Source organism: Salvelinus alpinus, chromosome 37 (assembly GCF_045679555.1).
Source record: "Salvelinus alpinus chromosome 37, SLU_Salpinus.1, whole genome shotgun sequence".
Taxonomy (NCBI): domain Eukaryota; kingdom Metazoa; phylum Chordata; class Actinopteri; order Salmoniformes; family Salmonidae; genus Salvelinus; species Salvelinus alpinus.
This window is the reverse complement of record NC_092122.1, coordinates 7189403-7261491: the sequence shown is the minus strand read 5'-3', so window position 1 is coordinate 7261491 and position 72089 is coordinate 7189403. Positions and strand designations below refer to the sequence as shown.

The 72089-nt window shown below is 45.9% G+C and overlaps 3 protein-coding genes across 5 annotated transcripts in view; 1 reads left to right on the top strand and 2 right to left on the bottom strand.

Annotated features, from left to right (window-relative positions):
* The window catches only part of LOC139565626 (actin nucleation-promoting factor WASL-like), a 66808-nt gene extending 40184 nt beyond the window's left edge, over positions 1-26624 (bottom strand). For 2 of the 3 annotated variants that reach the window (XM_071386075.1, XM_071386076.1), the window contains exon 1: positions 25949-26624. In XM_071386075.1, coding sequence (XP_071242176.1) covers positions 25949-26053 — 105 coding nt within the window. In that variant the 5' untranslated portion in view covers positions 26054-26624. The remainder of the gene's footprint in view (positions 1-25948) is intronic. The other variant, XM_071386077.1, reaches the window with a different exon arrangement.
* Positions 26625-37133: 10509 nt separating this feature from the next.
* On the top strand, positions 37134-48827 carry LOC139565693 (hyaluronidase PH-20-like). Its single transcript, XM_071386196.1, has 7 exons — positions 37134-37357; positions 45356-45599; positions 45799-45965; positions 46162-46549; positions 46734-46892; positions 47095-47184; positions 47923-48827. Exons 1-7 carry the CDS (start codon positions 37134-37136, stop codon positions 48346-48348), a joined length of 1698 nt encoding a protein of 565 aa, XP_071242297.1. The 3' UTR covers positions 48349-48827.
* A 2304-nt stretch (positions 48828-51131) lies between these two features.
* Positions 51132-54205, bottom strand: LOC139565806 (transmembrane protein 229A-like). Its single transcript, XM_071386387.1, has one exon. It carries the CDS (start codon positions 54136-54138, stop codon positions 52936-52938), a length of 1203 nt encoding a protein of 400 aa, XP_071242488.1. The 5' UTR covers positions 54139-54205; the 3' UTR covers positions 51132-52935.
* Between the last annotated feature and the right edge of the window lie 17884 nt (positions 54206-72089).

Below are 72089 nucleotides of genomic sequence, written 5' to 3'. Positions count from 1 at the left end.
CGGCCTCCTCCACGTCTCCTGATGTACTGGCCTGTCTCCTGGTAGCGCCTCCATGCTCTGGACACTACGCTGACAGACACAGCAAACCTTTTTGCCACAGCTCGCATTGATGTGCCATCCTGGATGAGCTGCACTACCTGAGCCACTTGTGTGGGTTGTAGACTCCGTCTCATGCTACCACTAGAGTGAAAGCACCGCCAGCATTCAAAAGTGAACAAAACATCACCCAGGAAGCATAGGAACTGAGAAGTGGTCTGTGGTCACCACCAGCAGAACCACTCCTTTATTGGGGGTGTCTTGCTAATTGCCTATAATTTCCACATGTTGTCTATTCCATTTGCACAACAGCATGTGAAATTTATTGTCAATCAGTGTTGCTTCCTAAGTGGACAGTTTGATTTCACAGAAGTGTGATTGACTTGGAGTTACATTGTGTTGTTTAAGTGTTCCCTTTATTTTTTTGAGCAGTGTATATTAAGGCCAAATATAAGTCTTAATGAAGAAACTGCTATAGACAATACTGAAGTAAGATATTAGTGGCTCATGTTAACATTATGTGGAGGTCAACTGATCCTAGATCTGTGACTTTAAGTGCCTAAAGCCAACTCTAATATACAGTACCAGTCAAAAGTTTGGACACACAAACTCATTTAAGGGTTTTTCTTTATTTTTACTATTTTCTACATTGTAGAATAATAGTGAAAACATCAAAACTGAGAATAATACATATGGAATCATGTTGTAACCAAAAAAGTGTTAAACAACTCAAAATATATTTTATATTTGAGATTCTTCAAACCCTTTGCCTTGATGACAGCTTTGCACACTCTTGGCATTCTCTCACCCAGCTACACCTGGAATGCTTTTCCAGCAGTCTTGAAGGAGTTCTCACATATGCTGAGTACTTGTTGGTTGCTTTTCCTTCACTCTACGGTCCAACTCATCCCAAACCATCTCAATTGGGTTGAGGTCGGCTGATTGTGGAGGCCAGGTCATCTGATGCAGCACTCCATCACTCTCCTTGGTCAAATAGCCCTTACACAGCCTGGAGGTGAGTTTTGGGTCATTGTCCTTTTGAAAAATAAATGATATCCCCACTAAGCGCAGACAAGATGGGATGGTGTATCGCTGCAGAATGCTGTGGTAGCCATGCTGGTTAAGTGTGCCTTGAATTCTAAATAAATCTCTGACAGTGTCACCAGCAAAGCACCACCACACCTCATTCTCCATGCTTCACGGTGGGAACCACACATGCATAGATAATCCGTTCACCTGCTCTGCGTCTCACAAAGACACAGTTGGACCCAAACATTTCAAATTTGGACTCATCAGACCAAAGGACAGATTTCCACCGGTCTAATGTCCATTGCTAGAGTTTCTTGGGCCAAACAAGTCTCTTCTTATTTTTGGTGTCCTTTAGTAGTGGTTTCTTTGCAGAAATTCGGCCATGAAGGCCTGATTCACGCATTCTCCTCTGAACAGTTGATGTTACTTGAACTCTGGGAAGCATTTATTTGGGCTGCAATCTGAGGCTGGTAACTCTAATGAACTCATCCTCTGCAGCAGAGGTAACTCTGGTTCTTCCTTTCCTGTGGCGGTCCTCATGAGAGCCAGTTTAATTATAGCGTTTGATGGTTTTTGTGACTGCACTTGAAGAAACTTTTAAAAAGTTATTGACATTTTCCTCATTGACTGACCTTCATGCCTTAAAGTAATGATGGACTGTTGTCTCTGTTTGCTTACTTGCGCTGTTCTTGCCATAATAGGGACTTGGTATTTTACCAAATAGAGCTATCTTCTGTATACCACCCCTACCTTGTCACAACACAACTGATTGGCTCAAACGCATTAAGAAAGAAAGAAATTCCACAAATGTACTTTTAACAAGGCACACCTGTTAATTGAAATGCATTCCAGGTGACTACCTTATGAAGCTGTCAAGAGTGTGCGAAGAGAGTGCCAAGAGTGTGCGAAGCTGTCATCAAGGCAAAGGGTGTTTACTTAAAATAATGTCAAATCTCAAATATATTTTTATTTGTTTATTAACACTTTTTTGGTTACTATGTGATTCCATATGTGTTATTTCATAGTTTTGATGTCTACAATATTATTCTACAATGTAGAAAATAGTAAAAATATAGAATCCCTTGAATGAGTATGTGTGTCCAAACATTTGACTGGTACTGTATATATATTTTGCGGTTGGCTAAAGCCTCAAGTATGAAGGTAGGGTGGCCACGCCCATGTCGTTTATGAACTTTATGGGGCCTAAGGCCATTTCTAATATATAGATGCTGCTATTGGCTCAGTATTCAAGTATGATGTCGGGAGTGCCACGTTGTGCCACCCAGTTAAGTTACAATTGTCCAGGGGCAAGCCTTCTTATATCAATGGTCTGATTAGCTCGAGACTCACATACGCATCTCCCCTCATTGCCATAGACATGTTTAAGCTATGACCCCCTAGACAAATCCCCTCAATAGCTTTGAAGACTAGAAATGTACGAATACCCTTAGTTAGATAGAATTTGTAAACGTTCCAAAAAGGGCCAAAAAAACCGGATAAAAATCTGTTTTTATAATATGTACCGGTTCATGAGGGTTGCCTAATCACACACATGACATTTTAGAAAGATGTGACCTTTTTAACCATTTGAAACAGCCCCTATGACCCCAATTCAAGGCACTTCCGGTTGTCACAGGAAGCTGAAAATAAACACATATCCTCATTGGGGTAGGCTTTTACAGAATCCTGAGTTTCAAGTCTTCACGTTAAGAACTGACTGATTTACAGAGGGTTGAACTCAGTGTTTATACAAACTGCAGGTTGGGTATATCAAAACCACTTTTAGGGTAATTTAACCACTTCCGGTTGCTCTAGGAAGCTTAAACTCAACACAGGTAATCCTCATAGTGGCCTGATGGATTGTCATTGAAGACAGCTTGAGATGGCAATCATAACCCACATAGGCATCAGGTTGAATTTAGTGCAGCAGGCAATGTATTCCTATGGGGAGAGATGTCAATGTAAACTGTTAGAAGAAAACACCCTGTTTTCACTGTTAAGGGTTAATTCCACACTGTCAAGGTTAGGCTTGCACAGATCGGGAGGACCTTGGGAAGGTTCCTGTGATTGAATTGTGCTTCTAGCCTCAACGGTTCTGCCGCTGTCACCCAAAAGCACCTCACATTTAGGTCAGGCTTCGTTTTGGGCCTTGTGCTAAGACCTTTCTGGATGTCAATATCGTTCCCCAAAAACGTCAGAGACAGCTGCTCTTCACATATGTGGCTCTGTATATGGCCCCCAACCATAATCTGGAAATATATTAAATTCAGACTATACATGGATACATAGCACTACCTAGGTGGAACTTGTAAGTCCTCCAAAAAGAGCCAAAAAAAACGGATAAAAATCTGTTTTTATAATATGTACCGGTTCATGAGGGTTGCCTAATCACACACATGACATTTTAGAAAGATGTGACCTTTTTAACCCTTTGAAACAGCCCCTATGACCCCAATTCAAGGCACTTCCGGTTGTCACAGGAAGCTGAAAATAAACACATATCCTCATTGGGGTAGGCTTTTACAGAATCCTGAGTTTCAAGTCTTCACGTTAAGAACTGACTGATTTACAGAGGGTTGAACTCAGTGTTTATACAAACTGCAGGTTGGGTATATCAAAACCACTTTTAGGGTAATTTAACCACTTCCGGTTGCTCTAGGAAGCTTAAACTCAACACAGGTAATCCTCATAGTGGCCTGATGGATTGTCATTGAAGACAGCTTGAGATGGCAATCATAACCCACATAGGCATCAGGTTGAATTTAGTGCAGCAGGCAATGTATTCCTATGGGGAGAGATGTCAATGTAAACTGTTAGAAGAAAACACCCTGTTTTCACTGTTAAGGGTTAATTCCACACTGTCAAGGTTAGGCTTGCACAGATCGGGAGGACCTTGGGAAGGTTCCTGTGATTGAATTGTGCTTCTAGCCTCAACGGTTCTGCCGCTGTCACCCAAAAGCACCTCACATTTAGGTCAGGCTTCGTTTTGGGCCTTGTGCTAAGACCTTTCTGGATGTCAATATCGTTCCCCAAAAACGTCAGAGACAGCTGCTCTTCACATATGTGGCTCTGTATATGGCCCCCAACCATAATCTGGAAATATATTAAATTCAGACTATACATGGATACATAGCACTACCTAGGTGGAACTTGTAAGTCCTCCAAAAAGAGCCAAAAAAAACGGATAAAAATCTGTTTTTATAATATGTACCGGTTCATGAGGGTTGCCTAATCACACACATGACATTTTAGAAAGATGTGACCTTTTTAACCCTTTGAAACAGCCCCTATGACCCCAATTCAAGGCACTTCCGGTTGTCACAGGAAGCTGAAAATAAACACATATCCTCATTGGGGTAGGCTTTTACAGAATCCTGAGTTTCAAGTCTTCACGTTAAGAACTGACTGATTTACAGAGGGTTGAACTCAGTGTTTATACAAACTGCAGGTTGGGTATATCAAAACCACTTTTAGGGTAATTTAACCACTTCCGGTTGCTCTAGGAAGCTTAAACTCAACACAGGTAATCCTCATAGTGGCCTGATGGATTGTCATTGAAGACAGCTTGAGATGGCAATCATAACCCACATAGGCATCAGGTTGAATTTAGTGCAGCAGGCAATGTATTCCTATGGGGAGAGATGTCAATGTAAACTGTTAGAAGAAAACACCCTGTTTTCACTGTTAAGGGTTAATTCCACACTGTCAAGGTTAGGCTTGCACAGATCGGGAGGACCTTGGGAAGGTTCCTGTGATTGAATTGTGCTTCTAGCCTCAACGGTTCTGCCGCTGTCACCCAAAAGCACCTCACATTTAGGTCAGGCTTCGTTTTGGGCCTTGTGCTAAGACCTTTCTGGATGTCAATATCGTTCCCCAAAAACGTCAGAGACAGCTGCTCTTCACATATGTGGCTCTGTATATGGCCCCCAACCATAATCTGGAAATATATTAAATTCAGACTATACATGGATACATAGCACTACCTAGGTGGAACTTGTAAGTCCTCCAAAAAGAGCCAAAAAAAACGGATAAAAATCTGTTTTTATAATATGTACCGGTTCATGAGGGTTGCCTAATCACACACATGACATTTTAGAAAGATGTGACCTTTTTAACCCTTTGAAACAGCCCCTATGACCCCAATTCAAGGCACTTCCGGTTGTCACAGGAAGCTGAAAATAAACACATATCCTCATTGGGGTAGGCTTTTACAGAATCCTGAGTTTCAAGTCTTCACGTTAAGAACTGACTGATTTACAGAGGGTTGAACTCAGTGTTTATACAAACTGCAGGTTGGGTATATCAAAACCACTTTTAGGGTAATTTAACCACTTCCGGTTGCTCTAGGAAGCTTAAACTCAACACAGGTAATCCTCATAGTGGCCTGATGGATTGTCATTGAAGACAGCTTGAGATGGCAATCATAACCCACATAGGCATCAGGTTGAATTTAGTGCAGCAGGCAATGTATTCCTATGGGGAGAGATGTCAATGTAAACTGTTAGAAGAAAACACCCTGTTTTCACTGTTAAGGGTTAATTCCACACTGTCAAGGTTAGGCTTGCACAGATCGGGAGGACCTTGGGAAGGTTCCTGTGATTGAATTGTGCTTCTAGCCTCAACGGTTCTGCCGCTGTCACCCAAAAGCACCTCACATTTAGGTCAGGCTTCGTTTTGGGCCTTGTGCTAAGACCTTTCTGGATGTCAATATCGTTCCCCAAAAACGTCAGAGACAGCTGCTCTTCACATATGTGGCTCTGTATATGGCCCCCAACCATAATCTGGAAATATATTAAATTCAGACTATACATGGATACATAGCACTACCTAGGTGGAACTTGTAAGTCCTCCAAAAAGAGCCAAAAAAAACGGATAAAAATCTGTTTTTATAATATGTACCGGTTCATGAGGGTTGCCTAATCACACACATGACATTTTAGAAAGATGTGACCTTTTTAACCCTTTGAAACAGCCCCTATGACCCCAATTCAAGGCACTTCCGGTTGTCACAGGAAGCTGAAAATAAACACATATCCTCATTGGGGTAGGCTTTTACAGAATCCTGAGTTTCAAGTCTTCACGTTAAGAACTGACTGATTTACAGAGGGTTGAACTCAGTGTTTATACAAACTGCAGGTTGGGTATATCAAAACCACTTTTAGGGTAATTTAACCACTTCCGGTTGCTCTAGGAAGCTTAAACTCAACACAGGTAATCCTCATAGTGGCCTGATGGATTGTCATTGAAGACAGCTTGAGATGGCAATCATAACCCACATAGGCATCAGGTTGAATTTAGTGCAGCAGGCAATGTATTCCTATGGGGAGAGATGTCAATGTAAACTGTTAGAAGAAAACACCCTGTTTTCACTGTTAAGGGTTAATTCCACACTGTCAAGGTTAGGCTTGCACAGATCGGGAGGACCTTGGGAAGGTTCCTGTGATTGAATTGTGCTTCTAGCCTCAACGGTTCTGCCGCTGTCACCCAAAAGCACCTCACATTTAGGTCAGGCTTCGTTTTGGGCCTTGTGCTAAGACCTTTCTGGATGTCAATATCGTTCCCCAAAAACGTCAGAGACAGCTGCTCTTCACATATGTGGCTCTGTATATGGCCCCCAACCATAATCTGGAAATATATTAAATTCAGACTATACATGGATACATAGCACTACCTAGGTGGAACTTGTAAGTCCTCCAAAAAGAGCCAAAAAAAACGGATAAAAATCTGTTTTTATAATATGTACCGGTTCATGAGGGTTGCCTAATCACACACATGACATTTTAGAAAGATGTGACCTTTTTAACCCTTTGAAACAGCCCCTATGACCCCAATTCAAGGCACTTCCGGTTGTCACAGGAAGCTGAAAATAAACACATATCCTCATTGGGGTAGGCTTTTACAGAATCCTGAGTTTCAAGTCTTCACGTTAAGAACTGACTGATTTACAGAGGGTTGAACTCAGTGTTTATACAAACTGCAGGTTGGGTATATCAAAACCACTTTTAGGGTAATTTAACCACTTCCGGTTGCTCTAGGAAGCTTAAACTCAACACAGGTAATCCTCATAGTGGCCTGATGGATTGTCATTGAAGACAGCTTGAGATGGCAATCATAACCCACATAGGCATCAGGTTGAATTTAGTGCAGCAGGCAATGTATTCCTATGGGGAGAGATGTCAATGTAAACTGTTAGAAGAAAACACCCTGTTTTCACTGTTAAGGGTTAATTCCACACTGTCAAGGTTAGGCTTGCACAGATCGGGAGGACCTTGGGAAGGTTCCTGTGATTGAATTGTGCTTCTAGCCTCAACGGTTCTGCCGCTGTCACCCAAAAGCACCTCACATTTAGGTCAGGCTTCGTTTTGGGCCTTGTGCTAAGACCTTTCTGGATGTCAATATCGTTCCCCAAAAACGTCAGAGACAGCTGCTCTTCACATATGTGGCTCTGTATATGGCCCCCAACCATAATCTGGAAATATATTAAATTCAGACTATACATGGATACATAGCACTACCTAGGTGGAACTTGTAAGTCCTCCAAAAAGAGCCAAAACAAACGGATAAAAATCTGTTTTTATAATATGTACCGGTTCATGAGGGTTGCCTAATCACACACATGACATTTTAGAAAGATGTGACCTTTTTAACCCTTTGAAACAGCCCCTATGACCCCAATTCAAGGCACTTCCGGTTGTCACAGGAAGCTGAAAATAAACACATATCCTCATTGGGGTAGGCTTTTACAGAATCCTGAGTTTCAAGTCTTCACGTTAAGAACTGACTGATTTACAGCGTTCGCCACAATAACATCTGCTAACCATGTGTCTTTATATACGGTATGTTATACCATATATGGCATCTTGCCTATGCCGCTCGGTCATTACTCATCCATATATTTATATGTATATATTCTATTCCATCCCTTTACTTGATTTGTATGTATTAGGTAGTTGTTCTGGAACGGTTGTTGTTGAATTGCTAGATTACTTGTTAGATATTACTACAATGTGTCCTAAAATGGTTACCAATACAAGACTGTGTGTGTGTGTGTGTGTGACAAGAACATTTGATTTGATTTGTTTTGATACCTTGCAGTATGGTATGTTACCACCAGGTGGCTTACAAAAATACCCCCTTCTTAGGACCCTGACAGTTTTGTGTGATTTTCAAACCAGGCATATTAGCATGCTATTTGCAGGCTATTCCAATGGTTTCCCTAGTTGAGACCATGGTTTTGGACCTAACTTGGTCAAAGGTCCTAATATGGAAGGTGTTTATATAAGTTGAGGTCCTAATACGATCTCAAAAACGAGAACACACACACACACACACTGGACTCTACCCACACACACACACACACACACACACACACACTGGACTCTACCCACACACACACACACACACACTGGACTCTACCCACACACACACACACACACACAGGACTCTACCCACACACACTGGACTCTACCCACACACACTGGACTCTACCCACACACACACACACTGGACTCTACCCACACACACACACACACACTGGACTCTACCCACACACACACACACACAGGACTCTACCCACACACACTGGACTCTACCCACACACACACACACACTGGACTCTACCCACACACACACACACACTGGACTCTACCCACACACACACACTGGACTCTACCCACACACACACACTGGACTCTACCCACACACACACACTGGACTCTACCCACACACACACACTGGACTCTACCCACACACACACACACACACACAGGACTCTACCCACACACACTGGACTCTACCCACACACACACACACTGGACTCTACCCACACACACACACACTGGACTCTACCCACACACACACACACTGGACTCTACCCACACACACACTGGACTCTACCCACACACACTGGACTCTACCCACACACACTGGACTCTACCCACACACACTGGACTCTACCCACACACACACACACACCTGGACTCTACCCCACACACACACACACTGGACTCTACCCACACACACACAGGACTCTACCCACACACACTGGACTCTACCCACACACACTGGACTCTACCCACACACACTGGACTCTACCCACACACACACACACTGGACTCTACCCACACACACACACACACTGGACTCTACCCACACACACACACACACACACTGGACTCTACCCACACACACACACACACACTGGACTCTACCCACACACACACACACACACTGGACTCTACCCACACACACACACTGGACTCTACCCACACACACACACACTGGACTCTACCCACACACACACACACACACTGGACTCACACACACACACACTGGACTCTACCCACACACACACACTGGACTCTACCCACACACACACACACACACTGGACTCTACCCACACACACACACACTGGACTCTACACACACACACACTGGACTCTACCCACACACACACACACACTGGACTCTACCCACACACACACACTGGACTCTACCCACACACACACACACACACTGGACTCTACCCACACACACACTGGACTCTACACACACACACACTGGACTCTACCCACACACACACACACACTGGACTCTACCCACACACACACACACACCGGACTCTACCCACACACACACTGGACTCTACCCACACACACACACACACTGGACTCTACCCACACACACACTGGACTCTACCCACACACACTGGACTCTACCCACACACACACACACACTGGACTCTACCCACACACACACACACACTGGACTCTACCCACACACACACTGGACTCTACCCACACACACACACACACTGGACTCTACCCACACACACACTGGACTCTACCCACACACACACTGGACTCTACCCACACACACACTGGACTCTACCCACACTGGACTCTACCCACACACACACACACACACTGGACTCTACCCACACACACACTGGACTCTACCCACACTGGACTCTACCCACACACACACACACACTGGACTCTACCCACACACACACACACACACACTGGACTCTACCCCCACACACACACACACACTGGACTCTACCCACACACACACACTGGACTCTACCCACACACACACACACACACTGGACTCTACCCACACACACACACACACACACTGGACTCTACCCCACACACACACACACACACTGGACTCTACCCACACACACACACACACACGGGACTCTACACACACACACACGTGACGTTATCTACACACACACACACACACACTGGACTCTACACACACACACACACACTGGACTCTACCCACACGCACACACACTGGACTCTACCCACACACACACACACTGGACTCTACCCACACACACACACACACACTGGACTCTACCCACACACACACACACTGGACTCTACCCACACACACACACTGGACTCTACCCACACACACACACACACACTGGACTCTACCCACACACACACACACACACTGGACTCTACCCACACACACACACTGGACTCTACCCACACACACACACACACACACCACACACTGGACTCTACCCACACACACACACACACACTGGACTCTACCCACACACACTGGACTCTACCCACACACACACACTGGACTCTACCCACACACACTGGACTCTACCCACACACACACACACACACTGGACTCTACCCACACACACTGGACTCTACCCACACACACACCACTGGACTCTACCCACACACACACACACACACTGGACTCTACCCACACACACACACACACACACTGGACTCTACCCACACACACACACACACACACTGGACTCTACCCACACACACACACACACACACTGGACTCTACCCACACACACACACACACACACTGGACTCTACCCACACACACACACACACACACACTGGACTCTACCCACACACACACACTGGACTCTACCCACACACACACACTGGACTCTACCCACACACACACACACTGGACTCTACCCACACACACACACACTGGACTCTACCCACACACACACACACTGGACTCTACCCACACACACACACTGGACTCTACCCACACACACACACACACACTGGACTCTACCCACACACACACACACACTGGACTCTACCCACACACACACACACACACTGGACTCTACCCACACACACACACACACACACACACACTGGACTCTACCCACACACACACACACACACTGGACTCTACCCACACACACACACACACACACTGGACTCTACCCACACACACACACACACACTGGACTCTACCCACACACACACACACACATGGACTCTACCCACACACACACACACACTGGACTCTACCCACACACACACACACACACTGGACTCTACCCACACACACACACACACACTGGACTCTACCCACACACACACACACTGGACTCTACCCACACACACACACACACTGGACTCTACCCACACACACACACACACTGGACTCTACCCACACACACACACACACTGGACTCTACCCACACACACACACACACTGGACTCTACCCACACACACACACACTGGACTCTACCCACACACACACACACACACTGGACTCTACCCACACACACACACACACACTGGACTCTACCCACACACACACCACACACACACACTGGACTCTACCCACACACACACACACACACTGGACTCTACCCACACACACACACACTGGACTCTACCCACACACACACACTGGACTCTACCCACACACACACACTGGACTCTACCCACACACACACACTGGACTCTACCCACACACACACACACACTGGACTCTACCCACACACACACACACACACTGGACTCTACCCACACACACACACACTGGACTCTACCCACACACACACACACTGGACTCTACCCACACACACACACACTGGACTCTACCCACACACACACACTGGACTCTACACACACACTGGACTCTACCCACACACACTGGACTCTACCCACACACACACACACACACTGGACTCTACCCACACACACACACACACTGGACTCTACCCACACACACACACACACACTGGACTCTACCCACACACACACACACACTGGACTCTACCCACACACACACACACACTGGACTCTACCCACACACACACACACTGGACTCTACCCACACACACACACACTGGACTCTACCCACACACACACACACTGGACTCTACCCACACACACACACACACTGGACTCTACCCACACACACACACACACACTGGACTCTACCCACACACACACACACACACTGGACTCTACCCACACACACTGGACTCTACCCACACACACTGGACTCTACCCACACACACTGGACACACACACACACACACACACACACTGGACACACACACACACACACACACACACACACACACACACACACACACACACACACACTGGACTCTACCCACACACACACACACCCACACACACTGGACTCTACCCACACACACTGGACTCTACCCACACACACTGGACTCTACCCACACACACACACACACACTGGACTCTACCCACACACACACACACACTGGACTCTACCCACACACACACACACACACACGGGACTCTACCCACACACACACACACACACTGGACTCTACCCACACACACACTGGACTCTACACACACACACACTGGACTCTACCCACACACACACACACACACTGGACTCTACCCACACACACACACACACACTGGACTCTACCCACACACACACACACACACTGGACTCTACCCACACACACACACTGGACTCTACCCACACACACACACTGGACTCTACCCACACACACACACTGGACTCTACCCACACACACACACTGGACTCTACCCACACACACACACTGGACTCTACCCACACACACTACACACACACACACTGGACTCTACCCACACACACACTGGACTCTACCCACACACACACACACTGGACTCTACCCACACACACTGGACTCTACCCACACACACACACACTGGACTCTACCCACACACACACACACACACACTAGGACTCTACCCACACACACTGGACTCTACCCACACACACTGGACTCTACCCACACACACACACACACACTGGACTCTACCCCACACACACACACACACTGGACTCTACCCACACACACACACACACACTGGACTCTACCCACACACACTGGACTCTACCCACACACACTGGACTCTACCCACACACACTGGACTCTACCCACACACACACACACACACTGGACTCTACCCACACACACACACACACTGGACTCTACCCACCACACACACACACACTGGACTCTACCCACACACACACACTGGACTCTACCCACACATGGACTCTACCCACACACACACACACACTGGACTCTACCCACACACACACACACACACTGGACTCTACACACACACACACACACTGGACTCTACCCACACACACACACTGGACTCTACCCACACACACACACACACACTGGACTCTACCCACACACACACACACACACACTGGACTCTACCCACACACACACACACACACTGGACTCTACCCACACACACACACACTGGACTCTACCCACACACACACACACTGGACTCTACCCACACACACACACTGGACTCTACCCACACCACACACACACACACTGGACTCTACCCACACACACACACACACACACACACTGGACTCTACCCACACACACTGGACTCTACCCACACACACACACACTGGACTCTACCCACGACACACACTGGACTCTACCCACACACACACACACACTGGACTCTACCCACACACACACACACACTGGACTCTACCCACACACACACACACACTGGACTCTACCCACACACACACACACACTGGACTCTACCCACACACACACACACACTGGACTCTACCCACACACACACACACTGGACTCTACCCACACACACACACACACTGGACTCTACCCACACACACACACACACTGGACTCTACCCACACACACACACACACACTGGACTCTACCCACACACACACACACACACTGGACTCTACCCACACACACACACACACTGGACTCTACCCACACACACACACACACACTGGACTCTACCCACACACACACACACACACTGGACTCTACCCACACCACCCACACACACTGGACTCTACCCACACACACACACACACACTGGACTCTACCCACACACACACACACACACTGGACTCTACCCACCACACACACACACACTGGACTCTACCCACACACACACACACACTGGACTCTACCCACACACACACACACACTGGACTCTACCCACACACACACACACACTGGACTCTACCCACACACACACACACACTGGACTCTACCCACACACACACACACACTGGACTCTACCCACACACTGGACTCTACCCACACACACACTGGACTCTACCCACACACACACTGGACTCTACCCACACACACACTGGACTCTACCCACACTGGACTCTACCCACACACACACACACACACTGGACTCTACCCACACACACACTGGACTCTACCCACACACACACACACCACACACACTGGACTCTACCCACACACACACACACACACACTGGACTCTACCCCCACACACACACACACACTGGACTCTACCCACACACACACTGGACTCTACCCACACACACACACACACACTGGACTCTACCCACACACACACACACACACACTGGACTCTACCCACACACACACACACACACTGGACTCTACCCACACACACACACACTGGACTCTACCCACACACACACACACTGGACTCTACCCACACACACACACACACACTGGACTCTACCCACACACACACACTGGACTCTACCCACACACACACACACACACACACACACACTGGACTCTACCCACAGACACACACTGGACTCTACCCACACACACACACACACACACTGGACTCTACCCACACACACACACACTGGACTCTACCCACACACACACACACACACTGGACTCTACCCACACACACACACACACTGGACTCTACCCACACACACACACACACACTGGACTCTACCCACACACACACACACTGGACTCTACCCACACACACACACTGGACTCTACCCACACACACACTGGACTCTACCCACACACACACACACACACTGGACTCTACCACACACACGCTGGACTCTACCCACACACACACACTGGACTCTACCCACACACACTGGACTCTACCCACACACACACACACACACTGGACTCTACCCACACACACACACACTGGACTCTACCCACACACACACACACTGGACTCTACCCACACACACACACACTGGACTCTACCCACACACACACACACTGGACTCTACCCACACACACACACACACACACTGGACTCTACCCACACACACACACACACACACACTGGACTCTACCCACACACACACACACACACACACACTGGACTCTACCCACACACACACACACACACACTGGACTCTACCCACACACACACACACTGGACTCTACCCACACACACACACACTGGACTCTACCCACACGCACACACACACTGGACTCTACCCACACACACACACACACACACTGGACTCTACCCACACACACACACACTGGACTCTACCCACACACACACACACACACTGGACTCTACCCACACACACACACACTGGACTCTACCCACACACACACACACACACTGGACTCTACCCACACACACACACTGGACTCTACCCACACACACACACTGGACTCTACCCACACACACACTGGACTCTACCCACACACACACACACACACTGGACTCTACCCACACACGCTGGACTCTACCCACACACACACACTGGACTCTACCCACACACACTGGACTCTACCCACACACACACACACACACTGGACTCTACCCCACACACACACTGGACTCTACCCACACACACACACTGGACTCTACCCACACACACACACACTGGACTCTACCCACACACACACACACTGGACTCTACCCACACACACACACACACACACACTGGACTCTACCCACACACACACACACACACACACTGGACTCTACCCACACACACACACACACACACACACACTGGACTCTACCCACACACACACACACACACACTGGACTCTACCCACACACACACACTGGACTCTACCCACACACACACACACTGGACTCTACCCACACACACACACACTGGACTCTACCCACACACACACACTGGACTCTACCCACACACACACACTGGACTCTACCCACACACACACACTGGACTCTACCCACACACACACACACACACTGGACTCTACCCACACACACACACACACTGGACTCTACCCACACACACACACACACACTGGACTCTACCCACACACACACACACACACACACACACTGGACTCTACCCACACACACACACACACACACTGGACTCTACCCACACACACACACACACACACACTGGACTCTACCCACACACACACACACACACTGGACTCTACCCACACACACACACACACAGGACTCTACCCACACACACAGGACTCTACCCACACACCCACACACAGACTGGACTCTACCCACACACACACACACACTGGACTCTACCCACACACACACTGGACTCTACCCACACACACACACACACTGGACTCTACCCACCCACACACACACACTGGACTCTACCCACACACACACACACTGGACTCTACCCACACACACACACACTGGACTCTACCCACACACACACACTGGACTCTACCCACACACACACACTGGACTCTACCCACACACACACACTGGACTCTACCCACACACACACACACACACTGGACTCTACCCACACACACACACACACTGGACTCTACCCACACACACACTGGACTCTACCCACACACACACACACACACACACACTGGACTCTACCCACACACACACACACACACACTGGACTCTACCCACACACACACACACACACACTGGACTCTACCCACACACACACACACACACTGGACTCTACCCACACACACACACACACAGGACTCTACCCACACACACAGGACTCTACCCACACACACACACACACTGGACTCTACCCACACACACACACACACTGGACTCTACCCACACACACTGGACTCTACCCACACACACACACACACTGGACTCTACCCACACACACACACACACTGGACTCTACCCACACACACACACACACACTGGACTCTACCCACACACACACACACACTGGACTCTACCCACACACACTGGACTCTACCCACACACACTGGACTCTACCCACACACACACACACACTGGACTCTACCCACACACACACACACACTGGACTCTACCCACACACACACACACACTGGACTCTACCCACACACACACACACTGGACTCTACCCACACACACACTGGACTCTACCCACACACACACTGGACTCTACCCACACACACTGGACTCTACCCACACACACTGGACTCTACCCACACACACACACACACTGGACTCTACCCACACACACACACACACTGGACTCTACCCACACACACACACACACTGGACTCTACCCACACACACACACACTGGACTCTACCCACACACACACTGGACTCTACCCACACACACACACACACTGGACTCTACCCACACACACACACACACACTGGACTCTACCCACACACACACACACACTGGACTCTACCCACACACACACACACACTGGACTCTACCCACACACACACACACTGGACTCTACCCACACACACACACACACTGGACTCTACCCACACACACACACACACTGGACTCTACCCACACACACACACACTGGACTCTACCCACACACACACACACTGGACTCTACCCCACACACACACACACTGGACTCTACCCACACACACACACACTGGACTCTACCCACACACACACACACTGGACTCTACCCACACACACACACACACACACACTGGACTCTACCCACACACACACACACACACTGGACTCTACCCACACACACACACACACACACACTGGACTCTACCCACACACACACACACAGGACTCTACCCACACACACACACACACACACACACACACACTGGACTCTACCCACACACACACACACACACACACTGGACTCTACCCACACACACACACACACTGGACTCTACCCACACACACACACACACTGGACTCTACCCACACACACACACACTGGACTCTACCCACACACACACACACACACACTGGACTCTACCCACACACACTGGACTCTACCCACACACACTGGTCTCTACCACACACACACACACTGGACTCTACCCACACACACACACACACTGGACTCTACCCCACACACACACACACTGGACTCTACCCACACACACACACACTGGACTCTACCCACACACACACACACTAGACTCTACCCACACACACACACACTGGACTCTACCCACACACACACACACAGGACTCTACCCCCACACACACACACACAGGACTCTACCCACACACACACACTGGACTCTACCCACACACACACACACTGGACTCTACCCACCCACTGACACCCCAACACACACATACCATGGACACGCATGCAAACTCACGCCACACACACACACACTTTCACACACGCTGCTGCTACAGCTCAGTCTATCATCTATCCAGTTCCCCAGTCACGTTACCCTTGCCTATACAGTGACTTGACTTATTCGACATTTTATTGTGTTAGACTGAATTCAAAATGTATTAAATATATTATTTCTCACCCATCTACACACAATAACCCATAATGACAAAATGAAAACTTGTTTTTAAACATTTTTGCAAATGTATTGAAAATTAAACCCCAAAATATCTAATTTACATACAGTTGAAGTCAGAAGTTTACATACACTTAGGTTGGAGTCAATAAAACTCATTTTTCAACCACTCCACAAATTTCTTGTTAACAAACCATAGTTTTGGCAAGTCGGTTATGACAAGTCTTTTTTCCAACAATTGTTGACAGACACATTATTTCACGTATAATTCACTGGATCACACGTCCAGTGGGTCAGAAGTTTACATACACTAAGTTGACTGAGCTTTTAAACAGCTTGGAAAATGCCATAAATTGATGCCATGGCTTTAGAAGCTTCTGATAGGCTAATTGAAATCATTTGAGTGGATGTGGATGTATTTCAAGGCCTACCTTCAAACTCACTGCCTCTTTGCTTGCCATCATGGGAAAATCAAAAGAAAATCAGCCAAGACCCCCCCAAAAAAATGGTAGACCTCCACAAGTCTGGTTCATCCTTGGGAGCAATTTCCAAAAGCCTGAAGGTACCACGTTCATCTGTACAAACAATGGTACGCAAGTATAAACACCATTGGACCACGCAGCCGTCATACCGCTCAGGAAGGAGACGCATTCTGTCTCCTAGAAATGAACGTACTTTGGTGCAAAAAGTGCAAATCAATCCCAGAACAACAGCAAAGGACCTTGTGAAGATGCTGGAGGAAACAGGTACAAAAGTATCTATATCCACAGTAAAACGAGTCCTATATCGACATAACCTGAAAGGCCGCTCACCAAGGAAGAAGCCACTGCTCCAAAACCACCATAAAAAAGCCAGACTACGGTTTGCAACTGCACAGACCATACTTTTTGGAGAAATGTCCTCTGGTCTGATGAAACAAAAATAGAACTGTTTGGCCAAAATGACCATCGTTATGTTTGGAGGAAAAAGGGGGAGGCTTGCAAGCCGAAGAACACCATCCCAACCGCGAAGCAAGGGGTGGCAGCATCATGTTGTGGGGGTGCTTTCCAGCAAGAGGGGCTGGTGCATTTCACAAAATAGATGGCATCATGAGGATGGAAAATTACGTGGATATATTGAAGCAACATCAAGACATCAGTCAGGAAGTAAAAGCTTGGTCGCTAATGGGTCTTCCAAATGGACAATGACCCCAAGCATACTTCCAAAGTTGTGGCAAAATGGCTTAAGGACAAGAAAGTCAAGGTATTGAAGTGGCCATCAAAGCCCCGACCTCAATCTTATAGAAAATTTGTTGGCATAACTGAAAAAGTGCGTGTGAGCAAGGAGGCCTAGAAACCTGTCTGAGTTACACCAGCTCTGTCAGGAGGAATGGGCCAAAATTCACCCAACTTATTGTGGGAAGCTTGTGGAAGGCTACCCGAAACGTTTGACCCAAGATAAACAATTTAAGGCAATGCTACCAAATACTAATTGAGTGTATGTAAACTTCTGACTCACTGGGAATGTGATGAAAGAAATAAAAGCTGAAATAAATCATTCTCTCCACTAATATTCTGACATTTCGCAATCTTAAAATAAAGTGGTGATCCTAACTGACCTAAGACAGGGAATTTTTACTAGGAATAAATGTCAGGAATTGTGAAAAACTGATTTTAAATGTATTTGACTAAGGTGTATGTAAACTTCTGACTTCAAATGTAAGTATTCACACCCCTGAGTCAATCATTTGTAGAGCACCTTTGGCATCAATTACAGCTATGAGTCTTTCTGGGTAAGTCTCTAAAAGCTTTGCACACCTGGATTGTGCAACATTTGCCTATTATTATTTTCAAAATTCTTCAAGCTCAAATTGGTTGATGATCATTGCTAGACAAACATTTGAGGGCATGTCATAGATTTTCAAGTAGATTTAAGTCAAAACTAACTTGGCCACTCAGGAACATTCATTGTCTTCTTGGTAGGCAACTCCATTGTAGATTTGTAAATGTGTTTTAGGTCATTGCCCTATAGAAAGTGAATTCATGTCCCAGTGTCTGGTGAAAAGCAGACTGTTTACAGGTTTTCCTCTAGGATTTTGCCTGTGCTTAGCTCTATTCCTGTTGTTTACGAAGCATGTGACAAATAGAATTTGACAAAAAATTTATTTCAAAACGATTAAAATATATATATGTACATGTTGCCTATTTACACTATATATATAGACAAAAGCAGACACCCCTTCAAAATAGTGGATTCGGCTACTTCAGCCACACCCGTTGCTGACAGTTGTCTAAATAAAACGAGCACACAGCCATGCAATCTCCATAGACAAACAATGTCAGTAGACTGGCCTTACTGAAGAGTTCAGTGACTTTCAACGTGGCACCGTCATAGTATGCCACCTTTCCAACAAGTCAGTTTGTCAAATTTCTGCCCTGTTAGAGCTGGCCCGGTCAACTGTAAGTGCTGTTATTGTGAAGTGGAAACTTCTAGGAGCAACAAGGGTTCAGCCACAAAGTGGTAGGACACACAAGTTTACAGAACGGGACCACCGGGTGCTAAAGCACATAAACATCATCTGTCATTGGTTGCAACACTCACTACAGAGTTCCAAACTACCTCTGGAAGAAACGTCAGCACAATAACTATTTGACGGGAATTACATGAAATGGGTTTCCGTGGCCGAGCAGCCGCACACAAGCTTAAGATCACCACGCGCAATGTCAAGCATTGGCTGGAGTGGTGTAAAGCTCGCCAGCATTGGACTCTGGAGCAGTGGAAACAAATCTGGGTTTGGCGGATGCCAGGAGAACACTACCTGCCCCGATGCAGTGCCAACTGTAAAGTTAAGTGGAGGAGCAATAATGGTCTGGGGCTGTTTTTCATGGCTTGGACTAGGCCCCTTAGTTCCAGTGAAGGGAAATCTTAATGCTTCAGCATACAATGACATTCTAGATAATTCGGTGCTTCCAACTATGTGGCAACAGTTTGGGGAAGGCCCTTTCCTGTTTCAGCATGACAATGCCCTCATGCACAAAGCGAGGTCCATACAGAAATGGTTTGTCGAGATCGGAGAGGAAGAACTTGACTGGCCTGCACAGAGCCCTGACCTCAACCCCATTGAACACCTTTGGGATGAATTGGAACGCTGACTGCGAGCCAGGCCCAATCGCCCAACATCAGTGCCTGACCTCATTAATGCTCGTGGCTGAATGAAAGCAAGTTCCAGCAGCAATGTTCCAACATCTAGTGGAAAGCCTTCCCAGAAGAGTGGAGGCTGTTATAGCAGCAAAGGGAGGACCAACTCCATATTAATGCTCAATATTTTGGAATGAGATGTTCGACGAGCAGATGTCCACATACATTACATGACCAAAAGTATATTTTAAAGCAGTCATCTCCGGTTTCATTTATCCTTCACTTGTTTGTAACAATTGCAAATATTTGCAGTCAACTTTGTTCTGAAGTTATCGTTGATCACAATTAGACAGATAAACATCTTGATTCTATGTTTAGCAGAGATCTTCTGTGAGTAAAGTGACGCAGAAGGGTAAAAAACGACACTTAGCTGTTTTACGAGTGGTCTGAGGCAGTCGGTAAATAACGAGCGCTTTCAAGTGCAACTTCAGTAACAACGGTTTTGGGAAACAGCACAGAGATTTACCGACGCTCCTACGAAGGTTCTAACGGTGAACTTAGCCTTAAAATGCTTTTGGGAAACGGAGCCCAGGTTCTTCCCCAAGTTTACTAGCCTCGTCGCAGAGGGGTTCAGGTCCATTACCCTGCAGATGAAAGGCAGGCCAGAGCATAAAGTGGTAAACCAAGTTTACTAGAAAACCTAGTAGCTAACTACACACAGATGGGCTGTGTAGGGCTGTTCAGTGCAGTGTCTGGGGACATGAAGCTTTCTAGCCTACATTTCAAAGAAAGCAATATCTGTCTGTGCTCATCTAGTGGGCTGTGCTCACAACATGGCTACCACAGTGAGGTCACACAGAGCTGAGCTGTATCATCCATCAGCCTCTCCAGCTCTGATCACCAGCAACAGCCAGAACGAGCCCCGCTGGCCACAGGAAGCACCCAGTCCCAGTGACATCATCAAAGCTCGCCATGGCACCACTCTCCAGGCTGCTGGTGCTACTACACACTACAGCCAGTGGGACTGTAGAGGGCTCACAGGGGGAAACAAACAGGATGTTGAATGTACAGTAACTGTGCATCATTCATCCATGTCCTGACAGTATTTCCCATTTATCCTAAAAAGTGGGATTGGGTAGGAATGGCTGGGGTTGGGAAGGACAGAAAGAGAGGGGGAAATTCAGAGTGGAGTTGGAAAGGAGTAGAGACTGGAGAGTAGTAGGAAATACAGACAATGGTAAGGAGAGGCCGATGGCCCAGAGCAGGGCTGGTAAGGGGAGGCCGATGGCCCAGAGCAGGGCTGGTAAGGGGAGGCCGATGGCCCAGAGCAGGGCTGGTAAGGGGAGGCCGATGGCCCAGAGCAGGGCTGGTAAGGGGAGGCCGATGGCCCAGAGCAGGGCTGGTAAGGGGAGGCCGATGGCCCAGAGCAGGGCTGGTAAGGGGAGGCCGATGGCCCAGAGCAGGGCTGGTAAGGAGAGGCCGATGGCCCAGAGCAGGGCTGGTAAGGGGAGGCCGATGGCCCAGAGCAGGGCTGGTAAGGAGAGGCAGAGGCCCAGAGCAGGGCTGGTAAGGAGAGGCAGAGGCCCAGAGCAGGGCTGGTAAGGGGAGGCCGATGGCCCAGAGCAGCGCTGGTAAGGGGAGGCCGATGGCCCAGAGCAGGGCTGGTAAGGAGAGGCAGAGGTGGGGAAAGAGTGGGAACAGGGAAGAGGTTGGGAAGGAGAGTATGTGGTAAAGATCAAAGGCAAGTTTTTGCCACTCCTGCACAAAACACTGAAGGAGGTCGACCACCGCACTTCCTGCTGGAGAGGACTGCTGCTCAGGCAGTCTCACACATGAATTGGATAGCTTCCAACTCTAGCCCGGTGCTGATAGTAAAAAGTGAAGCAGTAGGAATACCAATGAGTTGAATGTCAGTAAAGCCACAGCAACACAGGTTGGACCTCTCACACGTGTGATTCATCATCTGGCAGGGCCCTGCATTTCAGAGTTTGCGGCTCACTGTTTGTATGTATGAATGACTGAAAGAGAGGAGACAGAGAGACACGGAGCTGAAATCCACTGACAGCTCTGATTCCGAGTAGCATATAACAGCTATGTCCCGACAGGCAACTTGGGTATTAGACATTAGCTTCTGGCTCAGCTAGCATAACATTACTTGCCTTTAACGACTGGAATAAACCAAAAGGTTAAACACAGAAGCCAGGGGGTGTTCAGTTCTCTGTGGAGGAAGAGAAAAGACTGCAGCAGCGATGATGACATCCTACATTTTCTTCTCTAGCTACATGAGACCATTACATAACAAGCAATCACTCACTTCTCCTGGATTTTAACAAGATTTTTTTTCATGAGGAGAGTGAGGCAGGAATGTTCCTCACGCAACTGCCTGGGCTGTGTCACATGGTGAGTGACATGGCCTGGATGTCTGTGGAATGACGGCATTGGCTGTTTATGCAGGTGTACAACACATGTGCAGAGACACCTGGGACAGGTATGACTGACTGACAGGTAGGAGGCGGGACTTTCTTCTGGCCCACCACGTGAGAAATAGGAAGTAAGATCAGACTACTTCCTCCACACCACCTAGCCTGCTTTGTGAACACGGCAAAGGTAACATGACTCAAAGCCAGATAATAATGGGAAGTAAAGGGTGTGGTAACGCAGCATGGGGAAAGTTACTACCGAGACACAAAAAACGTCAACACATCTACTCTCAAGAAACGGGCGGCTCAACCACCGTAGGGAGCGTGTGCGAGCAGTGTCCGTCTTCACACTGGACAGAAACCTGCCAAGAAGCCAGAGTTAGTTTCAAACATTACGCAACACAGCCTGACCTAAATCCACGAGGAAATCCGGTTAAACCACATGCCCGATGAACCGATTAACAACATTAAACGGCGTCCAATTGTATCAACCAACCTGGTGTTTACAGGTAGCTCCTACCTGTATGGAGAGTGAAATAAGGGGGGTGGGTGCATTCTCTCTCTGAATTGTCATCTGAAGACATTCGCCTACCACCCAAGGCTAGCCAGGTAGTTTATTGACATAGATCAAATTGACACACTGGGGTGTAAAACTAGTTTATAGACACTGTATACCTGTTTTGTTGACATAAGTGTAGGCCTGTACAATTCTATTGTACATTACACCAATTTAAAATACCCAAGGTTAAAGAGTGCAATCAATGAAGATCATATTTCATGAGGACACATTGCTTCTATTGAAATATAATTTCCTGTGAAGTGTCAATTGATAACAAAACGCGTTATATAATATCAATATCAGGCCGTCACATTAAATAGCGCCCTGCACATCAGAGATAATTTGCCAGTGAGACATTGTAACGCTACATTGGACACATTCTTCACTGATTGCTGCATCTCAAAAACCCGAGGAGAGCAGTCGACTGAATTGAATCGTGTGATTGCCTATGAGAAAGTATTGTGTGGACAACAGAACAATGAATGGCAAGTGTTGTAGCATGCCAGACAGATTGTTCTGAACACACAGGCGGCTTCCGAAATCTGCCAAGGCATTATGCAACGCTGGTACGAATAATAATTCGTAGCCGGGTCGATGGGTTTACCAGATCCTAACACTGGCCCAGGTCTAGGCCAACAAAACTGAGGCGCACATTCTTGTTAACAGTGGTTTGGCTCGTTTGGGTGCTTCCATGCTATGCAGGTGTGTCAGGGAACACCCGAGGCCTCGGGGCTTGACAAACTTTCTACCGCCCAAATGTCACTGTGTCCTGGGATATCAACATTCCCTTTTCCTTAACCCCGTTCAACCCGTCTAGCCGAAGCCAATGGAAGGACCGTCAGTGCCAGTGGCGAGAGTTGTTCCCCTTCGATTGATATTGAGGCATCAATTACACAGGTTTCAATTCATCCTGAAACGGGTAAACATCATCCATGAGCAATTAGTAAAGAAAGTATAACTGATAAACTTACCATGCATTTCCTGCCGAGGTAATTGAAGAGACAGTCGTTCTCTTGTGGGGTTAGCAGTATGGATCCCTTGTTAGCGGGCCGCCGTTGCGGCAGATGGCCACTCATGACTGACAATCAACCAAAAGGTGTGTTATGATTCCGATTCGTCGTTGTATGAAACCCAAACAAATAGTCATTGATCTGCCGTGGCCTGCAACCGGACCCTCACATCGATGCACGTCTGACCACAACCCGATAGAAACCGCTTTAGTATGCGAACATTCCCGTTAGTTCCAAACACAACGCAAGGTCCTCCTTCAATCCAAATTATGAGAACATTACTGCAACGTCCTGAAGACGGTAGATACTAAAGTTTCATCGGAACTCCAGCGCGAACAGCAGCAGATTTGTGGCTCAATCCAACATGGCAGTCAGTGGGAATAAACCAAACACGTAACAGGGGGAGTGCGCACTTTTGAAATGCAGGACTAGATCATCTTGAGAGCATGAAACGGTTGTTACACAACATGTATCACATAAACATGTATAATCTTTATATTAAAAATGAACGCAAATTCGTCAAAAGAAGCGCAATTAAAATATTTTTTGAGAGAACGGTACGATCCAGTCCGCCTATGCTTATACCAAAGATTCTTATAACTAACCCAAAATGGAACAAAGCCTGACGTTGAAACGTGAACAAATGAAGCACAGTGGGCAGAACGAGCAAGGAGGTGGGGCGAGGCAAGCACGAACTAGTGAGATCCTATTGGCGCGTTCAAGCATTCATTTACATATATCCGTTAGGGAACGCCTACTATGTTAAGTGCGCCTGTGCGATAACTCTAATTGAACCTTGCAGTCCTTCTAAACGCAATTTTTTTGAAACCTTGGCAAAGGGTCATGTCTACAAAACGCAGTCCACTCTGTTTGTTACAGATTCTGGTTTTGGAAACAGAAAACTGTATGTTTAATTGATGAGAAAACGTGCAGAATATTGGCCATAATCTGTCTCGCTCCATCTTCTCCCGCTGCCGGCCACTGGGCTTCCTCTCGTCACCATATTTGTCAGTGAGTGGACACGCCAACCGGATGCTTCACATCTATACATCCGGTAAAATCTGGCTCGTTGTTTTATCTTTGGTTATTCCTGAACGCAACCAGGATCCCGGACGTTCCCGACTTGCTAAATTCAACCAGTTATTAAATCGGAAAATTTCCGAGTTTCCGAGTTCAGACTAGCAAGTGAACACAGCATTATCATGAGGATAAGTAGGAGATGAGGCTATGGTGGAGTAGGCCTAGGCCTGGACAAATCACATCAAATTTTATTGACAGATGTTATCACAGGTACAGCAAAATGATTGTGTTTCTAGCTCAAACAGTGCAGTAATAATACATAGACAACAATTCGCACATAATCCGAAAGTAAAAAGAAAGAAATTCAGAAATATCAGAATGAGCAATGTCAGAGTCCAGAATATAAATATATAGGCTATAAATTAGCAAACATTTCTAAAAAACATTTATTTTGCTTTGTCATTATGGGGTATTGTGTGTAGATTACTGAGGAAAAGTGTTTATTTATTCCAATTTATAATAAGTCTGAAATGTAACAAAATGTGGAAAAAGTGAAGGGGTCTGAATACTTTTCGAAGGCACTGTATGACTGACTATACCAAACATTAGGAACACCTTCCTAATATTAAGTTGCACTCACACCTTTTGCCCTCAGGACAGCCTCAATCGTCGGGGCATGGACTCCACAAAGTGTCGAAAGATTTCCACAGGGATGCTGCTGTAACCAATGTGAAATGGCTAGCTAGTTAGCGGTGGTGCGCGCTAATAGTGTTTCAATCGGTGACGTCACTCGCTCTGAGACCTTGAAGTAGTTGTTCCCCTTGCCCTGCAAGGGCCGCGGCTATTGTGGTGCGATGGGTAACGATGCTTCGTGGGTGACTGTTGTTGATGTGTGCAGATGGTCCCTGGTTTGAGCCCGGGTAGGGGCGAGGGGACAGATGAAAGTAAAACTGTTACATTGATGCTGTTGACCCAGATCACTGGTTGCTGCGGAAAAGGAGGAGGTCAAAAGTGGGGTGAGTGTAACCGATGTGCGTTGGTGCGCGCTAATAGTGTTTCAATCGGTGATGTCACTCGCTCTGAGACCTTGAAGTAGTTGTTCCCCTTGCTCTGCAAGGGCTGCGGCTTTTGTGGCGCGATGGGTAACGATGCTTCATGGGTGACTGTTGTTGATGTGTGCAGAGCCCGGATCGAGCCCAGGTAGGGGCGAGGAGAGGGACGGAAGCAAAACTGTTACACTGCCCCATGTTGACTCCAATGCTTTCCATAGTTGTGTCAAGTTGGCTGGATGTTCTTTGGATGATGGACCATTCTTGATACACATGGGAAACTGTTCGCGCGTGAAAAACCCAACAATGTTGCAGTTCTTTACACAAACCGGTGCCCCTGGCACCTACTACCATACCCAGTTCAAAGGTTCTTAAATCTTTTGTCTTTCCCATTCACCCTCTGAATGGCACACACACAATATATTTCTCAAGGCTTAGAAATCCTTTAACCTGTTCTCCCCTTCATTTACACTGATTGAAGTGGATTTAACAAGTGCAATCAATAATGGATCATAACTTTCACCTGGTCAATCTATGTCAAGGAAAGAAGTGTTCTTAATGAGGGACGGAAGCAAAACTCAGAGTATACAGTGCATTTGGAAAGAATTCTGATCATGACTTTTTCCACGTTTTGTTACGTTACAGCCTTATTTTCAATGGATTAAACCATTTCCCCCCTCAATCTACACACAATACCCCATAATGACAAAGCAAAAACATGTTTTTAGACATTTTTGCAAATCTATTCAACATAAAAACTGAAATATCACATTTTACATAAGTATTCAAACTGTTTACTCAGTACTTTGTTTAAAAACCTTTGGCAGTGATTACAGCCTCGAGTCTTCTTGGGTATGACGCTACAAGCTTGGCACACCTGTATTTGGGGAGTTTCTCCCATTTTTCTCTGCAGATCCCCTCAAGCTCTGTCAGGTTGGATGGGGAGCATCGTTGCAAAGCTATTTTCAGGTCTCTCCAGAGAAGTTCGATTGGGTTCAAGTCCGGGCTCTGGCTGGGCCACTCAAGGACATTCAGAGACTCGTCCCGAAACCACTCCTGTGTTGTCTTGGCTGTGTTCTTAGGGTCTTAGTCCTGTTGGAAGGTGAACCTTTGCCCCAGTCTGTGGTCCTTAGCGCTCTAGAGCAGTGTTTCATAAAGGATATCTTTGCTCCATTCATCTATCCCTCGATCCTGACTAGTCTCCCAGTGCCTGCCGCTGAAAAACATCCCCACAGCATTATGCTGCCACCACCGTGCTTCACCGTAGGGATGGTGCCAGGTTTCCTCCAGACGTGATGCTTGGCATTCAGGCCAAAGAGTTCAATCTTGGTTTCATAAGACCAGAGAATGTTTCTCATGGCCTGAGAGTCCTTTAGGTGTCATTTGGCAAACTCCAAGCGGGCTCTCATGTGCTTCTTGCTGAGGAGTGGATTCCGTCTGGCCCCTCTACCATAAAGGCCTGATTGGTAGAGTGCTGCAGAGATGGTTGTCCTTCTGGAAGGTTCTCCCATCTCTACAGAGCAACTCTGGAACTCCATTTGGGTTCTTGGTCACCTGCCTGACCAAGGGCTTTCTCCCCCGATTGCTCAGTTTGGCCGGGCGGCCAGCTCTAGAAAGAGTTTTGGTGGTTCTAAACTTCTTCCATTTAAGAATGATGGAGGCCATTCTGTTCTTCAATGCTGCATACATGTTTTGGTACCGGTTCCCAGTTCAGTGCCTTGACATAGTCATGTCTCAGAGCTCGACAGATAATACCTTCGACCTCATGGCTTGGTTTTTCTCTGACATGCACTGTCAACTGTGGGATCTTATATAGACATGTGTGTGCATATCCTAATCATGACCATTCAATTGAATTTACCACAGGTGGACTCCAATCAAGATGTAGAAACATCTCACAGATGACCAATGTAAAAAGGATACACCTGAGCTCAATTTACAGTCATAGCAAAGGGTCTCAATACTTATCTAAATAAGATATTTCTGTTTTTTATACATTTGCAAACATTTCTAAAAACCTGTTTTCACTTTGTCATTATGGGGTATTGTGTGTAGTATTGATGAGGGGTATTGTGTGGGGTATTGATGAGGAGGAACAATTATTTAATACATTTTAGAATAAGGCTGTAACGTAACAAAATGTGGAAAAAGTGAAGGGATCTAAATACTTTCCGAATGCACTGTATAATGGTGTGAATGGACAGTATATGAATAGAAAAGGTCTGTACAGCAGTAGTTATATAGGATGAGCCAGTATGTAAACATTATTGAAGTGACCAGTGTTCTGCAAAGCAGTCTCGGTGCAGGGTACAGTACCGGTTGGTAGCCGGCTAGTAACAGTGACTAAAGTTCAGGGCAGGGTACTGGGTGCAGGCTGGCTAGTGGTGACTGTTTAAAACCTCTACAGGATCGGTGGGTATTACGTTTTAAGGTATGACCCAGGTGCAGACAGTGTTGAAGAAACAAAAGTTTATTCCTCAAACAGGGGCAGGCAAACGACAGATCAAGGCAGGCAGGGGTCAATAATCCAGATAGGGTGTAAAGTACAGGACAACAGGTGGGCTCAGGGTCAGGGCAGGCAGACGTCGGTAATCCAGAGTAGTGGGGCAAAGGTACAGGACGAAAGGCAGCCCCGGGGTCAGGGCAGGCAGAGCGGTCAGAAATGGGAAAGTAGAAAACAGGAGCAAGGAACAGGTGGAAGCAGGGAAACAAAACGCTGGTAGGTTCTACGAACAAAACAAACTGGCAACAGACAAAAAGAGAACACAGGTATAAATACACAGGGGATAATGGGGAAGATGGGAGACACCTGGAGGGGGGTGGAGACAAGCACAAAGACAGGTGAAACAGATCAGGGCGTGACAGTGGACGGTTGATTATTTATTTAATGTGATTAGTTATTAATTTACGTCTTTCCCTAATTTTAAGGTCAACCCTGTTACCTGAACTTAAAGAAACACTGAACATCTAATAGTCAAACCACAGTGTAAAAAATAGCTGGTTCTACTCTTTTTGGCCATTTTCTGTCACAAGGGGATTTATGGCTGTTTTTATGATTAAATCGTCAACCCTGTTACTTTAATTGGCCCTTACTATAGATTTAGTAAGTATTACATGGGACGGTTGAGCTAACGTAGGCTAATGTGATTAGCATGAGGTTGTAAGTAACAAGAACATTTCCCAGGACATAGACATTTCTGATATTGGCAGAAAGCTTAAATTATTGTTAATCTAACTGCACTGTCCAATTTACAGTAGCTATTACAGTGAAAGAATACCATGCTATTGTTTGAGGTTAGTGCACAGTTATGAACTTGAAAGTGTATTAATAAACAAATTAGGCACATTTGGACAGTTTTGATACAATTTTTTTAACAGAAATGCAATGGTTCATTGGATCAGTCTATAACTTTTCACATACACTGCTGGCATCTCGTGGCCAAAATCTAAATTGCGCCTGGGCTGGAATAATACATTATGGTCTTTCTCTTGCAATTCAAAGATGATGGTACAAAAAAAACACATGTTTTTTTCTTTGCATTATCTTTTACCAGAACTAATGTGTTATGTTCTCCTACATTAATTTCACATTTCCACAAACTTCAAAGTGTTTCCTTTCAAATGCTATGAAAAATATGCATATCCTGAGTGAGCTTGAATCCTCTGTTCTACATAGATGGTAGCGGGATAAACATGCCGTGGCTCGGGTTGTTGAGGTTATATTCGTAGCCTTCATGTGACACCAGGTGCTGTAGAGGGCAGGCAGTGTGCCCCCATTTCAGGTCATCAGTGACGTGCACACCGAGGAACTTGAATATTTTGACCCTCTCCACTGCGGCCCTATCAATATGGATTGAGGCGTCTCGCTGCTGTCTCCTATGGTCCACGATCAGCTCCTTTGTCTTGTTGACGTTGAAGGAGATGTTAATTTCTTGGCACCATACGTCAGAGCTCTCACATCCTTTGTGAGAGCCGTGACCTTTGTGGAGCGATGGGTAACGATGCTTCGTGGGCGACCGTTGTTGATGTGTGCAGAGGGTCCCTGGTTCGCGCCCGTGTCGGGGCGAGGGGACGGTTTAAAGTTATACTGTTACATTACGTGGCTCGGGTTGTTGAGGTTATATTCGTAGCCTTCATGTGACACCAGGTGCTGTAGAGGGCAGGCAGTGTGCCCCCATTTCAGGTCATCAGTGACGTGCACACCGAGGAACTTGAATATTTTGACCCTCTCCACTGCGGCCCTATCAATATGGATTGAGGCGTCTCGCTGCTGAATCCTCCCTGTAGGCAGTTTCGTTATTGTTGGTAATCAGGCCTGCCGCTGTTGTGTCGTCAGCAAACTTGTTGATTGAGTTGGAGAGATGCGTGGCCATGATCAGCTCCTTTAGGGGGCTGCCTGTCAGGAAGTCCAGGACCAAGTTGCACAGGGAGGGGTTCAGACCCAGGGCCCTGAGCTTAGTGAAGAGCTCAGAGGGCACTATGGTGTTGAAGGCTGAGCTGTAGTCGATGAACAGCATTATTACATAGGTATTACTCTTGTCCAGGTGGGATAGGGCAGTGTGCAGTACATTGGCGATTGCGTTATCCGTGGATCTGTTGGGGCGGTATGCGAATTGTAGTGGGTCTAGGTTGTCGGGTAAGGTGACATGATCTTTAACTAGCCTCTCAAAGCACTTCATGATGACAGAAGTGAGGGCTATGGGGCAATTTAGTTCAGTTACCTTCGCTTTCTTGGGTACTGGAGAAATTGTGGACATCTTGAAGCAAGTGGGGCAACAGACTGGGAGACAGACTGACAGATTGAATATTTCCGTAAACACTCCAGCCAGCTGGTTTGCACATGCTCTGAAGACGTGGCTTGGGATGCCGTCTGGGCCGGCAGCCTTGTAATGGTTAACACGCTTAAATGACTTACTCAAGTCAGACACGGAGAACGAGAGCACACTGTCCTCGTGAGAGGAAGGGGCCCGCGTTGGTGGCTCGATGTTGTTTTCCTCGAAGCAGGTGAAGAAGGTGTTTAGCTTATCCGGGAGCGAGGAATTGGAGTCCGCTACGTGGCTGGCTTCACTTTATGTCTGAGCGATTGAATTGCGACTTCACTTTGTCCCTGTACTGTCGTTTTGCCTCTTTGATTACCTTACAGAGGTCATAGCTGGTCTGTTTGTACATGTCCATGTACCCAGTCACCTTCCCAGTTCACACTTTCAGTTTTACACAAATGCTGCTATTTGTCCACGGTTTTGGTTTAGATCAATTCTAATCGTCACAACATCTTCTATGCACTTCCTGATGTACCCAGTCACCGAGTCAGGGTATACGTCGATACTATTCTCAGAGGCGACCCAGAATATTTTTCAGTCCGCGTGATCAAAATAATCTTAAAGCATAGATTTCGATTGGTCAGACCAACATTGAATAGTCCCTACCACGGGTGCTTCCTGTTTAAGTTGATCCTTATAACTTCTTCTGTGTGCGATTTTTTAAAATCAGTTCAAGGACGTACATCTGGTGTATTAGAAGCAATTATTGGTAACATGTTTGTCTTCAAAATCCTTTTTTTACTTACTGGAAGATTAACCAACAAGATAGAAATGTTCTATCCACTATAATGGGGGATCCTGTTTACTGCAAACTATGCCTGCAGTAGCTCGGTCTGCCTTGAACTTCTGTGGCTTCAATGAACGGGGACAGTCGTTCCCCCACTAATAGGCCATATAATATGGGCAGGAGGACAGAATTAGATAACATGTATTAGTAGCTGATTATTACATGGATAATTCATTCCAATTAAATACATAATTATTTATTATTCCTATTATTTGCCGTTTAGGCCTTGTTATTTTATTGCAATAAAATCCTAGGAACATAATAGAAAATACAAATAAAGATGGAAAAATCTGATGCTCTGCTCCCCAACAACAACTGCTCTCCGGGTGCCGATGAAGTACGTCAATTAAGGCAGCCCCCCAGCACCTCTTTGATTCAGAGGGGTGGAACAGAGGGGTGGAACAAATGTATGTGGAACATACATTTCGGTTGAATGCATTCAGTTGTGCAACTGACTAGGTATCCCCCTTTCCTTTCCCTTGTGGGCAATAGTGTGCACGTGGCAGGGCTGGAATAAATCACACATTAACCAGTTGTGTCAGCAATTGTTTCAACTCAGACAGTACAGTACCCAGCACACACCTAAATATTTTTTCCAGTTTTCACAGTTGCATTTTGCTTAAACAATGAAGGCCTACGAGTGCAGCATACACGTTTCTTGCTGCATATTTTATCATGGAGCCCGAGGGGGTAGAGATGCAGAGCCTCGGCTCCCAGCCTCTAACAGAGTGATTCATACACACATGCGCACACGCACGCACGCACACGCGCACGCACTCCCGATGAGAGCATCAGGACAATATGCCTTTATTGTTTTTCTGGGTCTACATCATGACAGTGGACTCTGGCCACTCCCATCAGAAATGGTTAGTTGGCGTAAAATGATACATAGGCTGGTTTTTCTGAGTGGCTCAATGGAGCAGACTGAAAGAATCTGTGGAACCAGACAGGCAGGCAGAGAAGGACCCTCCTCACTGAGAACAGAGGTCTCAATATGGGTCAGTGAAACAGAGAAAGAGGGAGAGAGGCCCACGGCATGCCAGCACAGGAGGCCTGTCAAAACACAGAGAATGAAAGTCTTTATCAGTAAACATGCCGACAGAGAGAATGGATGTTGTCAAGGAGATGAATATAGTACACAATGCTCTTTTAGAGTGTAAAGGAAATCACGATGATGATAACGATGATGATGATGATGACAGTAATGATCATGATGAAGAGGACGAGGCTAACTGCTCACTTAAGTACAATGACAGCTCGGTTGTATTGTCTATAAAGGGCAGTAGTGGTAAAGCCAACGAAACACAAACCAAGCCAGAGAACGGAGCGTTACTGATGTAACCTTGGTTTTCTGAGTAGAGTTACACCGTTTCACATCCCTCAGTGTTCTGAGGTCGGCCTGTGTGTTTCCCTGTGGTTGGGACTGAGCTGAGCACAAAGGAGTGCCCTGCAGTCAAAAATTACAGCTGGATCGAATTAAGGACAGGGATGTGTGTAATAAGGCAACTTGGCTGTCAACATTCGTACACCGTCTTTTGTGATTTTTCAAGATCATTGGGTGTTTTATGGTTTTATGATTTGGAGACACACACGTATACAGTATGTATGCAAATACACATTCTTAACCATGAATTCATAGAATTCATAGAATTGTTCAAATGTTTAAAATGATCTGGTCTGTACGTATATTCTCACCATTCTTTGGTACGAATCACGAGGATCTTAAGAGCATGTCACCAAATGAGAGAGAGTTGACATACAGACTGTTTGGGGGTAGACCTAGGTCAGGTTAGCTGATCAACTACAGTATGCTCTGTCTGATGATGACTGATGAGTCAGGGCTGTGGCCCATTAAACTGATCCCAGATCTGTATGTGTTTTAACCAGCTCCTCTGACCGTTGGTGTCATGCATGCCATTGTTGTCAGAATAGTTGGCTAAAGCAGGGCATACAGATGGGACCAGGCTACTGAACTGCACACACACAACACTGAGAATGTTTTCAGTGCTCTGGAAACTCTAACCTCTAGGATTAGATTACATAATATGATTTGAAGAAATGGGAAGTCAGACGGACAAAAGGTCTTCCAAGGTTCACTCCCAATCAACTTGAGTTGAGGCATCTTGTGAAATGTATAATGACTGCACTGACCAGGCTGTGCCAGTAACAGAGTCATGTGAATTTTCAAACTTCAGGCATGGAGCCCCATCCATGCCTGAAACTCCATGCCTGAAACTCCATGCCTGAAACTCCATGCCTGAAACTCCATGCCTATTCAGGATACTTGACTCTTCATCTTTGTAGCTCAGGGGCAGCTCATCAATCCGTCCACTTGTCCTCCTCAGAGAGTGTTCTGTAAAATCTCAACGCACCAAGAAGAGTTACAGCAATCTCCCACAGAAAGAAAACAGCCCCAAGAGTGAACGCTGTAAGAGATGGAGCCACCACAGACCCAGCTACAATGCAAACCCTGGCCTCAGTGATCAAGCACACACGCACACACACACACACATTGTCCCAGTGCCCAAGAAAAACAAGGTGACATGCCCAAATGACTATCGCTCCATGGCACTCACCCCGGTAATCAGGAAGTGCTTCGAGAGGCTGGTCATGGGCCACACCAAGGCCAGCATGCCAGGCACACTGGACCCACTCCAATTTGCTTACCGCTCCAACAGATCCATGGAAGATGCCATTTCCATCGCTATTTACACGACCCTTACACATTTGGACAAGATGAACACCCATGTGAGAATGCTGTTCATTGACTACAATTCAGCATTCAGCATTCAGCCCTCCAAGCTCAGAACCCTGGGTCTGGACACAACCCTCTGCAACTGGATCCTGGACTTCCTGACAGGCAGACTACAGGCCTGTGGTCGGCAACAACATATGAGATTTTAGAAACACTTAAAATAAGGGCTGTGTTTTGTGTACGCTTACTCTGGCGTGACATTTTGATAACCGTGTAGGAGATTCAAAAGAGGCTGTAAGAGATTCAGACTTGTGTAAGCCCCACAGCTATACTCGAGCATGTGTTCATAGTACATGCTCCGCAGTGACGTCTAAAATCAATTGAATGAATCAGCACCTTGGAGAGCGCTGCCCATTTCACCACCATAGATAGTAGGCTACTTGGCTTTTTTACTCTGTCTGCTGCGCTCCTACGTTGTGTTTGTCACTTTTCTTCTCATGCGTTCCGGTACCTCAGAGACCCCGAGACAACCTCTCTCTCAACGTCAGCAAACCAAAGGAACATGCTCCGATCCACATCAACAGGACTGCAAAAGATAGAGTCCGAAGTTTTAAGTTCCTCTGCGTCACCGAGGACTTGACATGGACCAACAACACCACCACTCTTGTCTAGAGGGAGTAACAGCGTCTCTACTTCCTAAGGCGGCTGAAGAAATTCGGCATGCCGACTGGGTTGCTCTCCAAATACTTCTTAACATCGAGAGCGTCCTGACCGGATGCATCATGACCTGATACGGGAATTGCTCCGTCCAGGACTGCAAGACCCTCCAGCAGATGATGAAGACAGCCCAGTACATTACTGGGACCGTGCTCCCAACCCTCCAGGACATCTACTCAAATGGTGCCTGAGGAAGGCCCGTAGCATCATCAAGGACACCACACACCCCGGCCACGAGCAGTTCACTCCCTTACTGTCGGGCAGACGGCAACGGATCATCAGGTCTGATACCAAAAGGCTCAGAGATAGTTTCTGTCTACAGGCCATCAGACTGCTGAACACTCAAACTGGACTGACCAACTGCACCTTAGCACACATGCACTCACTCACGCACACACCCACACAGATATACACTCACCCATACACACGCACACTAGGGTTGAATATTTTCCCGGTATTTTATAAATGTTCCATCCCGAGAATAGATCACTTTTCTCCCAGGTAACCCAGTATTTCCCGCCAAAATCAAAAGTGTCATTCTAAAGCATATAAATATTTGATTAGAGCTTTGACCAGCATGAAGATTCAAGCCTGATGCTAACTGAGCCTGACGTGCCATACATTAAAGATATTTTATTAGCCCTACTTTAAAAGACATTTTATGATCCCAAGCCCAAAAAAGCCCAAATGATAGTGCCATTATCCAATAAACAGCCTATGATACACAGTAGGCTATACGCTACCTCACATAATGCATGACAGAAAGACATAAAAGCCCATAGATGCAGCTATGCTCTCTTGGGTAAAGAAACTAAACAAGCTCCAATAGGCTAATTTTGTGGACTGTATTACTCTACTGTATTATATTATACTGTATGTCACAATCTTCTTCGTCTGATGAACAGGAAGGATCGGACCAAAACGCAGCGTGGTAAGTGTTCATGCTTTATTGAAAAAACTGAACACGAAATACAAAATAACAAAGTGAATAAACGAAAATCGAAACAGTCCTGTAAGATGCTACAACAGAAAACAACTACTCACCAAACCAACATGGAAAATGGCGACCTAAATAGGCTCCCCAATCAGAGACAACGAGAAACAGCTGTCTCTGATTGGGAACCAACTCAGGCCACCATAAACCTACATACCCCTAGACCATACAAAATCCCCATAGGTAAACAAAAACCCTAGACAATACCAAAACTAAACAAACCACCCTTGTGGCGTGACACTGTATTATATGTATTGGAATTACGTACTTCTTTCAAACCATGAAGCTGGGAGAGAACTTGCGTTGCTGGTGCAGGACATGCTGCCTACAAAGTTACAATTATAGGCTATGAATGTAATTTTAGTAGGGCCGAATTAATAATTGTATAATTAGTAGGGTGACTTATACAGTACCAGTCAAATGTTTGGACACTCCTACTCATTCAAGGGTTTTTCTTTAGTTTTACTATTTTCTACATTGTATAATAATAGCGAAGACCTCACAACTATGAAATAACACATATGGAATCATGTAGTAACCAAAAAGGTGTAAACAAATCAAAATATATTTTATATTCTTCAAAGTAGCCACCCTTTGCCTTGATGACAGCTTTGCACACTCTTGGCATTCTCTCAACCAGCTTCATGAGGAATGCTTTTCCAACAGTCTTGAAGGAGTTCCCACATATGCTGAGCACCTGTTAGCTGCTGCACCTGTTAATCTATATTAATAAAAGTAGTGCACTAGGCCTTTAATACTCCTGTATTAGGGGACCTATACAGCTGTCTGCAGCGTGGGAGAAATGTCCTGGGAAAAGGGAGTGGGAAATCTCTGTAACCCGGTTCTCACTACTCAACCCTAACACACACACAAACACATACATTCATGCTACACACACATCACAACTGCTGCTACCAGACTCTTTTATTATTATTGCTAAATACTGCACAATTTAAACACTTTCTCCCCAATGTCCCCGTCCCCAAAACACATGTACATATTGGACTATAGATTGTGCCTTCCTGTATTACACTTATGATCAAATGTTTATTCTATTCTACTGCCATTGACTTTGTTCGTATTCCTTGCTTTTATTATTTGTTATTGTTGTAGCATTGTCGAGAAGGAACCCGCAAGTAAGCATTTCGCTGGACGGTGTATACCATGCGCATCCCATATACATGACTACTAAAAAAACTTGAAACTTGAAACACACAATCCCCTTGCCATACCAGTGCTCTACTCACACAGAGCGATGGGAAGTGAGGGGGAGTAATGCAGCAACCAGGTCAATTCCTCAAATCCCCACAGAACAGAAATAATTGATTATGTAACTTAATGAATGAAGAAAATTAGAGTTCGTATGAGACAGGGAGAAGACAGAGATCAGAGGGAGATAGAGGGAGAGATAGAGAGATCAGAGAGAGACAGAGGGAGAGATATAGAGATCAGAGAGAGATGGAGAGATGAAATATAACAGTACCACAAGAGGGCAGTATACACTAGGCAGAAATAAAGATCATACAATATAGCCCTTTTTTCCCCCTTCTCCACTCATTCACTCATTCAACTGCACAAAGTCATACTAAAAGGCCTCCCGAGAGGCGCAGCAGTGCTTGAGGTGTCACTACAGATCCGGGTTCGATCCCGGGCTGTGTTGCAGCTGGCCACAACCGGAAGACCCATGAGGCGATGCACAATTGGTCCAGCTTTGTTTGGGTTAGGGGAGGGTTTGGCAGGCCGGCTGGGATGTCCTTGTCCCATCGCGCTCTAGTGACTCCTGTGGCGGGCCGGGCGCATGCATGCTGACAGGGTCGCCAGTTGTAAGGTGTTTCCTCTGTCACCTTGGTGCGGCTGGCTTCCGGGTTAAGCAAGTAGCGTGTCAAGAAGCAGTGTTTCGGAGGACGCATGGCTCTCGACCTTCGCCTCTCCCGGGTCCATACGGGAGTTGCAGCGATGGGACAAGACTGTAACTACCAACTGTATATCACGAAAAAGGGGTAAAAAGTGCAAAAAAAGTAACACTAAAAGGTATGAAAGGGACATCTACAGGAAAAGGCTGAATGAGGAACCTGTGAAAATGTCATTGCACTGGAAAGAAAAAAATAAGAAAAGTGTTCCATCTTTGTCAGAGCTTGGGCAACTCTGATGGGGGTGGGGGCCACAACAAACATGAATTCATCCTGAGGGGTTGCAGTGGCTCACGGTTCAGAGCCAGCACTAGCCTTTTGTGGGCCCTAAGTTACATTTTGTTGCACCCCCCATTTTACAATTGTACAACTCATTTCCTGCAATTCTATACATTTTGCCATTGGGTGGAGAGAAATGGTTGCAGTTTTTAATATGATATCTGAGTGAGAGTGACTAACAAAATCAATGGGGATGGACTAATTGAGTGACTCCCAGTGACTGATATAACAAGAGAAGAACTGCTGATGCACAACCACATTTCAACATTGCACCTTGTGTATTCTACTATTCTAACTCTCAACACCGACTGAGTTCCTAGGATGTTTTGGATAATTTATCTGCGTGCCTACAAAAGGGGCGAGCTGCCAGTTGCTCATCCCTGGCTTATATTGTATATTTTTATGTGTGATTGCCACTAATCTTGAAGTGTGTGTATCCCCCTCTACTGAAGGGAACACAGTTAAAATGTCTACAGGCTCCAAGGCCTATTGGGAAAGGGAAAGGAAAGGGGGATACCCAGTCAGTTGTACAACTGAATGCATTCAACTGAAATGTGTCTTCCACATTTAATCTAACCCCTCTGAATCAGAGAGGTGCAGAGGGCTGCCTTAATCGACATCCACGTCTTCGGAGTGACTGGAATGGCAGTACACACTCTTTTGACCATACCAAACCATGCATGTTGTGTGTTTCTTTGGTTTGAGTTTAACAAATTAGTTTTGTTGGATTTTTTGTAACATTTTTGAAACAAGAAGAACGACAAATACATGGATTCTTATATTTCGACTTGAATCAAACTCTGGATGTTGGATTCGTTTGCATCAAGACTAACATTTCACCTCTCTCCGTTATGGCGGAAGGATTAGGATGGAAATTGTATTGGGACAATTATATTGGACAATTTAGCCTCTACAACCCCATTCATATGTCATATTAGGAGCACCATCTTGTGGTTGGATTTGAAAATGTACTGGAAAGTACATCTGACTTTGTCTTCTCAAAAGACAATGTCAACAATGTACTATATGTGAAATAATCCATTAACCCTCTGTAACAGGGGTGTCAAACTCCTTCCATGTAGGGCCTAGTGTCTGTGGGTTTTAGATTTTTCCTGTCAATTAAGACCAAGACAACCAGGCGAGGGGAGTTCTTTACTAATTACTGACCTTAATTCATCAATCAAGTACAAGGGAGGAGCGAAAACCCGCAGACACTTGGCCCTCCGTGGAATGAGTTCGACATGTGCTCTTTAACATCATACAACGTAATTGTATTTCTGACCTCCCCACGTCCACCTCCCATCCCCCATCAGCACCCTGTGCTGTGGCCCTGGCACGTGTCCTCCCCCATCACCGTCACCGCCGACCACTCCCCAGCCCCATGACTGTAATCCTATATTAAGCCAGTATTACCAGGTCAGAGGTCATATGTCACAGAGTTCATTGGTTGAAAAGAGAGAACCTGAGGTGTGCTGCCAGTGCTATGTCCTCAATAGATTCAAAGGAATTTAGCCTCTCACGATAAAGTACAGCCCTTCTTCATTTCAAAACGAGTATGTTGTTGTTTTACTATCATTTCATATTGTACTAACTAAATTCAATACTTGTACTACATTCAAGACTCTGCATTCAAGCCCTGGCCATTTAGTCTAATGATTTATGGTTTATTATGGTTTCTCAGCTCTATGTGAACTCTCCAGCCTGTATGTCTGCCTTATATTTGACCTCACAATATGTACTGTAAGCTGCAGAGAGACCTTGCAATACCTCCCACCCTTTCCCAGCTTGCCCTTTCCATGCCTGAAATAAGTATGTATTCATCAGTGTCTGAATCGCATTGTCGCGTTGGAGGCCTAGGAGGAAAAACATGTCTGTTCCACAAACACGTTTGACACCCCTGACTACAGCAGTGTTTCTCCTAGTGAGTCTCTAAGCAACATTCAGTGTAGGATCAATTACGTAATAGTCCTCTCTCCTGTCACTGAGGTGTGAGATGGTCTGCATAGACAACTAGTCTGGCCAGAGCGGAGCGCTGCACAGATAACCAGTGTTCCCATCGAGCTGCGTACCGGAGACGACCAAAACAATGTGCTCTGAACCAGACAATAGAAAGTTATAAGCTCTTCCTCAGACTGTCAGGTTCAGGAAGTCTCAGTGATTTAGAGTCCTACACTGCTACACTGCTTCGATAACCAGCTCAGGTTTCATTTCCTGGAACATATGTGCGGTTGACTGTGACATGTGACACCTCTATTTTACGGCGGCTTTGTTTCAGTGCAGTGTAAAGGCAATCAAATCAGAATGAGTAAGGCATTCGGAAATACTGCTATAAATACTAAGCATAAGCTGTGTGTGATGCTCTGTCCAGTCCCAAGCTCAGTCCCAACCCCATATGCAGCCCCAGCTCATCCCCTTCAAGATCCCCTTACCAATCGCCTTATCGATCACAATCCCCATCCCCTGCCGTACCCCCATACCCCAGCCTAACCTAGCCCTAGTCCCATATGCTGCCCCAGTCGATCCTCTTAACGATCCGTGTTTACTCCGGCCAAGCTCCTGCCCCCGGTCCCAGACTGTTTGCGACATTACAGAGGTTAAAACAGTACACGCTCCACAACCTCACACCCAGGTGTCTCATCCTCTCTTGCTCCAAGACCAACTTGGCTGGTGCAGACCATAACAAGTTATTCTCGATAGACAAACAGGCAGTGGTGGGTGCATCCTTATACACAGCTCTGCCCAGCTTTCTCCTCTCTCCGGTTGGTCTGTGTAGGAAATGGGTCTAGTCTCCTCTGTATAGGATACCAGGAGGTTGTTTTTACAGTACCTTCTTAGTCTGGTCCGATGAGGTGCGAAAGCCATTTCTCCAAAAGCCAAGGTGTCTTCGTTGGATCCAGAGTGTCGTCAGATCAAGGAGCTGTGGTTAAGACCTGATGTGAAGGGATGACCAGGTACCGTGTCGTCTGTCTTTTACCTTGTCGTGATGTCTATCTGTGGGTTATTCTTGGCAGGCTAGGGATAAGGGATAGTGATTGTCCAAATGGCAGTTCCATGGCAGTTCTTCCATACGGCGCCAGCCATCTTTGTGGGCATCTTTGAGGCTGGCACTCAGCTGCCATAGCCAGCATTCTGACATGGCAAAGACCTTTAGCCAAGGAGGTTCATTTAAGGACATGGGGAAAGGGATTGAAAAATGTTTGTGAGAAGATTGTTAAGATGATACAAATCCCTCTGTGAAACAAATCAATGTCTGTAGAATGAAAGTTCTAAATGACTGTAAGTTCTAAATGACTGTAAGTTCTAAATGACTGTAAGTTCTAAATGACTGTAAGTTCTAAATGACTATACGTTCTAAATGACTGTAAGTTCTAAATGACTGTAAGTTCTAAATGACTGTAAGTTCTAAATGACTAAGACAAACAGCCATCTGTAAATCTGTACAGTATATATGTTCTATACGCAGTACACTTCATATTGACAGTTTGTTGTCTGTGTCTTTGCTGAATGTTTCTCCTCCCCAGGAGAAAGGATGGGTTGGTACATCCAGAAGAGCAGGGGCTTTGTACTGCTGCTGTCCGCCCTCAACCTCTCTCTCCTGGGTGTCATCAGCTCCACTACCCTCCTACCTCCAACAACCTCCAGCCCTTCTCTTACACTTACTGCCACCTCTCCTCTCACCCACACTTCCACATCCCCCCAGCCCCAACATCAAACTTCCTTCATCACCTTAACCCTTCCTCTCTCTCAGTCCTCGCCCGCTCCTCTCCCCTACACCACCATCCCACTCCTCTCCAAAAACACTGTTCCTCCTCTTCCCAAAAGCTCCCACGCTACTCTACCTCATACCACCCGTGCCAAACCCAAAACTTTTCGCCCTCGACTCCCCCATACTACACGCCTCCTCCAAAAACCCTCCCACCCTCGTCTCCCCAAAACTTCTCTTCCTCCTCCTCTCTATATGACCAGTCCCCTCCCCAAAACTTCCCACCTGCGTCTCCCCAAAATCTCCCCCACTCATCTGCTCAAAACCCCCCGTCCACTTCTCTCGAAAACAATCATCATTCCTGTCTCTCAGTCTTCTCCTGCTCCTTTCCCTTTCACCACCTCCACCACCATACTTCCCCTCTCCACAATAACTGTTCCTCCTTTCCCCAAAACCTCCCCTCCTCCTGTCCTCAATACCTTGCCTCCCCTAAACAAAACTTACCGCCGTCGTCCCCCCAAAGCCTACCGCACTTATCCCCCCGAAACCTACCGCCCTCATCTCCCCAAAACATCCCCTTCTCTTCTCCCCGACACAGCCAGTCCCCTCCCAAAAACCTCCCTGACTCATCTCCCCAAAACCTCTCGCCCTTGTCTCCAAAAAACCTCTCGCCCTCTTCTCCCCAAAACTACCTTCCCTCTTCTTCCCATAACCTCCCCTGCTCCTACTCCCTATATGACCATTCCCCTACCCAAAACCTCTCCCAAAACCCCCAAAACTACCTTTCCTCATCTCCCCATAATTTCCCCCACTCGTCTTCCCAAAACATCCCACCTTCGTCTCCCCAAAATCACCGTGCCTCCTTTGCCCAAAACCACTACCCCTTCTCTCTTTCAATTCTCCCCTTCTCCTGTCCCCTACACTTCCTTCACAACCATTGTCCCTCCTCTTCCCGATACCTCCCATCACCTAACCAAAACATATCGCCGTCGTCTCCCCAAAATCTTCTCCACTCATCGCCCAAAAACCTCTCGGCCTCGTCTCCCCAAAACGACCATCCCTCCTCTCCTCCAAATCACCACCTCTCCTCTCTCTCAGTCCTCCCCCGTTCCTCCCCTCTATACTTCCTCCACCACCATCCCTCCCCTGTTCACAACCACCATCACACTCCCCCCCAAAACCTCCCCTCCTCCACCTCCTCATACCACCCCTCCCCTTCTCAAAACCTCCTGCCCGTGTCTCCCCAAAACGACCAACCCTCCCTTACTCAAAACCTCCCCTTCTCTTCCTCGTCCTCTCCCCCGTACCACCAGTCCCTTCCCCAAAACTTCCCATCCACGTCCCAAAACTACCACTCCTCCTTTCTTTCAGGCCTCCACCCCTCCTCTCTCCAGAACGACTGTTCCTTCTCTTCCCAAAACAACAACCGCTCCTCTTCCCTCTACCACGCGTCCCTTACCCAAAACCTTCACTCCTCATCCGCCCAAAACCTCCCCCCATCCTCTCCCCCACACTGCTCCCCCTCTATTTGACCGTGAGCCCTTCATAGTGACCTGGAACATCCCAAAGCTGGTCTGTAACAGGTACAACATCTCCCTGGACACCTCCCCCTACAGAGGCGTGGCCACACCTGCCAAGGTAAGAAACAATACACACATTCCTCTTGGAAAGCTGGTAACATGTTTGAAATTGAAGGATGTCCATAACAATGTTTGACACATCAAACCTGAAACAATCATATACTTCAATGTCCTAACGGGGATTTATTGCGAGAAGTACAAGACATAACTTTTTCCCAACAAAAACGTTACTGTGTTTCCTTCCTCCCTGTTTCTAGGTGCCAGGTCAGTTCCTGTCTCTGTTCTATACTGACCGACTGGGGCTCTACCCCCACGTGGACCTGCCTTCAAGGCAGCAGTTCTACGGAGGCATCCCCCAGAGAGGAAACCTTAGGGCCAGTCTGGCCAAGGCCCGTGCTGACATCAACTACTACATCCCCTCCAAGTACTGATCTAGAATCAGCTCCAAAATCCTAACCTTAATTATTAACCATGTAGAGGTTGCCCTTAGGCACAGATCGATGTTTAGCACACCATGTTCAAACACTAACCTTAACCATTATGGGAGAGTTGGGGACACAAAACTGACCTTAGATCAGTGCATAATAAGTGTATAACTTTACTGCTCCACCTCCCTCCAGGATGGCCCGTGGCCTGGCTGTGATCGACTGGGAGGACTGGCGCCCCCTGTGGGCCAGGAACTGGGGCTCCAAGTGGATCTACAGGACCCTATCAGTGACCCATGCCCGCCAGAGGGACCGCTCACTCACAGCTCGGCGGGCCACGGCTACAGCCAAGAAGCAGTTCCAGGCAGCAGCCCGCAGCTACATGGCAGAGACTCTGTCCTTGGGTAGCCGGCTCAGGCCCAACTACCAGTGGGGATTCTACCTGTTCCCCAACTGTTATAACCATGGATGGATGGAGCCGGGATACACAGGGAGATGTTCCAGGGAGGTGAGGGGGCAGAACGATGAGCTACTCTGGCTGTGGGAGGCTAGTTCCGCACTCTACCCCTCTATATACCTGCAGGTAAGAATGTTTTTTTGGGGGGGCGGGGCAGGATATGACTAATTCATAATCTAACATCTACCCCCAGATGTGTTTTCGTTTTGCCATCTCCTATGTAGTCTGGCAGGCTATACTAAAAGTCTAGTGCTTCCTAGTTTGTAGGTAAGGGAGACTAACTCCTATGGGGTTGTTGTGCCTCTTTTAGGCGTCTCTAGGGGACAGGCATAGCGCCGCCCTCTTGGTGAGGAACCGAGTCCAGGAGGCGCTGAGGGTGTCTGCCCTGCCCGCCCGGCCCACCACCGCACCCGTCTACGTGTACACACGACCCGTCTTCATCGACCAGAACAGACGCTTCCTCAGCCAGGTGAGAAATATCTTCTTACAGAGGCTTTTGACCAATCCTAAATGAGTCTCTAGCTAGCCCCTACCCCCCAGACACATGAAACAGGGTGATGGTGGGGATCTGAGGTCAGAGAAATGTTGTACTGAGGTGCAGTTACCTCTGTCATACCCCCTACCACAGTAATAATAACCCTTCTCTGCGTTAACTGTGTGATGTTCTCCAGGGGGACCTTGTCAGCACCATCGGGGAGAGTGCTGCTGTGGGGGCCTCAGGAGCCGTGCTGTGGGGGGCCAGTGCCGACTACGATGACAAGGTTAGGTGATACTCTAGCCCTGTTTATATCTGGTTGTGACATTTGTCCACATCTTGTCCACATTCTGATTGTGCCCACATTTTCAGACAGGTGTATGTAGACAATCAAAAGATGCATTGTGATCAGATCTTCTTCACCACCTCCAGAGGTGGTCAGGCACGCATTGTGTCTGGATATCTTACAAGTGTACATGGATCTGGACAGTGAAACCATTTCAATCATCCTTATCCTGCCTTCTAAAATATTTGACAGGTGGCACCATTAACTTATGGCATCAAAATGTATCTTAAAATAAATAAATACGCATATAGGGAGGGACCAGGAAACCAGAAGGGACCAGGAAATTTGGTCACAATGCGGACACAACGGACGGATTTGAGTCACATGTTAATACATGTTAATACCAAAGCCTCACATAGTTCTGAAAATGTGGGCAAAATCAGAATGTAGACAATATCAGGACAAAGGACGCATGCTAGAGCCAGGTATAAACAGGGCTTCTGACACACATACACACTCAAGATGATACTGCCCACTCACACTGAAAGCCAATACCACTGACATTTATAAGTTGCCATTTGAGACACAGAATATTGTTTTAAGCAACAAAACTATACAAAAACATTAAAAAAAGTATTCTCACCATGAATAGAATATTACCTTAAACTCCAGCACATATGAATCCACTATAACTTTATTTTATGTATTGTTTCTTCCCTCCACCCTCCCTTCCCACAGGCGTCCTGTGAGGCTCTTTCCTCGTACCTCACCACCACGCTCAACCCCTACGTCGCCAACGTGACAGCCGCCGCCCAGCTCTGCAGCGACTTCCTGTGCCAGGGGAACGGGCGCTGCGTCCGGAAGCACTATGAGTCGGACCACTACCTCCACCTGTCCTCAGGGAACTTCCGTATCCTCCGGGCCAGGGGCACGTACATGGTCCTGGGGACGCCCAGTCTGGCTGACCTGACTCTCTTCTCCAGGAGGTTCACCTGTCAATGCTATGCAGGACGGACATGTTCCCCCAAGCTGCCCATACACCTGTCTAAAGCACTGGTGTTTAGACTGAAGCAGCAGGGTCTGTCTGACAAGACCAAGACACTGAATAAAGTGATAGCTGATATGGAACAATCAACCATTAAAGAGAACTTGAAAAAACACTGAAACACCGATGGATGGATCATGTGTGTTGACCTGTGTAACTGGACTGTGTCCTGTGTAACATACACAAGGTGGCACAAGTCTCTTGTTTGACCTTTATAATAATACAGTAATAATAATCAGAGGTCAGTGACGTCTCATGCAGATGATGGCTTCGGGTGAAATGTTGACTAAAAGGTTGTTGATTGCGGATAAGGACAAACTATAGTGTGTGCCATGCAGTACTGTACAACCTGGGTGTTTCAGGTCACTGTTGTCCATGTGCCTTAATAAAGTTCACACTGCAGTAATGATGAAGCTCCATACTGATTTACTGGTCTACTGATTTCATTCAGCAGGACATAGATATGTTGCGACAGGAACGAAGAGGAGTTTTTTGCAAGTAGAGATGGTTAATACGTGACAACATGTCTCCAGTAGTTATTTGTATATCATTTGAGTGTATATGTAAATAAAAACGCGACTCTCTGTCTCTGTGAGTATTTACAGTGTCATTGGTTGTCTATTGCACTACTGACCTTCACGGTGTTGATGTTGTGAAGACAGGCACCTATTACAGCTGCTATTATAAATATTTTATTAATTGACATTGACAAGAGGTACTAATAGTTTCTTCTCCACTCATTGTGAACGAATGTAATGAAAGTAAATGGCCAAAAGTGTCATATGAGATTTTCCTTGCCCTGCCCTAATAATAATAAACCTTGTGTTTGTGGATGACTCCTGCCTTACTTTGGAGTTGGTCCTCACCCCTTCTTGAAACTCGAGGGGGGGGGGGGGGGGGGGACCACGGTAGAGCCCAAAGCCTTATTAAGCATTAAAGTAGATTACTGTAGATATATGGAATTTAAGCGTTAGCCTGCTTTACTCTGTAAAGAATGACCTTGAATTTTTTTGCCAGACTTCTGAAGTTAGGCCCACAAGTTTGAGCGTGTGCAGGTGTTTTAACTGGAAACAGAGAAGTGATACCTCAGAGAACCAGTGAAGCAGTAAACAGCAACACTAAATGCTGTGTTAGTATCAGTGATTTACAGTTGTAACAAATAGAGGAAGTCTACAGGGAGATAATGAGTCCAGAAGGAGAAGTGAATGATGGGAGTCATCCGGCCAATTAGATAAGCCAATGTTGTCCCTAGATGTTTATGGCCAATCAGATAGGCTGGTGGTGCTGTGTCGCTGGGTATTAGATATATGAGAACATAAATAACAGGTACAACATGTACAATACAGCTCTTCTTACCTTACCCCTCCAACCTCGCTGAATGGTCTCCTTGACAACTTTCCATGGGTAGCCTAGTCTACACACACCCGCACACGCACAGAGACACACACACACACACACACACACACACACACACACACACACACACACACACACACACACACACACACACACACACACACACACACACACACACACACACACACACACACACACACACACACACACACACACACACACAGAGACACACACACACACACACACAAACAACAAACAGTACAGAGGTGGAAAAACCAGATTCATCATCTCTGCCTCTCATGCAGACTCAATCTGACACCAGGCACAGATAAGAGTCATTTAGTATCTCTTGATCCAGTCACAGAGCATTGTTGACTTTATATATTTGAGGTGCGGTTTCCTGTAAAGGTCAGGCATTTTGTTTTTTATAACATTGTGCAGCTTTCCAAGGAAGCTGATCTGAGAGAAACACAGACAACCTGTAAATACAAGCAATTTAGTGAGAGCACGATGTCAATCAAGACAACATGAACATGAACTGGGCCAACCGTTGGCGGTTCAACATGGAATTCTTTGATATTTAAGTAATGTACAGTACGCAGGCTACACTATTTCCACCCAGTGATTGATTCATTTCAATTCCACCATGGGCATACAGTAGCAAGAATAATTTCGGCTCTCTTCATTTATAACCTTAGCCCAAACAACTACCTCTTTACCTACTGTATTTATTTATTAATTTATTTTGCTCCTTTGCACCCCATTATTTCTGTCTCTACTTTGCACTTTCTTCCACTGCAAACCAACCATTCCAGTGTTTTTTAGTTTTTATTTTACTTGCTGTGTTGTACTCACTTCGCCTCCATGGCCTTTTTATATTTTTATTTATTTATACATATATTTGTTTGCCTTCACCTCCCTTATCTCACCTCACTTGCTCACATTGTATATAGACTTATTTTTTTTCACTGTATTATTGACTATATGTTTGTTTTACTCCATGTGTAACTATGTGTTGTTGTATGTGTCGAACTGCTTTGCTTTATCGTGGCCAGGTCGCAATTGTAAATGAGAACGTGTTCTCAATTTGCCTACCTGGTTAAATAAAGGTTAAATAAATAAAATAAAAAAAAAATAAAATAAACATGGTTTTACTTCCTCATTGTGAGCCATGTAGTGCATGATTGCAGTGTATTATTAAATACAGTTGATGAATGATTTCCAAACCTCACATTTGAAAAGAAACATGATCATATAGTTAAGATAACAACTTCACCAGGGACAGGAGATTCTCCCCGACCACATAACCAGGACAGAAACTCCTGGTCCTATTCACCGTGTGCGTCGTTCTTTTGCACCGCTCACAACAAAAGCCCACCATTTTGAAATGACAAACCAAAAGGAAAATAATTGTGTTATTTCAGTCAGTCCAGTGTGAGTCTCCAGAAGACTGGAAGGTATTGTTTGTTCGCCCAGGACAGGGAAACTCTCACGGCATGAAACATTCAGTCCATATTCAGAACCATCTGTCAAAAATCAACATGTGTAAAAGTTGTAATATTTTAATAACATATGTTATATGATCTTTTTCCCTGGACTAGTGTTACTCATCAATATTACCAGCTTTCAGTTACCTCCAACCATCGTTTCACGGAATCCCCAGGACTGACGAAGGCAGGCAGTAAAATGCATTAAAAACATGCTAGAGAATCATAAAATCAGTACAAGAGCAAAAACTATACGTTTCAAAACTTTCCAAAGAGTATACTGTTGGAACAGGTTGCTAATGAAGTCACAGTGCCAGGTATCCTCACATACTGTATGTGTTTGGCCTCTCAGAGAGAACATGAGACGTTACCGTGTGGTACAGTGGCAAACGAGGAAATAAAACAGGCAGAAAGATCTATGCCAAAGGGCAAAGGGCTCTATACCTGGAGGTTGATCCCAGACCTGGATTCAAATACTATTTTGAAATCATTTCAAATACTTTATCTAGGCTTGATTGAGCTTTCCTGGCGTGGAGCCAATAGAATAGCCGCAAACATTCAAACCCCGCCCGTCTCGCACTCCAGGCAAGTTAAAACAAACAGTGAAAGTGCCTGAAAGATTTCAAGTAGCATTTGAACCCAGGTCTGCTGACTGCTGATATTGCCCACTCCAGATCAACCTATAGAGTGTAAACCATAAAACGCTGACTGGTGCTCTGTTGCTTTATAAATGTGAGGTAAACAAGCCTGGGGCTGGGATGTCCCTATGTAAAGAAGGGAGAAGATTAAAGCTGATCCTCAGGGTCTGTCTGATTGGCACACATTGCTTGTTTACATGACCCAGATTAAGCCTATAGTTGTAGACTAAAAAGCTCTTTCAATTCCCCATTGAGCTTCTTTTTTAGTTCAGCCAGGACTAGGGGGAACCTGGCCCACAGTGTAGTTCAGTTTGTCTTTAGTCCAGCTGTCTGTAGGTTTGCTCAGAAAGGCACTCCAACACAGTAAGGTTAAGGTTTGGTTCAGAAAAAGATTCACAGTGAAATGAATTCGGTCCACCACCCGTTCTATTCTGTTCGATTACATCTCATGCTACATACATTCGGAACTTTTTAGAACCTATTTTATTTCCAAATGTCATGCATTCTTTGAAGGTAATAAGATTTAAGCAATTAAGTGATCATGAATGCAGCCATGCAGAAATGAGTTCAGAGCTCTGGGATTGTAGAGACCAACCAAATCAAATGGTGCCACCATGCATATGGCTGACTTTGTCAATATAGTTTAGGAAATTATTCACAGCTCTAAAATGAGCAAGCAAGTGAAGTGTAAATTGTAAAATATTCTAGTTTCATCTACATCAAAGTTAGAAATGGCAGATGTCATGACAGCAGAAGGCATGTCTGTGTGTCATCACACAGTATATCCATCTTGTCTCAAGAGGACCACAATGGAAATAAGTCCCAGACGTTATTGTGTGTTATCCTCGATGATTTTATTCATGTGCATGTATGGCTTTTAAGTTTTATGTGTGCTTGTTTTTTTTAAATGGTCGAATTAATAAACTAAACTAAATCACATGCCAGGCAAGGCATGTCTGTGCTTTTAGGCTACCTGTCACAAATTGCTAGTCTATTTGTTAGAATCATTGATAAAAGATGTCTAAACAGCCACATCAATTCCACATTTCCACAGGGGAAATACACATTATTTAAGTGCGGGTACCCCGTTGATGGTCTTAAATGTCCTCTTCTTTATTTGTATTAGTATCAATAGTCCCTAAATCAGATGTGACCTAGGCCTATAATGCAGTTTTTTCCTGGACACATGGCAGACGTTGATGCCAGCCCCCTGCCCTGAGTGGCCTCAATCCTCGTCTTTGGCACACACCACCACGCGCAGCAGAACGCTGGACAGAATATCCTGGTAGAGACTGATGCAGACCCATCCGGGCAGGTAGAGGAGCGTGATCAGGCCCATGAAGTTGAATGGATAGTGGGAATAGTCCCATGAGCATGCGCCGTACTGCCGCAGCGCCAGCCCCCAACAGAACTCCCAGGTGTAGATGAAGCAGATATAGATGGGGAGCCGCCTCCAGGTGCTCCAGCCCCGTCTGAAGTGCAAATGCAGGTAGAGTTTCTCTACCACGAAGCTGCAGCTTCCGTACATCAGGAAGGACCACAGGGACGTGTGGCCACTCATGGTCCGGTCCGATTTCTCCACAAGGTTGAATATCGAGGTAAAAAGGATCTCGTCCAGAAAGCCGTGCATTCCAAAGAAGAGGAATCGCACAACATCGGGCAGACCGTTATTAGGAAGCGGCTCAAGGGTGCGCTTTTCCGGGGTAGACATGGTCCGTTTCCCGGGGCAGTGGTAGCGCAGCCGCGCAAGCCCCTTGTGGAATACTTGGGTGAAGTACAGGGACAGTAGGTAATGAACGACGAGATGAGTGGCAGAGACTATTCTAACGTGCTCGGTCAGCGTGTTTATATTCCCAATCAGGATCTGCAGCCCGATGTACACAGAGGGATAGAAAACAAGGTGAAAAACTACTGTGCGTCCTTGAAAGCACTTCTTTTGCGAATATATTTTTTCCAGCAAGAAATGGGTCACCGAGTGCATGATGCAGAGGTACGGGGAGGAAAAACCGAACAGTTTGGGGTCGCTGTCAGCCAAAAGCCCCTGCACCGACGACAGGAGGATATCCAAAGTGATACCGTGCATCCCATAGAAATAAAGCCGCAACCATTGTGGTAGATCTGTCATTGATTCGCCCGCGTCCCCTAACTCGCTGGATGGATCTCTCTGCCGGGGCTTCCTCGCTGCTCTCAGACTGCCACCTCCCTGTCCTGCCCGGCTCCGCGGGCTCTCTCTCCGACAACTGGCCATGGTTGATCTCTCTCTCTCCTCGGAGAGAATCAGAGAGCAGCGCTTGTTCTTTTTTCCTGGCACATTCTGTACTTTTAACGGAGCTGCCGCGGTGTCGTTAGCGGCTTTGCACCTGAGCCACAGCAAAGATGTTCTATTATATTGATAAGATAGTCGAGTGACCGCTTTAACAATAGACATACATGTCCTCAAAGATGGAAGGTAGGTGGGAGGAGGCGAGATCAGATGGGACCATTCTAGCCAACGAGAGGGCAGATACGCTTGTGAACAACAGGCACAAAAGTCAAATACAGTAGGACTACAGTATGAAGATAGGCAGAAACTGCTTCTCCAATAGAAATCCCAGATCACGCGTGTAGGTAATGTCATATTCCTAGATACAACTTTGAGGTTTCAAGCAAGGAATATGACACGGTTATAAAAGCTATACCCAGTGGGATAAAATCTTTACTTCAGAATAATGCATATTTTGGAATAACTCCTTTTGTAAGCGATATCCACGTGAATGGCATAGGTTTACTAGATAAGAAATGTAACAATCGTTTATTAAGGGATATTTTCTACAGGATGTCTATTCCCTCTGTGATATTTTGTTGGGCTTCATCGTTTGATGTAAACTGGCGCCGTGCTTGACTCACGCCACACACATTTATGGCGACCAATAAAGTAAACGAGGTCTCCTTTAAAGATTATACATAGATTCTACCCGTGTAAAATATTGATTTCTAAATATATACCTGATGTTAACAGTGAGTGCAGTTTTTGTGAACTAGAAACCGAATCTATTGAACACTTATTCTGTTATTGTTTACATAGTGAAGTGTTCTGGACTGATGTAAAACTATATCTTGGCAACAAAATGCATACAACCATTGAAATATCTAAGTTTGACATATTATTTTACTACACTGATTCCACAATTGGACGTGAGTATGTCATAAATCTCTTTCTTTTATTAGGAACATTTTTCATGCACAAATCAAAATCTATGAAGAAAAAGGCCCTTTTCTTATTTTTAAAAATCTGATTTGGAAAACTATTTAGAATCATTAAAACGTACACAAAACAAAATGTCTTAAAAATGTATTCGCTACATGTCTGTATTTGAATTGATATAATGTGGATTTGTATTTTTTTTTAAAGTTTTCCTTATTTCTTTGTGGAATCGCTCTGGCTGTTCTGTTTTTTTGTGTGTGTTTTGCATGTTACTGTTCAATAAAAAATAAATGAAATAATGGGTAGCTGAACTCATGCGCAAAAACATGTTATCGGGTCAATTGGTCGTTTCGCGCCGAACTGCGCATGTGCAAATCAAAGGCACTCCCTCGATATAAAGTTTTTGATAAAAAATAAAACGTGTCACTTTGTCACTTTCACAAGGTCGGAGTAATGACATTTTCAACTACTTAAGATATTGGCTTGAATCTAGGTTGTGCCTTTAGATTTATTTAGAAAATGAACAACTAAAGAAACAACGCCTCTGGGTTTTCAAACTCTGCGATAAAGTTTTTTTTTTTTAGTTGCCGAAATGCCACGTGTGTCCACTTATATCAGCGCATTTGTAACAACAACCTAACCATTATAAAACATATCTTAGACCAAATAAGCCTCATGTAGCAAATTACCAATTACATTTTCTGTTGACCAAATTTGACACGCTCTCGTTGACCGCCATACAAACATTTCTCACTTATTTTCATGGACACATTTTGGGCGGAGTAAACCCTCTCGCTTCGCCTCTTCCCCTCTCCGCAGCAAAGAGAGGAGAATAATTGAGCGCGGCGGAGGGGGCGTGACATGGGAGAAAAAACGCAAGTTCCGCATATGACGCGACTAAACTATACAGTAGTGGGTAGTGACCTAACATCCCGCTGGTTTAACGGTCATGTGGCCATCTGAAATGTCAAACAAACATCTGTCATCGATTTATAATGGCATGCTAGCCTATAGGCCATATTATGAATTTATCATTTGAGTACTTTTTGGCTCCAGAGTGGCGCAGTGGTCTATGGCACTGCATCTCAGTGTAAGAGCTGACACTACAGTCCCTGGTTTGAATCCAGGCTGAATCACATCCGGCTGTGATTAGGAGTCCCATAGGGCGGTGCACAATTGGCCCAGCGTCGTCTGAGTTTGGCCGGGGTAGGCCGTCATTGTAAATTAGAATTCGTTTTTAACTGACTTGCCTAGTTAAATAAAGGTTAAATAAAATAAAAAGACATAATTGAGCAATATAATCTCCCAGTAGCCCTAGGTCTGTAGGCCTGGCATAATGGCTTAATTAATATACACTACTGTAAATCTTTCTTTAGCCTAGTGTACCACTATACAAATCCTGACCTAGAAAGATGAAATATCCTAGGCTACTGCAGTTTGGTCCCAGACAGTATTTTGGGATGGTATCATGTGCAGGATTTCTCAGTTTCCTAGGTAACTATGTTTCCCACAAGCCTCTGCTCCACGATTTATGTTAACTCACTCAGTGTGTTCAAATGTCTCTCTCTGGGACCTATAGCCTGCTATTACTGAGGTATTAACAGGTTACTGGGCCCTGCTTTTAATGTGATATTACTGTGATATTAACACCCACTGGCACAAAGGACACACAGGTGTCTTGGATCAGATGTTAAGGACGCTTTGACTGGATAAATGCAGACTCTCATCTGCAGCTGCAATGTTATTTGTCAAAAATATATTTTTGTATAGACTAGGCTGACAAACATGTCCTTCAACTCAACTGCACAGTCTGTCTACATAGTTTACAGCTCAACAGTCCAGACTTGTAGCCCAATTCAGACTCTCCCCTCTCTCCCGGAAACCTGTACTGACTCACTCCCCCTCAGGGATTTAAAAGCATCAGATTGTTGTCAGACATATGGCAGACTTGGCGACTGCATGTTGACCAACCCTCCTCCGCGAGAGCATTCAGATATGTAGGCTTATGCCTGGGGTGAATCGGGAATGGGCAAAAATGACCAAATAGAATGACAAAATACCATAAAGATCAACTAATCAAAGTGAACCACAAAATACTTGTATTTTGTATTTTAAAATACAGAAATACATTTGTAAGTAGCCGGCCTGAACAGCAACAACATTCTCAGTAACGATTACAGAACTGTTTTACTTGCTATGACTGTGATATGTTCTTGTTTATCTTCCTTAGTTGAATACACTGACTGTAAGTCACTCTGGATAAGGGTGTCTGCTAAATTGCCTAAATGTAAATGTATATGTGAAAATGAACCAAAATGAACTGCAAAGCACACTGGGTATTATTATTGGCCTTGTTTCTGGCCGGAACTCATTAGAATAATACTGCAAATGCTTTCTGCAAATGCATTTACACTGAACAAAAATATAAACTCAACAAGTGTTGGTCCCATGTTTCATGAGCTGAAATAAAAATATCTATGTTCCATATGCACAAAAAGCTTATTTCTCTCAAATTTTGTGCTCACAATTGCTTACATCCCTCCTTTACATTTCTCCTTTGCCAAGATAATCCATCCACTTGACAAGTGTGCCATATTGAGAAGCTGATTAAACAGCAACAGGTGCACTTCGTTCTGGGGACAATAAAAGGCCACTCTAAATTGTGCAGTTTTGTCACACAACTTAATGCCACAGATGTCTCAAGTTTTGAGGGAGCGTGAAATTCATATTCATTCATCTTTGCTACGTTGTTTTAGAGAATTTGGCTTTACGTCCTAAGGGCCTGACAACCGCAGGCCCTGTGTATGGAGTCGTGTGGGCGAGTGGTTTGCTGATGTCAACGTTGTGAACCGAGTGTCCCATGGTGACGGTGGGGTTATGGTATGGGCAGACATAAGCTACGAACAAAGAACACAATTGCATTTTATCAATGGCAATTTGAATGTACAGAGATACCGTGATGAGATCCTGAGGCCCATTGTCGTGCCATTCATCCGCCGCCATCACCTCATGTTTCAGCGTAATAATACACAGCCCCATGTCGTAAGAATCTGTACACAATTCCTGGAAGCTGAAAATGCATCAGTTCTTCCAGGGCATGCATACTCACCAGACATGTCTCCCATTGAGCATGTTTGGGCTGCTCTGGATCGTCTTGTGTGACAGCGTGTTCCAGTTCCCGCCAATATCCAGCAACTTCACACAGCCATTGAAGAGGAGTGAGACAACATTCCACAGGACACAATCAACAGCCTGAATAACTCTATGCAAAGGAGATGTGTCGCTCTGCATGAGGCAAATGGTGGTCACACCAGATACTGACTGGTTTTCAGATCCTTTTTTTAAGGTGTTTGACCAACAGATGCATATCTGTATTCCCAGTCATATGAAATCCATAAAGTAGGGCCTAATGAATTTATTTCTAGTGACAGATTTCCTTATTATGAACTGTAACTCAGTGACATTTTTGAAATTGTTGCATGTTGAGTTTATATTTATGATCAGTATATATTTAGTTAATTTAGCAGATGCTCTTATCCCACCATGGTGCCATCAGACTTCTGATACCAATGCAAGGTGAAAAGGGGTGGGCAAAATTGCGAACCACAATAAAAAAATTAGCATAGAAAAGTATTTAGTATTTTGAAAATACAAATTACAGTTCTGGACGGTATCTTGTTACAAAATCCATTGGAGTGTAGTTCAGCCCAGTGTAATACAAATGACTAAATACTCAGAAGTAGTTGAAATACATATATCAAATACATGTAACAGAAGTACTGTCCATCTCTGGGGTGAATGAGTGCACACTTCAGGGAGAAGGGGCATGTCGGAATTGAGCAAAATAAGTCCAGTTAACTGCAATGTGTCTGTTTGGCCACAGTATGGTGCTGATGAGTTTGCTTTGAATAGCTTCTGCCCCCTAATAAGGTGATGATGTTCTGGTTGGGTTGACTTGCCGGAGTGTCATCATGTAGTCTTTAGTGAGTGGTTCAGTGGCTGGAGTGCAGACGAGGGGGTTAGTTGGACCGTGTGGGTTTAGTTGGCATTGTCTGATAGGACACTGTCTGATAGACACAAGATGGTTTGTTTGTGAAAGAGATAGCTGGGATAAAACAGAGTGTGGACTGTGGTCTACAGAGATTAGACACACACACACACACACACACACACACACACACACACACACACACACACACACACACACACACACACACACACACACACACACACACACACACACACACACACACACACACACACACACACACACACACACACACACACACACTCACACTCATTCACTCACTCTCTCTCTGACACTATTATTGTATCAATGGGGAATCTGCCATCTCTACTGTTACCAGTAGGTGGAGTCAGTGTACCATATTATATCTGGTGGCTTGGGCAGGGCCCTGTCTTCTCTACAGCTCTGTCATCAATTCATTGATATATCAAACCTGATATTGTTACACCTATACTCTTTATAGACTATGACAAATAATGTCTCATTACCGTCATTACTATTCTTAAACATGAGTCAATGTGTGCGGGGGACAAAACATGGGGTGAGGTTAATTCGACCTGCCTTCCATTTTTTCACGACAGTGAATCTTTTTGACTGCAGATATATTAGGATGTATCTACATGAGGTGCATAATATTGTAACCCCATTACCATTCCATTTTCTCAGCCTCTCTGTCTCTATAACCTGATCAAAGGGACGTGAATGGGCAGATGTTATATTGCTACGTGATGCTTGACTAATATTTCTGATGTCCCTACAGGATATTGAGTCTTAATATGAATCTAACCAGGTCGCAGGCATGCACTTTCAATGAGACTCTCTGAAATGTAATTTTAGATCCCATTTCCTCCAATTTGAGCTGTTATTCGTTGGTCTAGCCGAGCGCCTAGCTTTATCCCTCAGGCACAGAGGGGATGGGCTGAGGGAGGTGTGTGTCTGTGTGTGTGTGTGTCTGTGGTGTGTGTGTTTGTGCGTGCGTCAAGTGTACGGTGTGTGTTTGTATGTCTGTGTAGCGAGAGCGAGGGGAGTGGGAGGGTGGACGCTTCCTGTTAGAGAATATAATTCCTGATAGGAAGCAGCAGAATTCCCGAGTGTGGATCTCGAGTCTTGTTGACAGTTCAGAACTCATTAGGAATTCTGCTCACCTCCGGGGGCTTAGAGGGCCTGGTCACAGTAACACAACACTCTGCAGTAACCCTGCCTCACCCCTACTCACCCACTCCTCACCTCACCCCCTCCTCACTGAAACACAACTCTTACACTACCTCATCCTTCTACTTCTCCATCCTCCCCCTCTTCCCAGAAAAACAACACACTGCTTCACCCCCTTCTCACCTTACCTTCCTCCCTTCCCCTCCTCTCCCCTCCCTCCTCACCATCTCTCTCTCCCCCTGAATACTTGATCATGCCAAACGGTCCTCGTCAGGCCATTAGCACTATGCCTCTGCTCTCTATCTGTCTACCACTAATTAGCCTTGTGCCCTCTCCATCTCCCTCCAGTTAGCTAGCCCTCTGCCCTCTCTCCTCACTCTGTCCTCAGTCTCTTTCTGTATCCCTTTGTCGAGACAGGCAGAGCAGGACTGGAGGACGAGACTGTTTGCTGTTCACCCCAGAGGTCACCCCAGAGGTCGCAGACACTGAGACAGACTTCCTGTGGGCTGAGTCTGTCTCTGCATTCTGATTCCCTACATCCATAACATCCCCTCTATTCCTGTGCACTGCACTGTGTCACTCCCCCTGAGGAGTAGGATGTATGCCACTAGCCTAGACTCTTGATAGGTCAGAGGGTGGGTCCACCATTTTATTGACACTTATCCAGTCCTCTCAGATCTTTGAGGGCGCGTCAGTAAGGGAGGCGAGGTAGATGAATGGAACATCCTCTATTTTTGTTTATTAATTCAGGGGATCTCTGACAGGTGATGCGGGTCAGAGGCGCTGCTATGGGATACAGTTTCTCTATGAGTGTGTGTCATCCTTTGATTGGCTCTGGCAGCCGTGGGCAGGGGCATACTATTAGTCCGGTAGTGATATGGTTCTGGATCATCAACCAAACACACACACACACACACACACACACACACACACACACACACACACACACACACACACACACACACACACACACACACACACACACACACACACACACACACACACACACACACACACACACACACACACACACACACACACACACACACACACACACACACACACACACACACACACACACACACACACACACACACACACACACACACACACACACACACACACACACACACACACCTAAACCTTATTAGTGAGCTCTGCTCTTGGCGCTGAGGCTTTATGGCTCACTCTATGGCTGCTAGCTCAGCTGTACTTTAGTTATTGTCTTTGTGTTGAGTTACTGTGATGTGAAACAGAGGACCACCCAGTATTCAGTCAGTGTCAGTGTAGAAATGCAGCAGTCTGATGATAGAGAATAGAGATGTCTAGCAGAGATGCTGTTTCTTATAATAGAGAGGTAGATAGAGATGTGTCTCTGCTCTCAACAGATAAGAAAATAAAACACACACTCCTTCTAATGTGCTCCTTGGGCATTCTGACTACAAAAGCAGAGTGACTGCTCGTGTGTGTGTGTGTGTGTATGCGTGCGTGTATGTGTATTTCTCCTGTGTGTGTTTGTTTGTTGTAAAAAACAGCGTGTGGGTAGGTAAGAGGTTCCGCAAAGGCTACACTCTGATTCAGCCTGTTGTTTCCTATCTCTGTGATCAGCTCTGAAGATGAACTTTCACCCTGTGAAAAGTAGAATACATTAGCTACACCGTACAACTCCCTTATGGAGCTACAGTACAGTACATCTTGTTTGTGGAGCTGCCAGACATTTCCCTAGCAGGGCCACTCTCTGTTCATGTTTAAATGTCTCTGTTCATGTTTAAATGTCTCTGTTCATGTTTAAATGTCTCTGTTCATGTTTAAATGTCTCTGTTCATGTTTAAATGTCTCTGTTTAAATGTCTCTGTTTAAATGTCTCTGTTCATGTTTAAATGTCTCTGTTCATGTTTAAATGTCTCTGTTTAAATGTCTCTGTTCATGTTTAAATGTCTCTGTTCATGTTTAAATGTCTCTGTTCATGTTTAAATGTCTCTGTTCATGTTTAAAGCATGTACGTTATGAGTACAAAACATTAGGAACACCGGCTATTTCCATCACATAGACTGACCAGGTGAATCCAGGTGAAAGCTATGATCCCTTATTGATGTCACTTGTTAAATCCACTTCAATCAGTGTAGATGAAGGGGAGGAGACAGGTTAAAGAAGGATTTATAATCCTTGAGACAATTGAGCCATGTATTGTGTGTGTATACCATTCAGAGGGTGAATGGGCAAGACAAAATATTTACTTGCCTTGGAACAGGGTATGGTAGTAGGTGCCAGGCGCACCGGTTTAAGTGTGTCAAGAACTGCTACGCTGCTGGGTTTTTCACGCTCAACAGTTTCCCCGTGTGTATCAAGAATGGTCCACCACCCAAAGGACATCCAGCCAACTTGACACAACTGTGGGAAGCATTGGAGTCAACATGGGCCAGCATCCCTGTGGAATGCTTTCGAACACCTTGTAAAGTCCATGCGCCGATGAATTGAGGCTGTTCTGAGGGCAAAAGGGGGTGCAACTCAATATTAGGAAGGTGTTCCTAATGTTTTGTACACTCAGTGTATATTGCATATGTATTGCCTTTGTATTCCAAGCAGCCCTCACTAAGCCAGAGGATATCTCTATTATTCTCTATCATCAGGTATAGTCTTCCTGTCAGAGGCTATAGAGGATAACAGGGAGGTCAGTCACTGTGGTAAAGGATACCTCCACCCACTGTTTTGGTATTTGTTTCATTCGTCCATTGTTGTCATAGTCCCAAAATGTTTTGCATGTCAGCAATCAAGTTTTCAAGATATGCAACTTTCAAAATACAGAAATCATCCCCTTATGATGCATTTTGCATGATATGATGCTGCGTTTTGCATCGTATGATGCAAAATGGATCATAAGGGGGATGATTTTAAGTTCTCAGGATAAGTTCTGTCGTTCTGCCCCTGAACAAGGCAGTTAACCCACTGTTCCTAGGCCGTCATTGTAAATAAGAATTTGTTCTTAACTGACTTGCCTAGTTAAATAATAATATATATATTTTTTTTAAAGACCCAGATGCAGACAGCTAGAGTCACAGATGTTTATTGACCCAAACAGGGGGCAGGCAAAAGACAGGTCAAAGGCAGGCAGAGGTCCGTAATCCAGGGCAGAGTCAATAAGGTACAGAACAGCAGGCAGACTCGGGGCCAGGACAGGCAGAGGTTTATACACTGGTCAGAGTCAGGCAGGTACAGAACGGCAGGCAGACTCGGGGTCAGGGTCAGGCAGGTACAGAACGGCAGGCAGACTCGGGGTCAGAGTCAGGCAGGTACAGAACGGCAGGCAGACTCGGGGTCAGGGTAGGCAGGTACAGAACGGCAGGCAGACTCGGGGTCAGGGTAGGCAGGTACAGAACGGCAGGCAGACTCGGGGTCAGGGTAGGCAGGTACAGAACGGCAGGCAGACTCGTGGTCAGGACAGGCAGAGGTTTATACACTGGTCAGAGTCAGGCAGGTACAGAACGGCAGGCAGACTCGGGGTCAGGACAGGCAGAGGTTTATACACTGGTCAGAGTCAGGCAGGTACAGAACGGCAGGCAGACTCGGGGTCAGGACAGGCAGAGGTTTATACACTGGTCAGAGTCAGGCAGGTACAGAACGGCAGGCAGACTCGGGGTCAGGACAGGCAGAGGTTTATACACTGGTCAGAGTCAGGCAGGTACAGAACGGCAGGCAGACTCGGGGTCAGGACAGGCAGAGGTTTATACACTGGTCAGAGTCAGGCAGGTACAGAACGGCAGGCAGACTCGGGGTCAGGGTAGGCAGGTACAGAACGGCAGGCAGACTCGTGGTCAGGGTAGGCAGGTACAGAACGGCAGGCAGACTCGGGGTCAGGGTAGGCAGGTACAGAACGGCAGGCAGACTCGGGGTCAGGGTAGGCAGGTACAGAACGGCAGGCAGACTCGGGGTCAGGGTAGGCAGGTACAGAACGGCAGGCAGACTCGGGGTCAGGGTAGGCAGGTACAGAACGGCAGGCAGACTCGGGGTCAGGGTAGGCAGGTACAGAACGGCAGGCAGACTCGGGGTCAGGGTAGGCAGGTACAGAACGGCAGGCAGACTCGGGGTCAGGGTAGGCAGGTACAGAACGGCAGGCAGACTCGGGGTCAGGGTAGGCAGGTACAGAACGGCAGGCAGACTCGGGGTCAGGGTAGGCAGGTACAGAACGGCAGGCAGACTCGGGGTCAGGGTAGGCAGGTACAGAACGGCAGGCAGACTCGGGGTCAGGACAGGCAGAATGGTCAGAACCGGGGTTACTAGGAAACAGAATTTGATAAAGCAGGGAGATGGGAAAACACGCTGGTAAGACCTGACAAGACAAGATGAACTGGCAACAGACAAACAGAGAACACAGGTATAAGTACACAGGGGATAATGGGGAAGATGGGCGACACCTGGAGGGGGGTGGAGACAAGCACAACGACAGGTGAAACAGATCAGGGTGTGACGGATTTCTGTATTTTGAAAGTTATATATCTTGAAAACTTGATTGCTGACAAGCAAAACATTTTGGGACTGTGTCAACTATGGACTAATTTAAAAAATGCTTTTGTGTGGAACTTTCCTTTAAGGACATCATGACCAACTGGCTAACTGATGGTTGGGGGTGGGTAGGAGGATTATTAGTGTACTAGGTATTGAGTTACACCTTCCCTGGGAATGGGATGTGATCTCCCATTAGTCATCAAACAATCCATCGGCTGTACAGGCACTTAGAGAGAGTAGGAAAGACCGACAAACTGAGCAGCTGGCGAGATGAATAGTGTATTTGCCAGGCACTATGTACAACTAATATTGCACCAGATTGAGCTACACAGCCATTTCCATATTCAGTCAACATGTTATTTACTTTGAGTAATGATATGATTATATGGCATCAAGGGTTCATAAATTGCACCTTTGAAAGTGAACTACATATGATCTGCTTTGAATCATAGCTTACATGCTATTGAATGTTATTGAATGAATGTACTGCAGGATTGCATCAAGAGCTCTCGAGCACACAGAAGTAGTAGGATGGAGCTCATTACTATGGAGAACACATCATAATACTGACATCTCAGCACACTAGAGACTGGAGCATAGAGAGAGAGAGAGATAGAGAAAGAGAGGGAGAGAGAGAGAGGGAGAGGGAGAGAGAGAGAGAGAGAGAAAGAGAGGGAGAGAGAGAGAGGGAGAGGGAGAGAGAGAGAGAAAGGGAGGGAGAGAGAGAGAGAGAGAGAGAGAGAGAGAGAGAGAGAGAGAGAGAGAGAGAGAGAGAGAGAGAGAGAGAGAGAGAGAGAGACAAGAGCAAGGAGAGTTTCATTACATCTATGAAAATGGAACAGTGGTGCTCCTTCCTGTCACTGTTCCCCGGTCAGGTGGAAGAGATGATACAGTAACCAGGGTTGTATTCATTAGGCGTCAAACAGACTGAAACAGTGAGTAACTACCAGGACTTGTCCAATAAGAAATGCTTGTATTTGATATGTTTGCTATGTGCGCCTTAATGAATACAGCAGGTAATAACACGTTAACAACAGCAGTAATAGAGTAACCAGCCATAAGAGGCTGAGGTTTTCTTCATCTGATATTGAAGGTTGTAGCGTGCCAGCCTGTTATAGGGGGAAGTAGGTAGAGCTGCAGAGAGTTGCAGCCTCTGTGTGTAACCATCTATTCTATAAACCCCCACATGTCTGTTTATGCAAACTGAACTCCTGCTTCTGAAGGCTTTCTCCTTGAGACCCCGCATCACACACACAAACACATGGACGCATCACGCACACACGAATGCACAGACACACACGCACACACACCCTGCTGTGTTTTAAGCTCTTTCCAGCGAGGTACCAGGGGAGTGTAAGGCCAAGTGTCAGCCATTAGATCCAATCCACCATCAGACAAGCATCAGATGTCTGTCTGTCAAAGAGGAGAAAAGGACCAGTGAAGGACATCAGCTGGTATACAGGGATGAAATGATAAAACAGAAGATAAAACAGAATGTCTCTCCTCTGACACTGTCCTGCTTTCTCTCCTCTCTCTGAATGCAGCAAATGACCACAGCAATGTTCAACATAAAAATAATCAAAATTGGATGAAAGCCATTAATAAACAATAAATGAGATTAATATAATGTGTGTGCGTGAGCATGCAGGCATGCATGCATATGTTGTGTGTGTGCCTGCGTTCGTATGTGTGTGTGTGTGCGTGTGTGTAAAATCTGTGTATCAGCAGCGCTGTGAGTCTGCAGTGTTCAGTGTTCTGAGGAGAGAGTGTGAGAGATGTTTCTTTAATCCAGTGCTGCAGCCTCTGGCCTACTCTTCCTCCTCTCCTCGGTCTCATCCATAACCATCGATCAGGCCTGGTTCAAACACAGCCCCAGCCTTTAAGACACGAAAAGACACAAACCTCTCACACCCTTTCTCAACCACAACCACTAAATTATTCAGAAGTGTATTCCAATATTAGGCACTTACTCAATGATTCTTTGTCAACATCCATTCTAACAAAGAGAGTAAACTGTAGATGTGGCACAGCTGTAGAATCTACTGGCCTTGCCCCAGCCCTGCAGCCCCAGTCCCATCCTGCAGGCTGTCTGGGAGTGTGTGTTTGTCTATAATCAGCGGTGCCGTTCTAATGACTGGATTGCCATGCAGCTCAGACCCGAGCACACAGAACAGGCTGGGAGGGACACACAGACATGCAACACACACGCACGCACGCACGCACGCACGCACGCACGCACGCACGCACGCACGCACGCACGCACACACACACACACACACACACACACACACACACACACACACACACACACACACACACACACACACACACACACACACACACACACACACACACACACACACACACACACACACACGCTCAGAGAGCAGGCACAGGATACCGTGACAGCTTTGAGGTTGATATGGTGAGCAGGGGGTGCTGGGTAATTTCACCCTGTGTGTTTGTGTGTGTGTGTGTGTGTTTGTATTGGTGGGTGTTTATGAATATGTGTGTGCGTGTGTGCGTGTGCTGGATTGTGTGTGTGGGTGTGTGATGGGGTTACTGGGCCGAGGTGTCCACACACTGTTCTATTTTGATTAGCATAATCCTGGCTTTGATTTCCACAGGGTGCTTGGTCTCCACAGGTGACTAGAGTTAGGAAAATATTCCTCCATGTTAAAGACAGTACATCTACACTATAACGCGATTAAACAGAGCAGAACTAACAAAACATAGCCACAATAACAGAAACAGGATGAACAGAAGAAACAATATACATATTTTATGGCTAAAACGCCCAGAGGTGCAGCACTTTGGCAAAGAACACATCTGAATACATTAAGTCATCCAAGTCATCCATTTCCCTGTGCAGTCTGGGTTAGAGAAGGTGACAGTGGTGTCTCTCTAAAATGGCTGCCGAGGTTTGACCCAGTGACACACTTCTCCCTCCATCTGTCTCTGAGACCCAGAGGAGGACTGAACCAGAGCTGCAGTCTCCTCCAAACACACCACAAGCAGGGGCCCGTACATAACAGTGTGTGTGTGTGTGCGCGTGCGTGCGTGTGGATACATCTCTCTGCCGGTTTAATGTTTGCCCACTCTGCCAGAGCTCATTTGTGAACAATTGTTAGTACACACACTCTCTAAAAAATGCTGGGTTGTTTGGTTGACCCAACTGCTGGGTTGCAGGCGTTGGGTCACTTAATTGGTTTGTTTTCTTTAAAAACTGCTGGGTTATTGATGCTAGGTGCTAGGTTATTGGTGCTTGAGCTATGACCCAGCAGGTCAGATCAGAAGGTGTGTTTAGTAGGGGCGTGGCTTTAGGTGTAGTTTAGTAGGGGCATGGCTTTAAGAGAGTTATTTTTAGCCATCCGTGAGAGTAAATGTAATCCAGGTCATCTGTTGTTTTTCAAAGTTCCTTCAAATTAAGCTTGAAAATAAAAAAATGTGTAGGTTAATTAATAACACTTACAGAGCTGTCTGAGTTTCCTACCAGCCTATGTAAATCCCCCTGTTGGGATACAAGAAGGTGGTATAACTTATTATTAAAGTCATTAATCATCTTAATATTAAAGAATGTGTTAAAACAATTATTATTGAACATTGATTTTACAGTATGTCAACTTAACATGACGAACATAAGATTTAGCGGAAAGCTACGCCTCTAATAAGCCACGCCTCCTGAGCATGACCTAAGAATTACTTAAAAAAACAAACAGATGCTAGGTCAACCCAGCATGAGAGTTAAATTTACCCATATTTGGGTATTCACGCAATTATAACCAGGTGTTTTCTATCCCTATTTAAAGGTGTAATAAGCAGGAATAGTTCCACCATTTCCTGGTTGCTAAAATTGTGATAGTTTGGCTGGGGGGGCTGGAGTCCTTGACAATTTCTAGGGCCTTTCTCTGACACCGCCTGCTAAAGAGGTCCTGGATGGCAGGCAGCTTAGCCCCAGTGATGTACTGGGCCATACGCACTACCCTCTGTAGCTCCTTGCGGTCGGAGGCTGAGCAGTTGCCATACCAGGCAGTGATGCAACCAGTCAGGATGCTCTCGATGTTGCAGCTGTTGAATATTTTGAGGATCTGAGGACCCATGCCAAATCTTTTTAGTTTCCTGAGGGGGAATGGGCTTTGTCGTGCCCTCTTCACGACTGTCTTGGTGTGTTTGGACCATTCTAGTTTGTTGGTGATGTGGACACCAAGGAACTTGAAGCTCTCAACCTGCTCCGCTACAGCCCCGTCGATGAGAATGGGGGTGTGCTCTGTCCTCCTTTTCCTGTAGTCCACAATCATCTCCTTAGTCTTGATTACATTAAGGGATAGGTTGTTATTCTGGCACCACCGGGCTAGGTCTCTGACCTCCTCCCTATATGCTGTCTCGTCGTTGTCAGTGATCAGGCCTACCACTGTTGTGTCGTCTGCAAACTTAATGATGCTGGAGTCATGTTTGAGTCCAAGGATCCTTAGCTTAGTGATGTGCTTTGAGGGCACTATGGTGTTGAACGCTGAGCTGTAGTCAATGAGTAGCATTCTCACGTAGGTGTTCCTTTTGTCCAGGTGGGAAAGGGCAGCGTGGAGTGCAATAGAGATTGCATCATTTGTGGATCTGTTTGAGCGGTATGCAAATTGGAGTGGGTCTAGGGTTTCTGGGATAATGGTGTTAATGTGAGCCATTACCAGCCTTTCAAAGCACTTCATGGCTACGGACGTGAGTGCTACGGGTCTGTAGTCATTTATGCAGGTTACCTTAGTGTTCTTGGGCACAGGGACTATGGTGGTCTGCTTGAAACATGTTGGTATTACAGACTCAATCAGGGACATGTTGAAAATGTCAGTGAAGACACCTGCCAGTTGGTCAGCACATGCCTGGAGCACCCGTCCTGGTAATCCGTCTGGCCCAGGGGCCTTGTGAATGTTGACCTGTTTAAAGGTCTTACTCACGTCGGCTATGGAGAGCATGATCACACAGCTGTCCAGAACAGCTGATGCTCTCATGCATGTCTCAGTATTGCTTGCCTCAAAGCGAGCATATAAGTGATTTAGCTCACCTGGTAGGCTCGTGTCACTGGGCAGATCGCGGCTATGCTTCCCTTTGTATTCTGTAATAGTTTGCAAGCCCTGCCACATCCGACGAGCGTTGGAGCTGGTGCAGTACGATTCAATCTTAGTCCTGTATTGGCACTTTGCCTGTTTGATGGTTCGTCTGAGGGCGTAGCGGGATTTCTTCTAAGCGTCTGGGTTAGAGTCTTGCTCCTTGAAGGCGGCAGCTCTACCCTTCAGCTCAGTGCGGATGTTGCTTGCAATCCATGGTTTCTGGTTGGGGTATGTACGTACAGTCACTGTGGGGATGACATCATTGATTCGCTTATTGATGAAGCCAGTGACTGATGTGGTGTACTCCTCAATGCCATCGGAGCAATCATGAAACATATTCCAGTCTGTGCTCGCAAAACAGTCCTGTAGCTTAGCATCTGCGTCATCTGACCACTTCTTTATTGACCGAGTCACTGGTGCTTCCTGCTTTAGTTTTTACTTGCAAGCAGGAATCAGGAGGATGGAATTATGGTCAGATTTGCCAAATGGAGGTCGAGGGAGAGCTTTTTATGTGTCTCTGTGTGTGGAGTAAATTTTTTATTTTTTTCCCTCTGGTTGCACATTTAACATGCTGATAGAAATGAGGTAAGACTGATTTCAGTTTTCCTTCATTAAAGTCCCCGGCCACTAGGGGTGCCGCCTCTGGGTGGGCATTTTCCTGTTTGCTTATTTCCTTCTCCCACTGACTGAATGCGGTCTTAGTGCCAGCTTCCGTCTGTGGTGGCAAATAAACAGCCACGAACAATATAGATGAAAACTGATTCTCTGTCAGTATATGTCTTGTGTGTGTGTGTGTTAGTGTGTGTCCTGTAACCCTGGCTTATCGTATTGTGCTCACCTGGGCTGTGAGGTTGTGTCCTGTGAGTGTGTGATTGTTCTTCAGTCTTTGCAGTCCCTGCGTGTCCTTCTACAGTGTCCTCCTCAGAAAGGTCTGAGAGCCGATAGTCCACCACACTGTCCTACAGAGAGAGAAAGAGAGAGGGAGAGCGAGAGCAAGAGCTAGAGTATTTAATAAGCATAGACCTAATATATATATACAGGCCTGATAGTACATAATAATAAAAGCTATTGGAAAATCTGCCAATGCCTTCGTGGTCCTCTTCCTCAACATCCTCATCTGCTATGAGCCTGACCTCAACAGAGCTGTCAGCAGCTTCCTCCTCTGTAGGGACTAGCGTGCCCACCTTCGTCTCCATCCATCTTTACCTATACAAAATATATAACTTCATACTGTAATTAGTTGCCTTCTTTCATAAATTCACAAGACATACTATAAAAAAAATGTAGTAACTAAAGGACTTTAAACGAACTGGAATGACATTATCTGACTTACAGCATACACTTTGACACCTTGCTTGTGTCTAGATAGGCTCATCCATCACATGGATGTGTGGTGGATGACCATGGTGCATGAGCCATCAGCTGATCAGTGACAGTCATAGTGGACCAAACACAAAATATGCCATCCTATCTAGCTAAATTAGGATTTAGTCATTTTTGTAATCTAGCTGGCTAAATACCTTAGTACAGTAACAGTACAATATTAGAAATATACAGTACCAGTCAAACGTTTGGACACACCTACTCATTCAAGGGTTTTTCTTTATTTGTACTATTTTCTACATTGTAGAATAATAGTGAAGACATAAAAACTATGAAATAACACATATGGAATCATGTAGCAACCAAAAAAGTGTTAAACAAATCAAAATATATTTTATATTTGAGATTCTTCAAATAGCCACCGTTTGCCTTGATGACAGCTGTGCACACTCTTGGCATTCTCTCAACCAGCTTCATGAGGAATGCTTTCCAACAGTCTTGAAGGATTTGTTGGCTACTTTTCCTTCACTCTGTGGTCCAACTCATCCCAAACCATCTCAATAGTGTTGAGGTTGGGTGATTGTGGAGGCCAGGTCATCTGATGCAGCACTCCATCACTCTCCTTCTTGGTCAAATTACCCTTAGACAGCCTGGAGGTGTGTTGGGGGTCATTGTCCTGTTGAAAACAAATGATAGTCCCACTAATCGCAAACCAGATGGGATGGCGTATCGCTGCAGAATGCTGTGGTAGTCATGCTGGTTAAGTGTGCCTTGAATTCTAAATAAATCACAGACAGTGTCACCAGCAAAGCACCCCCACACCATCACACCTCCTCCTTCTCCATGCTTCACGGTGGGAATCCCACATGCGGAGATCATCCGTTCACCTACTGCTTCTCACAAAGACACAGCGGTTGGAACCAAAAATTTCACATTTGGACTCATCAGACCAAAGGACAGATTTCTACTGGTTCATTGCTTGTGTTTCTTGCCTAAGCAAGCGTCTTCTTCTTATTGGTGTCCTTTAGTAATTGGTTCTTTGTAGAAATTCGACCATGAAGGCCTGATTCACACAGTCTCCTTTGAACAGT

What these genes read in the sequence shown, in the direction of transcription:
- LOC139565693 (XM_071386196.1), top strand. Translation starts at nt 37,134, where the DNA reads ATGCATCATGACCTGATACGGGAATTGCTCCGTCCAGGACTGCAAGAC. An exon ending in AGACGGCAACGGATCATCAG is followed by an intron (nt 37,358 to 45,355) that starts GTCTGATACCAA and finishes TCCTCTCTCCAG; the next exon opens with AACGACTGTTCCTTCTCTTC. An exon ending in AACTACTACATCCCCTCCAA is followed by an intron (nt 45,966 to 46,161) that starts GTACTGATCTAG and finishes ACCTCCCTCCAG; the next exon opens with GATGGCCCGTGGCCTGGCTG.
- LOC139565806 (XM_071386387.1), bottom strand. Translation starts at nt 54,138, where the DNA reads ATGTCTATTGTTAAAGCGGTCACTCGACTATCTTATCAATATAATAGA.